This window comes from Thalassophryne amazonica, chromosome 9 (genome assembly GCF_902500255.1).
Source record: "Thalassophryne amazonica chromosome 9, fThaAma1.1, whole genome shotgun sequence".
Taxonomy (NCBI): Eukaryota; Metazoa; Chordata; class Actinopteri; order Batrachoidiformes; family Batrachoididae; genus Thalassophryne; species Thalassophryne amazonica.
Window position 1 is genome coordinate 111,973,861 of NC_047111.1, and position 72,089 is coordinate 112,045,949.

Genomic DNA, 72,089 nt, shown 5'->3' on the forward strand with positions numbered 1-72,089 from the left:
CCTAAAGCCACCCCCAGACCCCCAGCCTATGGGCTTCAGTCCTCGGGCCTCGCACTTTGTCCCCCCAATTTGTAGTTATAAATTACGCCCTTGAGAGGACCCCAAAAGGCTGGAGACGGCCAAGGACATGTCCACATTTCACCTCACAAATGGTTACTTTGGAGAGGTGGGATGGACCAGTTGTCTGCTTAGGTGGCTGCCAATGTGATTCTGGAGTGTGGTGGATGTGGCTACATGTGGTCACAATGATTGCGTCCAAACCAAACCAAAAAGCAATCTAATTTTTTAGTTAATTTTTTTCCCCATAGGACTTGGCTATGTTTGATTGTTGTGTTGTGAACAGAATTAGTCAATAATTAATGAGCACATTTTGGAACAATAAATTCTGGAACAGATTTATATGAAGAATTCTTATATTATTATTATTATTATTTTACGTATTTTACACTGTGTTACACTGAGTGCTGTTCTGTGAAAAGTTTCTTCTCTCACCTAAAATGAGGAGATTCCTAACATCTAACATTTTACTCTCATATAAATTATTGAAATCTACAGTATTTTACTGAGACTGTGTCGAGGCAGGTCAATATGAAACAATAGACAAGAGCATTGATCTGTGTGTCTGATTGATCAGCTCTGCCGATCAATTCAAAGATAAGAATAATTTTCCAGCATGTGAATGTAATATAGTAACATTCTGGATATGAATCAACTAGAAAAGCACTCAGTATAGTTATAAATAAATCATGCGGATCATTTAGTGGTTGCTTTTACAGCACAGGTCAACTGTTTTCATTTGTTATTTTACATTCTGACTTGTTTTGGATTAATTCTGCAGACAAACCAACAAATTTATATTATTATTATTATTATTATTATTATTTTTTAAAGAGGAATCCTGTGGATCTTTACAACAGAAAACAGCAGCCCTCTAAACTCCCACTTGTATCATCCATGCCAACAAACACCGTGTTGCTGCCATTTGGATTCAAATTCACACATCTTTAATATTTTAATTTAATCCTGTCTGAGCTCCTCAAAACTATTCTTAAGGCTGATTCATGCTTCCGCATCAGAATGCCTCCTGGCAGCATCTGCGGCGGTGACAGTCCGCGGAGCCTTCTGATGGCGTCCGGGACACCTCACCATAATTGTGTCTGCTTTTGTTATTGTTGTCGGACAGTTCAACAGGAGTTACTGTCTGATTCCAGCAGACTGCAAACAAAATACACATCTGATAGGACAAAAATCATTTGATCATATGCATTGAGAAAGTCAGGAAAAATTGAATTTTTGGACAAACTTAAAGTGCTTCAATTGGCTGTACTCACATAAATTAAGTTGATCCAGATGAACACGTAACATTTACGCCAAGTTATTAAGTTACTTTAGATAAACACAGTGCATGTTAAATAAAGGATGCACACTAGTGATAGATAGATAGATCGATCTTCCTCATTAACAAAGGCACTTAAGCCACATGGTTTCCACAACCCGACCCAACACCAGGGTTACTGAACAGAGCCTCAACAAAACCCTGAAGAACACCAACATTCATTGGATTACACTCAGATTTGTCAGGCTGGTTTGAGAATTTGTGGATTTTTTTAATGCACAACCATAGGGTCAACAGAGAATAGTCTAAAAATAAGAAACAACCAGCCAGTGGCACTTCTTTGAGTGAAAAAGCCTTGTTGACGCTTCGAGCCAGAGAAGAATGAACAGACTTATTCAAGCTGACAGTCATTTGTTACAACCAAGACACTGCATGCAAGAGAGGTCTGAATGCACAACACATTGAACTTTGAAGCAGATTGGCTACAGCAGGAGAAGACCACAGACTGTGCCAGTGCTCTCGGAAGAAGGAAGAAGAATGAAGGAAGAAGAACAAAAAGAAGAAGGTAGTAGAGGAATAAAAGAAAGAAGGTAGAAAAACGAAGGAAGAAGGAGGAGGAGGGAAAAAGAGGAAGAAGAAGGAGGAAGAGGGAAAAAGAGGAAGAAGAAGGAGGAGGAAAAGGAGGAAGATGAGATGAAGAATAAGGAATAGGAGGAAAAGGTGGAAGATGAGATGAAGAATAAGGAAGAGGAGGATATGGAGAAAGATGAGGTAAAGAAGAAGGAGCAGCAGGAAAAGGAGGATAGAGGAGGAAGAGCAGGTGATGAAGGAAGGAGGAGGAGGAAGATGAGATGAAGAAAAAGGAAGAGGAGGAAGAAGGAGGAGGATGAAGAAAAGGAGGAAGATGAGGTGAAGAAGAAAGGAGGGGGAAGGAGGAGGAGGAAGAAAAAGAGGGAAGATGAGGTGAAGAAGAAAGGAATAGGAGGAAGGAGGAGGAAAAAGGAGGAAGATGAGATGAAGAATAAGGAATAGGAGGAAAAGGTGGAAGATGAGATGAAGAATAAGGAAGAGGAGGATATGGAGGAAGATGAGGTAAAGAAGAAGGAGCAGCAGGAAAAGGAGGATAAAGGAGGAAGAGCAGGTGATGAAGGAAGGAGGAGGAGGAAGATGAGATGAAGAAAAAGGAAGAGGAGGAAGAAGGAGGAGGAGGAAGAAAAAGGAGGAAGATGAGGTGAAAAGAAAGGAGGGGGAAAGGAGGAGGAGGAAGAAAAAGAGGGAAGATGAGGTGAAGAAGAAAGGAATAGGATGAAGAGGAGGAAAAAGGAGGAAGACAAGGTAAAGAAGAAGGAGCAGCAGGAAAAGGAGGATAAAGGAGGAAGAGCAGGTGATGAAGGAAGGAGGAGGAGGAAGATGAGATGAAGAAAAAGGAAGAGGAGGAAGAAGGAGGAGGAGGAGGAGGAGGAAGAAGGAGGAAGATGAGGTGAAAAGAAAGGAGGGGGAAAGGAGGAGGAAGAAAAAGAGGGAAGATGAGGTGAAGAAAGGAATAGGAGGAAGGAGGAGGAAAAAGGAGGAAGATGAGGTAAAGAAGAAGGAGCAGCAGGAAAAGCAGGATAAAGGAGGAAGAGCAGGTGATGAAGGAAGGAGGAGGAAGAGGAGGAGGAAAAATGAGGAAGATAAGGTGAAGGAGATGAATGGAAAAGGAAGAGGATGAGGAGAGGAATAATGAAAACAAGGGTGAAGAATGAAGGAAGGAGGAGGAGGAGAAGAGAACAAAGGAGAAGAATGAAGGAAGGAGCAGGAGGAGGGGAGGAGGAGAAAAGGAAAAGGTAGAAGAATGAAGGAAGAGGAATAAGAAAAACAAGGTAGATGAGGTGAAAGAGAAGAAAGATGAGGTGAAGAAGGAGGAAGAGGAGGTGAAGAAGGAGAAAGATGAGGTAAAGGAGGAGCAGGAGAAGTTGAAGCAGAAGAATGGAAAAGGAAGAGGATGAAGAGAGGAAGAATGAAAAGAAGGGTGAAGACTAAAGGAAGGAGCAGGAGGAGGAGAAAAAGAAGAATGAAGGGAGAAGAATAAGAAAAACAAGGTACCATAATAAAAGAAGAAGGAGGAGGATGAGGGGAAGAAGAAGGCAGAAGAATGAAGGAAAACGAAGTTGTCGTTAGATATTCGATACACAGTTTTACACCCATTTCATTCTGTTCTTCATTTTATTGATTGTAAATCTGTGTGTATTTACACCACTGCTGCTGCAGCCACACACGTTCTTTCAGAAACTGGCTGCATGACTCTGAAATGCGTCACTCTGTGTTAGCTGCAATGACGTGCGCAACATGAAACCGAGCCCTGAGTGTGCGCTGCAGGGGCCCAACAGACCACAGTCACTGAGCACACCAACACACTTCCACAGCTTTGACTGTGCAGACCCGTCAGAAATTCTATTATTCTGTCGTGACGACCTGCCGCAGCATTTCTGACTTGTACAATCCCAAGTCCAATGATGTTGGGATATTGTGTAAAATGTAAATAAAAACAGAATACAATGATTTGCAAATCCTCTTCAACCTATATTCAATTGAAAACACCACAAAGACAAGATATTTAATATTCAAACTGATAAACTTTATTGTTTTTGTGCAAATATTTGCTCATTTTGAAATGGATGCCTGCAACACGTTTCAAAAAAGCTGGGACAGTGGTATGTTTACTAGCAGTATGATTTCCAAAAACAATCTGAAATGTGGACACTTCTGACCACAGCACACTTTTCCACTTTGCGTCGGTCCATTTCAAATGAGCGCGGGCCCAGAGAAGGTGGCGGCGCTTCTGGATGTTGTTGATGTTTGGCTTTCGCTTTGCATGGTAGAGTTTTAACTTGTAGATGTAGCGACGAACTGTTTTAACTGACAATGGTTTAGAAAGTCCTCCAGATTCTCTGAATCTTCTGATTATATTATGGACTGTAGATGATGGAATCCCTAAATTCCTTGCAATTGAACATTGAGAAACATTGTTCTTAAACTGTTGGACTATTTTTTTCATGCAGTTGTTCACAAAGTGGTGATCCTCACCCCATCTTTGCTTGTGTATGGCTGAGCCTTTTGGGGATGCTCCTTTTATACCCAATCATTACACTCACCTGTTTCCAATTAACCCGTTGACCGTTGGAATGTTCCAAACAGGTGTTCTTTGAGCATTCATCAACTTTCCCAGTCTTCTGTTGCTCTGTCCCAACTTTTTTGAAATGTGTTGCAGGCATCCATTTCAAAATGAGCAAATATTTGCACAAAAACAATAAAGTTTATCAGTTTGAACATTAAATATCTTGTCTTTGTGGTGTATTTAATTGAATATAGGTTGAAGAGGATTTTCGAATCATTGTGTTCTGTTTTCATTTACATTTACACAACGTCCCAACTTCATTGGAATTGGGGTTGTAAATACATTTAAACAGTTCACCGACTCTCGTCTGCATCACCTGCTGCACTTCGTCTGGCCCTGAAAGATCTTTCATTCCTGATAACAAGTCCAAAGTGGCGTAAGGAAATGAGTTGTTGGTGCTGGTCACACTGCTGCCTGTGAAATTCTTCATATTTGCAGCATATTTCTCGAATTCTAATTTTGAAGGCCTAAATGCGCTCCTTTCATAATGTGTGTCAGGAAGCCAAAGCAAAATGAACGGAAATGCCCGCAGTAGACCATGTGATCAGCTGTTTATATCTCACATAAACAGCCATCATGTTGTGCACGGCCCGCTTCGTTTCTCAAATTCTGCTCCATCCCAGAGCAAGAATTCTGTTTGTGGGGCTGTGACATTTTTTTTTTTTATGTGATTTATTCTGTTGTTCTGAACCCTCCGGCCACGGCCGCCCCTCCAGCCCGTCCCCGTACCGTCAGCGTCGACAATCCCAGCCTTTGTTTTTGCAATGACAAGCAGCATTCTTCCACAGGGATGACCTCCTCTGTCTGTGCAGGGGCCGGCGCTGAGGACGCCACCCGACCCGAGGATTGGATAGCAACAGCCGGATGCTGTAAATGAAAGCGAGCTGTCAACCCATCTCTACTGGTTGTATGGGCACGCAACACTCTGTCCTTCCTCAAGAATAAGAACCTAATGGATCCTTGTGGTCATCACAGCCCAGCATCACTATCATCTGTCTGTCAGAATCTGCATCTGTAACAGGAGGGGATCAGTTATTTCTGTAAGTATACAGTATCCCTTTATTTCTACGCTGAAAAAAGAGTTGAACCAGCTTAAATGAAGTGTTTCAATTGGTAACATCTAAATGAATTAAGTTGTCTGAACTTAAGTTAAGTTAGAGTTGATTAACTTATTAACTGAAGTTCAAACAACTCAATTCATTTAGATGTCACCAACTGAAACAACTTTTTTAGTTGGTTCTTTCTTCAACATTACTGCCTGGTTGCACCTAATGAAACGAACAACCGGCTTCAACAATTATTGATTGTTTTCTAACTATTGAAAACACTGGTGTTTCCCAGCGCAGCATTATTATTTTCCTTCTTGTAAAAAAAAATATCTTTTTGTTCACAACCAGCTCTGTTTCCTTGCTCCCAGCGTTTAGGTCCATAGCCTGTACCGGTCCTGTCCCGTCCGGACCGCTAACCATAACATTAAGAACTGAAAAAAATCAGCAGTACTTAGAAGACAGAAACTAAAATGATACATGCTAAAACAAAAACAAAAAAAAAACTCCACGATTTCATGCCTTAAATCCAAAAGCTCAAACACTCCAAAGCAAATGCATGCATGGACCTTAAAAGCTAATTTAGCATCTTACTTAATAAGGTGAAAGAAGACAATCAAAAAGAGAGAAGACAAAATGTTTGAAGAAACCCGTTAAAACAAACAGTACATTAAACCCGGTTGCTTTATGTTAAATTAAATAAGCACAATGTTTTCATTTAAGCATTTTGAAATACAAAAACAGGCTGTACCCACTGAGCCACAGTCAGTGAAATTTGCTCAGTAAATTTTACTTTAACTCAGTTTGTGTGTTTGTTTGTTTGTTTGTTTACCATTTTATTTATTACAATAAAGTAAAAACACTGACTTAATTTTTAAATGACTTGAAGACATGGAGACAAGGAATGAAGACAAAAAAGCATATGCTAACAGGCTTACTTGATCATGGTTTGCGTGTTTCATTAAGGCATTTATTTGTGGACTTGGTGGTGGTTTTCACAACATGTGATTCACCTGTAATTCACAGGTAATGATATACGAGGTCTGTCACTAAAGTATAGGTCCTTTTTATTTTTTTTCAAAAACTATATGGATTTCATTCATATGTTTTTACGTCAGACATGCTTGAACCCTCGTGCGCATGCGTGAGTTTTTTCATGCCTGTCGGTGACGTCATTCGCCTGTGAGCACTCCTTGTGGGAGGAGTCATCCAGCCCCTCGTCGGAATTCGTTTGTCTGAGAAGTTGCTGAGAGACTGGCGCTTTGTTTGATCAAAATTTTTTCTAAACCTGTGAGACACATCGAAGTGGACATGGTTCGAAAAATGAAGCTGGTTTTCGGTGAAAATTTTAACGGCTGATGAGAGATTTTGAGGTGATACTGTCGCTTTAAGGACTTCCCATGGAGCGAGACGTCGCGCAGCACTCTCAGGCGCCGTCGTCAGCCTGTTTCAAGCTGAAAACCTCCACATTTCAGGCTCTATTGATCCAGAACGTCGTGAGAGAACAGAGACGTTTGTGTTGATAACCATTTGTAAAATCCAGGCGGCTTTTGATGGCTTTCAGTGGAGTGAGTATATGAGAAATTGTTTAACAGCTGGACATGTTCCAACTTGTCCTTAAGGCTTCCAACGGAGGTGTTTTTCCTGTGGTGGAGCGTCGCGGTGGCTGCGAGCCGACGCTGCAATCCGCCCGCACGTCTTTCATTAAAAAAATCTCCTTTAACAGTGGAATATCCAGATAAAATGCTGAAACCGACTTCTTCTGAAACGTCTCTGTTCTCTCACGACGTCCTGGATCAATAGAGCCTGAAATGTGGAGGTTTTCAGCTTGAACAGGCTGATGACGGCGCCTGAGAGTGCTGCACGACGTCTTGCACCGTGGGAAGTCCTTAAAGCGACAGTATCACCTCAAAATCTCTCATCAGCCGTTAAAAATTTCACCGAAAACCAGCTTAATTTTTCGAACCGTGTCCACTTCGATGTGTCTCACAGGTTTAGAAAACATTTTGATCAAACAAAGCGCCAGTCTCTCAGCAACTTCTCAGACAAAGGAATTCCGACGAGGGGCTGGACGACTCCTCCCACAAGGAGTGCTCACAGGCGAATGACGTCACCGACAGGCGTGGAAAAACTCACGCATGCGCACGAGGGTTCAAGCATGTCTGACGTAAAAACATATGAATGAAATCCATATCATTTTTGAAAAAAATAAAAAGGACCTATACTTTATTGACAGACCTCGTATACTATGATCATTACCTTGGTCATAGTATTAAAAACTATGACCAGCTATAACTGTGGCATCATCAGAGTCGCTGCTGTCACCAAGCTGTCAATACCTGCTAATTAGTGCTAACAGCGCTAAACATACAAAAAAAAATAGCTTAATGGAAATACTGGAGCACAGACTTATTAGTTGGTCTGTTAGTACAATTAACTACACAGTAAGTCATATTATCTCAGTTATTTGAAATAAGATGCTCAGAAAAGACACAGTCACAGTTGAGCCTCCGCTAGCTGATGGACACAGCACACATCAGCTGTCACTCAAACTAAGCACACCCCTAATTATCCATAATTTTATGGCTTAAAATAGCTGAAATAGATTAGTTATATAAAACGTCATGAACAGTGAAACTAGCACAGAGACCAAAACTGTTTTTGTACCAGATTGCTTATGTCTGCTGTAAATTTGAACAGTTTAACATGGGTGTCTATGTGGCCATTCAAGAAATTGCAGGTTTCATTTATGCATTGTTTCAGTTTTCAGCTCTGTGATTTGGGGCTTGGGTCCATACTGGATCTGCCGTGGCAACCCTGAGCAAAATGGGAACAGCCAACAAAAGAAATCATGCTGGAATGATTTGTGTTAACTCACAGGGTTTTCCATCGTCAGTGTTCTCAAACTGAGCTGGACCAACGTATCAGGTTTTACAGTGCATCAATATTCTGCAATAAACAGACATCACAATATCTCTCACAATGTGATGTAATTATGATTTAATGAATGCCAGCGTAATGACCAGTTCCTGTTAAACTCTGTATGCAGCATACGCATTTATTTCCTCCAAGAAGAAAAAACAGAAACCCATTGTAAAGTCAGCATAACGATTGAGCTTTGTGAAAAAAGCTTTGTTATTGTGCCTGCAGGGATGATACATTCTTGTGTTTTGTTGCAGTGATGTAGAGTTTGTCACTGTACTGTTTGGTTTACAGACCATATGACTATGGATCATATGTTATTTTTGTTCTGCACAGGACTCACCGGGTTTGCTTTGCTTTAAATCGAGGAGTTTCATCACCTGCACTTTTTAGTTGTCACTGCCACAGTTAGCATTCATACTGATTTTTCATCTGATAGAGACACTATCTGAGTGGTTTAGTACTATAAGAGACTTACTTATCATTTTTATGGGGTGTAACCTCCATGTTTCAATGTTTTGGAACCATCTCTCCTTTAAACTCCCAGGTGTTTGATCCAGTCTTGTCATGATCGAAAAGAGTGTCAGTCCATTAAGTTTGAGAAATAGATCTGAGCCTGTGTGCAGCACTACAGGATTATAGGCCAGATTATTGGTGCCTGTCAGATTGGACCGCATTTATGTTGTACTTTGTTGCCTGATGCTGGCACTTATTACAATGATGCTTCTCTCTCACACACACACACGCACACGCACACACACACGCACAAACAAATATACACTAATATCAGGATGCTGCCAAGTAACTGCACACCGGGAACAATGTGGGGAAGGCTGCCTGCAATTTTCCAGTCTGATCAAGGAACAGAGTCACTGACCTTTGGGTCAAGTAAGATTTGCGAGCACATGCTAGTACCACACTTTGCTGCAATATCGCCAGAGCTCCTTGGCAGCTTATGTTGATTTTTCCATACAAGGGCGTAGGTTTGGTCTCAGCTTTGGTAGGGACAATACCACCCCCGGCCCCCCGGCCCCCCTGCCCACCACCACCACCCCCTAACCCACTCATACCATTAGACGCACAAGTACAGCATAATACATAACATATGACGACATAATGCTGAATAATTTAACACTTTATTTACAATATTAAGTGTGTAGGCAAACAAACAAATAGCTTAAATAACAAAATTGCACCCAAAATCACGAATCTATTCTATAGGCCTACACCTGAGAGAACAAGACAACAACAAAAAAAAATACTTGTGGAGCTAAAAAAAAAAAAGTTTTTGCAACCAAGATGTATAATCTATTCTCTTCATCAATAATGCAGTTGTAGGTATCTAGCAACCTAATTTGCCAAAAAAAAAAAAAAAAAAAAAAAAAAAAAAAAAAAAAAAGGGATTTCCAATAACATATATGGTGTATTACGGTAAACGTAAGCCTGTGATGTCATAACGCAGAGGAAAAACACGGAAGTTTCACACTAGTGCGCCGCTGATTCTCATTACCGTAAATTCTCATGTAAGCCCTCACTCTGAAAAATTTCAACACTGACAGCAAGCCAAGAACCCGTGCTCTCCAACAGTGTGCTATATGTTGAATATATTACGGTAAAGTGCGTTCGGTGACTTTTGAAACGAGGCAAAAGTATGAAAAAGAGCGCAAAACTGACAGAAAAGTACAGAGACAGACAGCAAACATAAATGTAGTAATTTTTGAGGAAAAGGCAGGGTGTTAGTGTCATTTGTGAAGATGTGTTTGTGTGGGTGTGCAGTTTATTTTAAGTGTGGCGCACAGCATTGTTCACAAGCCCCGCCCTTCTTGTTTTTCTGCCCCGGAGCAGTGTTGCCAGATATGAAATATGAAACTATCGTACCAAAACCTCAAAATTATCGTATTTTGGGGGAAATTATCGTACACAAACAAAACGCATACAACGTAGCTATTTTAGCGTTTTTTTTTTAATTTACAAAGAATTTTATGTCACATTTTAAACAGTAATTATAGTAATGGGGAAACTATGGCACAAAAAGAACGCAAATGCACAAGCAAATGCACTACCAGACTAGAAAGATTTTTTTTTTTTTCTGTGAAGGGACACAAACGTGTTAATTACCAGACTAGAAAGATTTTTTTTTTTTCTGTGAAGGGACACAAACGTGTTAATTACCAGACTAGAAAGATTTTTATTTTTTCTGTGAAGGGACACAAACGTGTTAATTACCAGACTAGAAAGATTTTTTTTTTTTTCTGTGAAGGGACACAAACGTGTTAATTACCAGACTAGAAAGATTTTTTTTTTTTTTTCTGTGAAGGGACACAAACGTGTTAATTACCAGACTAGAAAGATTTTTTTTTTTTTTCTGTGAAGGGACACAAACGTGTTAATTACCAGACTAGAAAGATTTTTATTTTTTCTGTGAAGGGACACAAACGTGTTAATTACCAGACTAGAAAGATTTTTTTTTTTTTTCTGTGAAGGGACACAAACGTGTTAATTACCAGACTAGAAAGATTTTTTTTTTTTTTCTGTGAAGGGACACAAACGTGTTAATTACCAGACTAGAAAGATTTTTTTTGTTTTCTGTGAAGGGACACAAACGTGTTAATTACCAGACTAGAAAGATTTTTTTTTTTTTCTGTGAAGGGACACAAACGTGTTAATTACCAGACTAGAAAGATTTTTTTTTTTTTTTCTGTGAAGGGACACAAACGTGTTAATTACCAGACTAGAAAGATTTTTTTTTTTCTGTGAAGGGACACAAACGTGTTAATTACCAGACTAGAAAGATTTTTTTTTTTTTCTGTGAAGGGACACAAACGTGTTAATTACCAGACTAGAAAGATTTTTTTTTTCTGTGAAGGGACACAAACGTGTTAATTACCAGACTAGAAAGATTTTTTTTTTTCTGTGAAGGGACACAAACGTGTTAATTACCAGACTAGAAAGATTTTTTTTTTTTCTGTGAAGGGACACAAACGTGTTAATTACCAGACTAGAAAGAGTCGAATTCAACCTCGAGGTCGCTGTCGTCATCCGATGCCACTTGTGCAGATTTTGTTGAACACAGAAAAATTGTTGACACCTCCATAAGGAACTTGAACTTTTTTTATTTTTCTTGTATATCTCTTTGCTCTTGTGTTTTGTTCGTTTGTTATTGCATTTGTTGAAATAAAGTTTAAAAAAAAAAAAATGTTGGTTGGGGAATCTTCCTGTCACGGCAGAGATTGGATGGGAACTTGTATAGAGGGGGCGGGCTTTCAAATGACTGTCCCGGCAGCCCAAAGCCTGCAGCAGCCCTGTGTGGTGTGTCTTTGATGCCGACTGAGTGCAACACCTGCAAAATGATTCTTGGGTGTCAGAGAGAGATGCGTGTTTGGGCAACCAACTGAAATTATCGTACATATTGGGTTTTTTCCCATTATTGGTCGTACAGAGGGCAAAACTATCGTACAAATACGATAATTATCGTACATCTGGCAACACTGCACCGGAGCCACCCATCCTCTGCGCTCCGGGACCTCCCACTTTACAAATGAAGCGCTGCCTGCCACGAGATGCGCTTTGTTTACGTCCATGTGAGAAGAACGTGAGCCAATGAAATTGCAACATGGGTAACCCTGTCACTCTGACACGTCGAAAACACAAAACGTGACGACTAAAATTATAGTATCGAGTTCGCAAAAAAAAAAATAGTGAATGATTTTGATATATAAAAAAATGCTAAATATTGGTAGGGACTATTTTGCCATCCCAAAATAATGGTTGTGACTTGTCCCTATGGTCCATATGCAAACCTACGCCCCTGTTTCCATAGCATTGTCGATTGATCGGACTGCTCTATGGGACATCCTGACAATTTGTGAGATCCCCAAGAAGTTACTGGACATCATATCCAGTCTGTACACAGATACTGTTAGTGCTCCATGGGGAAGAGGCAGAGACTCTGTGTTTTCTCCAGTGAAAACTGGTGTTGCTCAGGGATGTGTTCTGGTTCCTACACTGTTCAATGCTAGCATGGACTGGGTGATGGGTAGGGTTGTGGAAACCAGTGACTTTGGGTACTTTTGTTGGCAAGGAAAGGTTTACTGACTTTGACTTTGCGGACGATGCTGTGATCTTTGTAGAATTAATGGATACTCTGATTCCAACTCTTTTGAAGCTGAGTGGGGAATCAGGGTGTCTGGGTTTGTGATTGTCCTGGATCAAAACAAAGATCCAGGTTTTAATGACTTTCTGGAATCGGTCATCATAAGTGTATCTGTATGTCTGTATCTGTATCTACATGTCTCCGGGTCCTCAGCCTTTGAGTTTGGACCAGGGAAGAGGTTATAGACTCACGAGGTGGCAGGTCAGATGTGTTTGGGGGATATCTACCTGTGCTACCTGTCTTACTGTATGGTTGTGAGACTTGGACAGTAACCAGTGACCTAAGGTGACAACTGGATGTCTTTGGTGGTGTCACACTTTGCCATGTTGACAACACTGCACATTCCCCATCTCTTGAAAATAATCATCTATCTGCTGCAGCCAGTGAAGTGTGAGTGTCGCCTTTGGCCTTCTCCAGCCATTGGGGTCCTCATAATGTCAAAGCTGACACTCCCTCACAATGCAAGTGACACTATTCTGAGTCTCATTAAGTAATTCCTTATTTGATACAAAATCATTCCAGTGGTACCCAAGGATCCTCTGAAGACACTTGGTACCAGCACATGCTCCTAGACTGGATTTGATTTTGTGGCGGGTAAAATAAGTATTCAGCATGTCACCATTTTTCACAGTAAATATATTTCTAACATGAACTTTTCACCAGATGTCAGTAACAACCCCAGTAATACACACACACAAAGAAACTAAACCATAGATGTCCATAAATTATGTGTAACTGGAAGCACTCGGAGAGTGCAAACCTCTGCCAAGGCCATAGGGTCACTGACGTCACATGGCATAACCTTTGGCAAAGAGACTTATTCCATGTTGTTTCACGCATCGACCATCATGTTTCAGATTCAGTGGTTAACCCTCTGGGGTCCGAGGCATTTTTTGGACACTTCATTCACCTGGCATAAATGTTTTATTATTGCTGTTAACAGCTCTCCTTGCATCCCACAATCAAGTTTTTTGTCTCTTTTTTCAGGGCAACCTGTGCTTTCAAAACATATATGCTATAGTTGTGTTTTATAAGTGTATTAAAGGTTTACAATCAGAAATAAGAAAGGAAAAAGTAAAGTGAAAAATAATTTTCCACACATTTATTCAAAACACACAGCAAACTATAATAAAGTAGTAACACATCACTCCTAAAACAATCTTTGGTGTGTGACGTGAGGTGGATCTGCCCTACGATTGGATTTTGGAAAACCATGTGACGGTGAACCAATTCCGATTGGACACTCACATTGCTCACATCATCACACAGCTTCTATGAGGAGTACAAAGATAGTGGACGGTGGCTCGAAAGTCCGCAGAGTTAACTTTTCAGCAAAAAAAGTAAGTTTCTATCTCATATCATTAAAAAGTTATTTATAATTTAGTAAAGCTTGGTCTCAGCCGTTGTATCTGATGACTTCGGCCCCAGAGGTTTAAACCCTTAGATCTTCAGCAAATGTATTTATAAAGAGAAACTGCATGAACTACACAAGTTTTTTTTTATTTTTTTTTTATTATTATTATTTTATTTTAGAAACAAATGCTAAATTATTGTTGTGTCATAACTTCATTTTTGTTCAGCCTTTGTGACCCGTCTTCATGAAGTTAGATGCAAAAATGTTGGAATTGGCCCTATCCTGCAATGATAAAGAATCCTTAAAAAAATTACTGCATCCGGATCGTGTTCTGGATCATTACCAAAATGTAATGACTTTGAAGTTAGGCCAAGATACACCCCTGGTAAAAATTTCATTGAAATACATTGAGGATTTTTTTCAATAATCCTGCTAACAAACCAACCAACCAACAAACAAATGGACGCAACAGTAAACATAACCTCCTTGGAGGAGGTAATAATGTAAAATGGTGCAGGGAAAAAGTATTGAACGCGCCTACTGACATTTACTTAATACTTTGTACAAAAACCTTTCTTGGTAATGAAACTTCAAGATGCCTGCTCTGTGGAGAAATTAGTTACATTCATCGCTCAGGTGTGATTTTGTCCCATTCATCCACACAAACAGACTTCAAATCTTGAAGGTTCCATGGACCTCTTCTATGAACTCTGATCTTTAGTTCTTTCCATAGATTTTGTATTAGATTCAAATCAGGTAACAATTTTCATTCTCTGAAGCCAGTTGAGAGTTTCCTTGGCTATGTGTTTGACATCATTGTCTTGCTGAAATGTCCACCCTCGCTTTATCATCATCCTGGTAGATGGCAGCAGAATTTTATTATTTTAATGTCTCTGTACATTTTTCCATTCATCCTTCCTTCAATGATATGAAGTTTGTCAGTGTTGTATGCTGAAAAACAGTCTCACATCATGATGTTTCCACCTACAAATTTCACTGTTGGTTTGGTGTTTTGGGGGCATTTGCCATCCAAACATGGTATTATGGCATCCAGAGAGTTCAGTTTTGGTCTCATTTGACCATACTATATTCTCCCAATATTTCACAGCCTTGCCTAAATGTGCAGCAAACTTTAAATGAGCTTCAACATGTGTTTTCTTCAGCAATGGAGTCTTGTACAGTAGCTCTGCAGAAGTATCCCCATTTTCATTTTACACCTACTACCTATTCTATTCTATTCTTGCGTGGTGAGTGTGCATACAGGCCATGAAGGTTGAGTGCAATACTTAGGGATCCTTCACACATAGTATGAATGTGGTCAAATTGCACATGAAGCAGGAATCGTATGCAATACGTGTAAAATCCCTACAACTATTTGCACACATCAACGGCTGAAAGACAGTGTGCTCTGTGAGAGCCAATCTGATCCCTCTTGCAGAAGGTGTCGGCCAAATTCCAGGTGACGCACACGAACATCAAACACTGCTCGCTTAGCATTTAGAAAATGTGTGGCCATTATTGCTATTAGCACAAAAACAGATGTGAAATATGTCTAAGTGCCCCACAAATTCATTCTAATACATTCCGTGACAGCTGCACAAAATTAAAAGTGAAGTGGGGCTAGGGGTGGTTATGGTTAGGGTTGGGGGTAGGAGTAGGGTTAGTAATAGGGAGTTTTAAAAAAACATGTCACGAACATTTGAATCATTTCGGGGCAGGAAACACGAAAAAATGTGAGACTGGGTTGGAACTAACAACTGCCCACTGTGAGGTGTGTGTGTCTGCTTGCTGTCCTCACATGGACATACATAAAAACATATATTGCTGTTGCGACTGGCTGCAGCAAGCAAGTGCACGGCATGCACATTGACAGACTACCCCAGGTGAAACGGACCATCAGATCATAACACGCAGCGGGCGATCTGAATGTCATGTCACCCACGTGAGCTCTGTTTCACATGACCCAGAGTCTGTCCTGCAGCGCACCATCCACAAGACACGCATATCGGGCTGGAGATGCCCGCGTGCCTACTGGACACGCCGCCAGAGCGCTCTGCTTCTCATTCATGTCATTTCATGACTGTACGTCTGTGACCATGGGTCATCTACAGAGGAGCAGACAGATCATACTTCAATCAATCAATCAACTTTTTTCTTATATAGCGCCAAATCACAACAAACAGTTGCCCCAAGGCGCTCCATATTGCAAGGCAAGGCCATACAATAACCATGAAAAACCCCAACGGTCAAAACGACCCCCTATGAGCAAGCACTTGGCCACAGTGGGAAGGAAAAACTCCCTTCCAACAGGAAGAAACCTCCAGCAGAACCAGGCTCAGGGAGGGGCAGTCTTCTGCTGAGACTGGTTGGGGCTGAGGGAAAGAACCAGGAAAAAGACGTGCCGAGAAGGGGGGCAGAGATCGATCACTAATGATTAAATGCAGAGTGATGCATACAGAGCAAAAAAAGAAAGAAACAGTGCATCATGGGAACCCCCCCACAGTCTACGTCTAAAGCAACATAACCAAGGGATGGTCCAGGGTCACCCGATCCAGCCCTAACTATAAGCCTTAGCGAAAAGGAAAGTTTTAAGCCTAATCTTAAAAGTAGAGAGGGTATCTGTCTCCCTGATCTGAATTGGGAGCTGGTTCCACAGGAGAGGAGCCTGAAAGCTGAAGGCTCTGCCTCCCATTCTACTCTTACAAACCCTAGGAACTACAAGTAAGCCCGCAGTCTGAGAGCGAAGCGCTCTAATGGGGTAATATGGTACTACGAGGTCCCTAAGATAAGATGGGACCTGATTATTCAAAACCTTATAAGTAAGAAGAAGAATTTTAAATTCTATTCTAGAATTAACAGGAAGCCAATGAAGAGAGGCCAACACGGGTGAGATATGCTCTCTCCTGCTAGTCCCCGTCAGTACTCTAGCTGCAGCATTCTGAACCAACTGAAGGCTTTTTAGGGAACTTTTAGGACAACCTGATAATAATGAATTACAATAGTCCAGCCTAGAGGAAATAAATGCATGAATTAGTTTTTCAGCATCACTCTGAGACAAGACCTTTCTGATTTTAGAGATATTGCGTAAATGAAAAAAGGCAGTCCTACATATTTGTTTAATATGCGCTTTGAATGACATATCCTGATCAAAAATAACTCCAAGATTTCTCACAGTATTACCAGAGATCAGGGAAATGCCATCCAGAGTAACGATCTGGTTAGACACCATGCTTCTAAGATTTGTGGGGCCAAGTACAATAACTTCAGTTTTATCTGAGTTTAAAAGCAGGAAATTAGAGGTCATCCATGTCTTTATGTCCGTAAGACAATCCTGCAGTTTAGCTAATTGGTGTGTATCCTCTGGCTTCATGGATAGATAAAGCTGGGTATCATCTGCGTAACAATGAAAATTTAAGCAATACCGTCTAATAATACTGCCCAAGGGAAGCATGTATAAAGTGAATAAAATTGGTCCTAGCACAGAACCTTGTGGAACTCCATAATTAACTTTAGTCTGTGAAGAAGATTCCCCATTTACATGAACAAACTGTAATCTATTAGACAAATATGATTCAAACCACCGCAGCGCAGTGCCTTTAATACCTATGACATGCTCTAATCTCTGTAATAAAATTTTATGGTCAACAGTATCAAAAGCAGCACTGAGGTCCAACAGAACAAGCACAGAGATAAGTCCACTGTCCGAAGCCATAAGATCATTTGTAACCTTCACTAATGCTGTTTCTGTACTATGATGAATTCTAAAACCTGACTGAAACTCTTCAAATAGACCATTCCTCTGCAGGTGATCAGTTAGCTGTTTTACAACTACCCTCTCAAGAATCTTTGAGAGAAAAGGAAGGTTGGAGATTGGCCTATAATTAGCTAAGATAGCTGGGTCAAGTGATGGCTTTTTAAGTAATGGTTTAATTACTGCCACCTTAAAGGCCTGTGGTACATAACCAACTAACAAAGATAGATTGATCATATTTAAGATTGAAGCATTAAATAATGGTAGGACTTCCTTGAGCAGCCTGGCAGGAATGGGGTCTAATAAGCATGTTGATGGTTTGGATGAAGTAACTAATGAAAATAACTCAGACAGAACAATCGGAGAGAAAGAGTCTAACCAAATACCGGCATCACTGAAAGCAGCCAAAGATAACGATACATCTTTGGGATGGTTATGAGTAATTTTTTCTCTAATAGTCAAAATTTTGTTAGCAAAGAAAGTCATGAAGTCATCACTAGTTAAAGTTAATGGAATACTCAGCTCATAGAGCTCTGACTCTTTGTCAGCCTGGCTACAGTGCTGAAAAGAAACCTGGGGTTGTTCTTATTTTCTTCAATTAGTGATGAGTAGAAAGATGTCCTAGCTTCACGGAGGGCTTTCTTATAGAGCAACAAACTCTTTTTCCAGGCTAAGTGAAGATCTTCTAAATTAGTGAGACGCCATTTCCTCTCCAACTTACGGGTTATCTGCTTTAAGCTACGAGTTTGTGAGTTATACCACAGAGTCAGACACTTCTGATTTAAAGCTCTCTTTTTCAGAGGAGCTACAGCATCCAAAGTTGTCTTCAATGAGGATGTAAAACTATTGACGAGATACTCTAGCTCCCTTACAGAGTTTAGGTAGCTACTCTGCTCTGTGTTGGTATATGACATTAGAGAACATAAAGAAGAAATCATATCCTTAAACCTAGTTACAGCGCTTTCTGAAAGACTTCTAGTGTAATGAAACTTATTCCCCACTGCTGGGTAGTCCATCAGGGTAAATGTAAATGTTATTAAAAAATGATCAGACAGAAGGGAGTTTTCAGGGAATACTGTTAAGTCTTCTATTTCCATACCATATGTCAGAACAAGATCTAAAATATGATTAAAGTGGTGGGTGGACTCATTTACTTTTTGAGCAAAGCCGATAGAGTCTAATAATAGATTAAATGCAGTGTTGAGGCTGTCATTCTCAGCATCTGTGTGGATGTTAAAATCGCCCACTATAATTATCTTATCTGAGCTAAGCACTAAGTCAGACAAAAGGTCTGAAAATTCACAGAGAAACTCACAGTAACGACCAGGTGGACGATAGATAATAACAAATAAAACTGGTTTTTGGGACTTCCAATTTGGATGGACAAGACTAAGAGACAAGCTTTCAAATGAATTAAAGCTCTGTCTAGGTTTTTGATTAATTAATAAGCTGGAATGGAAGATTGCTGCTAATCCTCCTCCTCGGCCCGTGCTACGAGCATTCTGACAGTTAGTGTGACTCGGGGGTGTTGACTCATTTAAACTAACATATTCATCCTGCTGTAACCAAGTTTCTGTTAGGCAGAATAAATCAATACGTTGATCAATTATTATATCATTTACCAACAGGGACTTAGAAGAAAGAGACCTAATGTTTAATAGACCACATTTAACTGTTTTAGTCTGTGGTGCAATTGAAGGTGCTATATTATTTTTTCTTTTTGAATTTTTATGCTTAAATAGATTTTTGCTAGTTATTGGTGGTCTGGGAGCAGGCACCGTCTCTACAGGGATGGGGTAATGAGGGGATGGCAGGGGGAGAGAAGCTGCAGAGAGGTGTATAAGACCACAGCTCTGCCTCCTGGTCCCAACGCTAGACAGTCACAGTTTGGAGGATCCAAAAAAATACTTGTATTGCCCGCTGGAAAAGAGGGATTCAATAAAATGAGGTGTTTTATATGGTGTGTGGTTTTATTTTTTATTGAATGAAACTTGAATATATATTGAATGGAAACTTGAATATACAACCCCAATTCCAATGAAGTTGGGACGTTGTGTAAAATGTAAATAAAAATGATTTGCAAATCCTCTTCAACCTATGCCGAAAAAGTGCTGATGTCCAACTCTTCTGCCATTTCTCTGGTAGTCAGACGAAGTCCTGGATCAACAAAGCGTTCACTTTGGAAATGAACGGCACATTCCACTGTTACAGGATTTTTTGTCATGAAAAGACGTGCAGAGGAATTCGCACGTCGGGACGGAGCCGCGGGGCGCACAACAAAAAGCAACGCCGTGATGAAGCCTCACAGGACATGTTGTGGCATGTCCAGCTCGTCCACAATTTCTCAGATAGTCACACGACTGAAAAGCCACCGAAAGCCATCTGAATCTTCCGAATAGTGCAAGAGCTGGGCATGTTACAACATGTCCTGTGAGACCAACACGGAGGTGCTTTTGTCCCGCGCCATTAGCGGCTCCGTGGCGAATTCGTCCACTCCTCTTTCCATGACAAAAACTCCTGTAACAGTGGAATGTGCCGAAAAAGTGCTATGTCCACATCTTCTGCCATTTCTGTAGTAGTCAGACGACGTCCAGGATCAACACAGCGTCCAATTTGGAAATGATCTGGTCGTTTCAGCCTGTTGATCGCTGCTCAGTGCGCGGCGCGCCCTCCGCCACTGTGCACCGTCTTTAAACCGGTTGTAACACTCCTTAATCTGTGTGATCCCCATAAGATCTTTACCGAAAGCCATCTGAATTTTCCAAATGGTTTCCACTTGGCTGTCTCTCACAGTTTCTGAAAAAATTTTGATACAGTAAAGCAGCAGCCGATCAGCCAATTTCCTGACAATGAAAATCCGCCGAGGAGGCTGGACCACTCCGCCCACAAGCCTGCTCACAGGCGAATGACGCAACTGACAGGCGTGAAAAAACTCATGCATGTGCACGAAGATTCAAGCTTGGCTGATGCAATCACATATGATTCAAATCCATATAGTTTTTGCAAAAAATAAAAAGGTTGGATAGTTTTCTAACAGACCTCATATATCTTGCAGTATTTCCTCTGTCATGTCCATATGTTATTGTTCAAATTATTCAAATGTGTCTTGGCTGTTCAAGCTTTAGTGTTGAGGTCTGTGGAGGTCATGAATAAAAAATATGTCAGTGCTCTTTGTTAAATTATTTGTATGCTTGCAGGCTTGTGACAAACAATGAAGGTGTTGCATCAAAGCCCTGAAGTCTAAAAAACAAACTACATCCAAAAAAAAAGACTAACATGGTTTCACGATGGACTTTGGTTTTCTGGACAACAAAGACTTTGAATGAATGAGGCAGATTCACACATTTTTCTCTTTAGAAGAAAAAAAAAAAGAAAATGCTGTTTCAACAATCTAGTTAATTCGAACAAGATGTTTCAGTTTGAAGGTCACACTGTAGCTTTTGTCCATTATTTTGTCATTCATCAAGACACCAGTTCAGAATTTAGCAAGTCAGAAGGGGAGGGGACACACTTACGCTACGGTTATAGTTTTATAGAAGGGAGATCACCACAGCTGCTTCTGTCGGAAGCCACGCCTCCTGTGAGTGGAGCGCACACACCCACATGTCAGTGTTGCACTCGTGGGGAACTTAGACAAATTTCACAGCACTGTGACAGTGATTGTCTGCAGTCTCTTGTCGTGCCAAGAGTGCGACTGGCCACACATTTTCTAAGTGCCATGCGAGCGCTGTTAGGTGTTGGTGCATGTCACCTGGAATTTGGCTGACACCTGCCGCGAGAGGGTGCGATGGGTTCGCACAGCGCACACTTTCAGGCGCTTGTGTGCGCAAATAGTTGTAGCAACAAGTGTACAAGGCGTTGGAGGCAGGGACGACATTACACGGTTTGCACACAATTCCTGCATCATACGCACTAAGTGTGCATTTCAAACTTCACACTTTGTGTGAAGGGACCCTAAATTAGGTTTTGAATAAATGTCAATGAGCCCCAAATGTTTTTTTGTTGTTGTTCTTTTTATGCACACACACACACACACACACACACACACACACACACACACACCATTGATTACAAGTTCTTACTTTCTTACTGTGATCACGTCAGCACGGTGTGGCTCTAATGTGAAGTTGATATGACAGATATTTTGTTAAATTCCACAGTAAGGTATTGCTGTCATTCTATGTCTGATATCATCTCGTCGTGATAATGAATGGTTTGGTAGAATCCCAGTCTCTACTATAGTAGAGTCTCCAATTGGAGTCTAGTGGTAAATTCTCTGATCGGAGTCACTGCTAGTAGAATCTCCAATTCTATCAAATCACAAACTCTACTTTGACATATATATCTCATACAGCAATCATTCCCAAAGTGTGGGCCGTGACCCCCAGTGAGCCAAAAAGATACTGCAGGTGGGCTGTGAGCAGTCATTACAAATAAATAAATCAAAACACCTTTGATTTTCAATTTTAATGAATAAATTAATGAAAGTTTTATTTCAGACATGAAAAACAAAACAAGTAAAGAAGAACAACAACAAACAGAAAAGCAACAAATCATAAAAAAAGACATAATAAAACTAGAAGCACTCACAGAGTGCAAACCTCCACCAAGGCCATGGGGTCACTGACGCCATAACATCGACACACCGTGGAATCATTTAACCTAAAAAAAGTCTAACAATGATGTTTGCTCAGTAGTAAAAAAAGTTTCATCTGCTGTGACTGGATAGCATGTATCCTTAGCGCTTGGCATCACAGTTTATGGCAACTTGCACCTTTCCCAGAAGCTACTGTCATCTGAGCATTGATATTGATATTGCATGTGCTTATATGGTGTCCAAAAAAAAATGAGGCGGCTTTCATAGATAACTGGCAAAGCTTCTGGGGAAAACCTGGTCTTGTTAGGAGAGACGGCATCCATCCCACTTTGGATGGAGCAGCTCTCATTTCTAGAAATCTTGTTGTGTGTTGGGGGGTGTGGCTGGACATTTTGGTGTTTCTTTTCTTTTCTTTGCTCTCCAGGTGGCATGAAGACTGATTTGTCTGTGGAGAAGGTGCTGGCTGAAGAGTCCTTCACCCTCATCAACATTATGTGCAGCACCTGTGAATGGTGCTCACGTGCAGCCTTAAAGACTTTCAGCTGAAGCAGATAATTGGATGGCGTTCTGCATTTAAGTCATGTGTGATTCAAGCAGAATTGCCGGGAACTCGACCTTGTGATGTTCGTTTGTGAGACGCTGAGGACCGCGCCTGGGTTTGACACATCGTGCCTCTGAGGGAAGAAGGGTGAGGGACACATGCTGTCAGCACACATCAGAGGTGATTAATTGTTTGACTAATTGTTGATAGTAACTTGGTATTTTGTTACGCAGTATATTTGAATTGTGATGAGAATTGTGCAGCTCACTTCTCACTGCTGTGGCGTGTGGACAAGTGATCCTCCACCTGTTGTGAGAAGCTGCTCATTTGCATAAAGCTTAAATACAGACCTGAATGTGTTGCTGATAGTGTGTGTCTTTTGAAGGATATTAGTTGTAACTGCTGACTTACCTCACCTCTTCTATCCTTTGCAGAGATTCGGTTTGTCATGTCCACCTGGGGGGTGTTTGGCGGTAATAGTGAGTCCAGAAGCGCCGGGCTTCGATCCTTTTGGGCGCTGGAGAGCGTGCCAGCCTTCACTCCACCAGAAGGACGCTATTTCAGTTTTTACACTTTATTATGCACCAGCGGGTGAAATAAATAAATTGTTTTTGTTATTGGAACCGCTTTCTGGTTATTTTAGCGCTGGGTTCCGTCTGACGCAGGTCCGCTCCTCAACCCGCGTCGACACATAACAATCTGGCCAGTTTTCTTAAATCCTCCAAACCGTGACTATCCAGGGTTGGGACCAGGAAGCAGAGTTGTAGTCTTACACACCCTCTCTGCAGCTTCTCTCCCCCTGCCATCCCCTCATTACCCCATCCCTGTAGAGACGGTGCCTGCTCCCAGACTACCAATAACCAGCAAAATCTATTTAAGCATAAAAATTCAAAAAGAAAAAATAATATAGCACCTTCAACTGCACCACAGACTAAAACAGTTAAATGTGGTCTATTAACATTAGGTCTCTCTCTTCTAAGTCCCTGTTAGTAAATGATATAATAATTGATCAACATATTGATTTATTCTGCCTTACAGAAACCTGGTTACAGCAGGATGAATATGTTAGTTTAAATGAGTCAACACCCCCGAGTCACACTAACTGCCAGAACGCTCGTAGCACGGGCCGAGGAGGAGGATTAGCAGCAATCTTCCATTCCAGCTTATTAATTAATCAAAACCCAGACAGAGCTTTAATTGACAGAGCTGCTTGCTTGCCTCTACTGGTGGTTGGCTCTCACTGCGGTATTGTATCACTTCCTGTTCCGGAGCACAGCGGTGTTTTGCTGTATCTGTTAGCTGTTTAATCTGTGCAGTTAGATTGATCTAGTTAACTAGATAACGATTTGTTTTACAGTGTAATCACGTGCCTTTCACGTGCCTTAACTAAAGCACTCCCTCTGCTGAATCACCTCTAAATTATTTACACATTATTCACTTTGTGTGTTTTTAGGAATCCGCTAGCTTAGCGCAGCTACTAGCTCTTAGCCGGTTTAGCATGGCGGCTTCTCCTGTCTCTCCCGCACTTTTCTGCTCTGGGTGTGAAATGTTTAGTTATTCCTTGGCCTCCTTTAGCAGTAATGGTACTTGTAATAAGTGTAGCTTATTCGTAGCTTTGGAGGCCAGGCTGGTCGAATTGGAGACTCGGCTCCGCACCGTGGAAAATTCTACAGCTAGCCAGGCCCCTGTAGTCGGTGCGGACCAAGGTAGCTTAGCCGCCGTTAGTTTCCCTCTGGCAGATCCCGAGCAGCCGGGAAAGCAGGCCAACTGGGTGACTGTGAGGAGGAAGCGTAGTTCTAAACAGAAGCCCCGTGTACACCGCCAACCCGTTCACATTTCTAACCGTTTTTCCCCACTCGACGACACACCCGCCAAGAATCAAACTCTGGTTATTGGCGACTCTGTTTGAGAAATGTGAAGTTAGCGACACCAGCAACCATAGTCAATTGTCTTCCGGGGGCCAGAGCAGGCGACATTGAAGGAAATTTGAAACTGCTGGCTAAGGCTAAGCGTAAATTTGGTAAGATTGTAATTCACTTCGGCAGTAATGACACCCGGTTACGCTAATCGGAGGTCACTAAAATTAACATTGAATCGGTGTGTAACTTTGCAAAAACAATGTCGGACTCTGTAGTTTTCTCTGGGCCCCTCCCCAATCGGACCGGGAGTGACATGTTTAGCACCTTCAACTGCACCACAGACTAAAACAGTTAAATGTGGTCTATTAAACATTAGATCTCTCTCTTCTAAGTCCCTGTTAGTAAATGATATAATAATTGATCAACATATTGATTTATTCTGCCTTACAGAAACCTGGTTACAGCAGGATGAATATGTTAGTTTAAATGAGTCAACACCCCCGAGTCACACTAACTGCCAGAATGCTCGTAGCACGGGCCGAGGCGGAGGATTAGCAACAATCTTCCATTCCAGCTTATTAATTAATCAAAAACCCAGACAGAGCTTTAATTCATTTGAAAGCTTGACTCTTAGTCTTGTCCATCCAAATTGGAAGTCCCAAAAACCAGTTTTATTTGTTATTATCTATCGTCCACCTGGTCGTTACTGTGAGTTTCTCTGTGAATTTTCAGACCTTTTGTCTGACTTAGTGCTTAGCTCAGATAAGATAATTATAGTGGGCGATTTTAACATCCACACAGATGCTGAGAATGACAGCCTCAACACTGCATTTAATCTATTATTAGACTCTATTAGCTTTGCTCAAAATGTAAATGAGTCCACCCACCACTTTAATCATATCTTAGATCTTGTTCTGACTTAAGATATGGAAATTGAAGACTTAACAGTATTCCCTGAAAACTCCCTTCTGTCTGATCATTTCTTAATAACATTTACATTTACTCTGATGGACTACCCAGCAGTGGGGAATAAGTTTCATTACACTAGAAGTCTTTCAGAAAGCGCTGTAACTAGGTTTAAGGATATGATTCCTTCTTTATGTTCTCTAATGCCATATACCAACACAGTACAGAGTAGCTACCTAAACTCTGTAAGTGAGATAGAGTATCTCGTCAGTAGTTTTACATCCTCATTGAAGACAACTTTGGATGCTGTAGCTCCTCTGAAAAAGAGAGCTTTAAATCAGAAGTGCCTGACTCTGTGGTATAACTCACAAACTCGCAGCTTAAAGCAGATAACCCATAAGTTGGAGAGGAAATGGCGTCTCACTAATTTAGAAGATCTTCACTTAGCCTGGAAAAAGAGTCTGTTGCTCTATAAAAAAAAGCCCTCCGTAAAGCTAGGACATCTTACTACTCATCACTAATTGAAGAAAATAAGAACAACCCCAGGTTTCTTTTCAGCACTGTAGCCAGGCTGACAAAGAGTCAGAGCTCTGTTGAGCCGAGTATTCCTTTAACTTTAACTAGTAATGACTTCATGACTTTCTTTGCTAATAAAATTTTAACTATTAGAGAAAAAATTACTCATAACCATCCCAAAGACATATCGTTCTCTTTGGCTGCTTTCAGTGATGCCGGTATTTGGTTAGACTCTTTCTCTCAGATTGTTCTGAGTTATTTTCATTAGTTACTTCCTCCAAACCATCAACATGTCTATTAGACCCGATTTCTGCCAGGCTGCTCAAGGAAGCCCTACCATTAATTAATGCTTCGATCTTAAATATGATCAATCTATCTTTATTAGTTGGCTATGTACCACAGGCTTTTAAGGTGGCAGTAATTAAACCATTACTTAAAAAGCCATCACTTGACCCAGCTATCTTAGCTAATTATAGGCCAATCTCCAACCTTCCTTTTCTCTCAAAAATTCTTGAAAGGGTAGTTGTAAACAGCTAACTGATCATCTGCAGAGGAATGGTCTATTTGAAGAGTTTCAGTCAGGTTTTAGAATTCATCATAGTACAGAAAAAGCATTAGTGAAGGTTACAAATGATCTTCTTATGGCCTCAGACAGTGGACTCATCTCTGTGCTTGTTCTGTTAGACCTCAGTGCTGCTTTTGATACTGTTGACCATAAAATTTTATTACAGAGATTAGAGCATGCCATAGGTATTAAAGGCACTGCGCTGCGGTGGTTTGAATCATATTTATCTAATAGATTACAATTTGTTCATGTAAATGGGGAATCTTCTTCACAGACTAAGGTTAATTATGGAGTTCCACAAGGTTCTGTGCTAGGACCAATTTTATTCACTTTATACATACTTCTTTTAGGCAGTATTATTAGACAGCATTGCTTCATTGTTACGCAGATGATACGCAGCTTTATCTATCCATGAAGCCAGAGGACATATGTCATTCAATGCGCATATTAAACAAATATGTAGGACTGCTTTTTTGCATTTGCGCAATATCTAAAATTAGAAAGGTCTTGTCTCAGAGTGATGCTGAAAAACTAATTCATGCATTTATTTCCTCTAGGCTGGACTATTGTAATTCATTATTATCAGGTTGTCCTAAAGGTTCCCTTCAGTTAATTCAAAATGCTGCAGCTAGAGTACTGACAGGGACTAGAAGGAGAGAGCATATCTCACCCATATTGGCCTCTCTTCATTGGCTTCCTGTTAATTCTAGAATAGAATTTAAAATTCTTCTTCTTACTTATAAGGTTTTGAATAATCAGGTCCCATCTTATCTTAGGGACCTCATAGTACCATATCATCCCAATAGAGCGCTTCGCTGTCAGACTGCAGGCTTACTTGTAGTTCCTAGGGTTTGTAAGAGTAGAATGGGAGGCAGAGCCTTCAGCTTTCAGGCTCCTCTCCTGTGGAACCAGCTCCCAATTCGGATCAGGGAGACAGACACCCTCTCTACTTTTAAGATTAGGCTTAAAACTTTCCTTTTTGCTAAAGCTTATGGTTAGGGCTGGATCAGGTGACCCTGAACCATCCCTTAGTTATGCTGCTATAGACTTAGGTTCCCATGATGCACTGAGTGTTTCTTTCTCTTTTTGCTCTGTATGCACCACTCTGCATTTAATCATTAGTGATTGATCTCTGCTCCCCTCCACAGCATGTCTTTTTCCTGGTTCTTTCCCTCAGCCCCAACCAGTCCCAGCAGAAGACTGCCCCTCCCTGAGCCTGGTTCTGCTGGAGGTTTCTTCCTGTTAAAAGGGAGTTTTCCTTCCCACTGTCGCCAAGTGCTTGCTCACAGGGGGTCGTTTTGACTGTTGGGGTTTTTCCGTAATTATTGTATGGCTTTCGCTTACAATATAAAGCGCCTTGGGGCAACTGTTTGTTGTGATTTGGCGCTATATAAAAAAATTGATTGATTGATTGATTGATTGATTGATTGGCGGAGGTAATAACAATGTCAACATAACAACATATCCGAAAGGGAGTAGCAAGACACATATATGCTTAAGGCCCCCTGACACTTGCACAACTTTGATCCATGCAGCTGCACGCACGTTGTCATGACGATCCCACCCGCTGTGATCCCAGCTGCACTCCGTGCTTTGTTCCACCAGCTTCCATGCGCTGTGCGCTGGACACTGCTTATATAAAATAATTATTTTGTAGCAGATTAATCATTTCCTCTGCAATTTGGCTGTTGAAAACGGCTCTAATTGCTTCCTGAATCACAGAGGACCGCTCCAGCCACAGACATTCGCGCTCACGCACTGAACAAACTGGAGAAAGCATTTTGAGCTACACTGAAAAAAAGAACGTTTGAACCAACTTAAAAAAGGGTTACAATTTGTAAAAAATCTGAATGAATTAAGTTGTTTGAACTTAAGTTTGAAAGTTAAATCAACTCTAATTTACAAACTTAAGTTCAAACAACTTAATTCATTCAGGTTTTTACAAATTGTAACACTTTTTTATGTTGGTTCAAACATTCTCTTTTTTCAGTGCATCTAAAAAGGTAATTATTTGTCATGTTTGCATCGTCATGTCTTGGTAAAACAGTTGCATGTGTTGGGAAAGTGTAAGTACACGGACCCACAACAGGGGGCGCAAATGAACGGACAATGGAATAGGTCAAATAACAACACTTTACTGTTGCGAACGTGCACAACAAACACAACAGATTACACAATAGATCAGAGGTCAAATTACAAGGTGTCGTGTGGGCAGGCTCGAAGATAGGAGACGCCTGTCCAAAGCAGAACCGGAACCACACGATTTCCTCCGCCACCAGACCCCGGGAATACTGGAGCCGCCAAGTCCCGAACTCCCAGGTGGCCACTGCCTCCGCGTGTCGGACCTGGTACTGCTGGCGAGGAACAAAAACACAATTAAACGTGGGTGCATCTGCACCCAGCAATCTGCACGGCAGGGAAGCTACCTCCACCTCTCGTTGGAGAAAAAGTCTGTTATCACTCACAAAAATCACAACAAAAAGGGCTTTCTATCAAGCAGTCAGGCTGAGGATATTACCTTTCAGGTAGAACGATATCTCGGCAAAGAGGTGGAGATGACGTCTTGCTGATATACTGATGCAGATCAGATGAGTGGTGACAGCTGTCACAGGTGATGAGTGTCAGCTGTCACCCCGGCTGCTCCTGTGAGGCGGCAGCGCCCTCTGGTGCCTGGAGCCCACACTCCAGGCAGGGTGCCCTCTGGTGGTGGTGGGCCAGCAGTACCTCCTCTTCAGCGGCCCACACAACAGCATGTTCTTTTCTTCTTATGTGCAGCTGTAAAAGCATTGTTTGTAATAGATTTAACATCTTGTTTTAATTGTTCAGATGAGATGAGCTCTTGATGCAATCACTCACACTGTTCATTTCTTCTTTACTTGACTTAACAAGCTGCACATAGTGTTGGCGAGTAGATTGCACAACATTGCACGACATTTATGCTCGAAAGGTTTTTTTGAACATTTCAAAATTATCTTTGCGTAATTGCACGTGCCGGCGCCCCTCTCACATTTGGTCTGCGTCCTATCTAAGTCCTTTCTTATCATCAGTTGATTTCAAAATACTCTTTCGAACTAATTTGCAACTAAATGTATGTAAATACCTACTAACATATCATGATTATACATATTTATAGACAAAAAGAAAACAATAAATAAATGTAAGTCATAAATGGATACGTGAAACAACTGCTGACCATCAAAAACCTTGTTCAAACCATGTTCTTGTAGCACCGTTTGAACTGGGTCATGTTTGGAAATTGCTTGAGCTCCGCCCCCAACCCGTTCCACAGCTTCACTCCACATATTGACATACAAAATTTTTTTAATGTTGTATGAACCCGTAGATGTTTTAGTTTATACTCCCCTCTCAGATTATGATCCCCATTTCTGTAAAAAAAAAAAAAAACAATTTTTGAATATTCCAGATTAGATAGATTATTTGCTGCTTTATACATAACTTGTGCTGTTCGTCGATGAACCAGGTCGTTGAATTTTAATGTTTTTGATTTTAAGAATAGTGAAGTTGTATGTTCTTTATAACTGGTATTATGAATTATCCTCATGGCACTTTTATGTAGTATTGACAGTGAATGCAGGGTACATTTATAAGTATTGCCCCAAACTTCCACACAAGTAATTTAAATATGATAATGATGATGGTAACGTAATGATAATTACACATTTTGTAATAATGTTTGAAATTACACCTAAATACTGATAATTATTTTAAAACAAAGCCATAGGATTAAACCACATATAACTTTTCATTTATTCAATGTATTTGAATAATAAATTGATGGAAATGCTTCGTCTTACGCTGCAAATGCAATTGTAAAATTTGATATCTCTCCCCAGTTCTTACCCATTTACGCACCTTTACTCTTTATATTCTGTTTCTCAGAGTCTTTGTTGCACATCTGTCTTTGGGGCTTTCCTCACTGGATGAAGGGTCAAAGGATAAATGGAGGCTGTGCTCCAGACAGTTTAAAGATATCAGACATTGAATTAAAACCATTTTTAAATAAATGATGAGCAAATCAACAAATCCAATTCTATCAAGAATTTGAATTGAAAAGCTGTAGCATGACATTTTTGACAAAAACCAGCACAAATCAGTACTCCATAGATCTTAAAACAGAAAAGGCAAAATGTCAGCCAGCAATCCATCGCTTACAGAGATAATTATCTTGTGTGTATCGGTGACGTGCTGATCAAACGTGGCCTCATTAAACCTCTCCTCATGTGTTAATTAGTTGGCACAACCTTTGATCACAGATTGGGGTTGATCCTCTTTAATCAAAGATTAATTACATCTAAAGATGGGCGATTATCTGGCAGCAGACCCGCCGCAGATTCCACAAATCTACAGGGTCCCAGTCCTTTAATCTTCAGGCTTTGTGTGCTTGATGTTATTCAATCTTTTTCATGTAATCAGTTTTTGAACTTTTTAAGTTCTGAATTTGTTTGCCGTGACCAAAATGACAAGAGATGATGTGGCAGAGAACACAGTAATTACACATCAGAGTTACTGTCATAGAACACGTGGTTATCCAGGCTGTGATTTTCACTCGTCAGGAACACGGGACTGAACTAATCCAGCAGACTCATCTTCATCTCCCGCTGGCCTCTTTGCATCGTCTGCACTATCAACCTCAGGAGAGACCATGTGTGCGAGCTATAAATGAAGGTAAGAACAAATCACCTACGTGTGCTACTGCTCTCCTCCTGCAGGATCCTGCAGCACGGGCACTGGCTGATGCAGAGCGGCTTTTTCAGGTTGGTGGGGCAGGAATATTCAGTGGTGGGCGTAGAAGAATTTGCAGAGAAATATGCTTTTATATGTATCCATCCATCCATTTTCTATACCTGCTGACTCCAAGTAAGGGTCACAGGGGGCTGGAGCCTATCTCTGCAGTCATGGGGCGTGAGGCGGGGTACACCCTGGACAGGACGCCAGTCTGTCACAGGGCCACATATAAACAAACAGATTCCCACCTGCACGCACACCTACAGACAATTTTAAGGAAGCTGGAGCACAAGGAGGGAACCCACGAAGACATGGGGAAAACGTAAACTCCACACAAAAAGACCACAGGTGGGAATCAATCCCACAGCCTTCTTGCTGTGAGGCAACAGTGCTAACCACAAAGCCACCACACTCAAAAAACTGATGCATTGGATGAACCCAATTCAATTATGAGCAGGATTTCCATCTAATAAATATATTTTGCTTCAATTCAAATAAAATGCATCCATGCAAGATAATTTAAATTAATTTAGTTGGGGCTACATATATTTATTATATAGAAATCCTGCCCACAATTGAATTGAATTCATCCAATGAGTCATTTGTTTGAGTGATATCACTCAAAAAGCTGACTCACTGGATTGGATTTCCATCTAATAAATATATGTAGTCCCAACTAAATTAAATTAATTTACCTTGCATGGGTGTGTATTATTTGAGTTGGAACAACATATATTTATTAGATCAATCAATCAATCAATTTTTTTATATAGCGCCAAATCACAACAAACAGTTGCCCCAAGGCGCTGTATATTGTAAGGCAAGGCCATACAATAATTATGTAAAACCCCAACGGTCAAAACGACCCCCTGTGAGCAAGCACTTGGCTACAGTGGGAAGGAAAAACTCCCTTTTAACAGGAAGAAACCTCCAGCAGAACCAGGCTCAGGGAGGGGCAGTCTTCTGCTGGGACTGGTTGGGGCTGAGGGAGAGAACCAAGAAAAAGACATGCTGTGGAGGGGAGCAGAGATCGATCACTAATGATTAAATGCAGAGTGGTGCATACAGAGCAAAAAGAGAAAGAAACAGTGCATCATGGGAACCCCCCAGCAGTCTACGTCTATAGATGGAAATCCTGCACATAATTGAACTGAGTTCATCCAAAGAGCCATTTTTTGAGTGCATTTTCTGAACCCACTCAGTCCCGTTAAGGGTTGTGTGTGGGTGGAGCTTCTCCCAGTGGGGTTTTTTTTGGGGGGGGGGGGGGGGTACACCTAGGACAGGCTCTCACCTTCTGTCTGTTTAGGGTAACCTGGGGGAGTGGGGGGTGGAGCAGAGTGAATTTGATCAGTTGAACCCAGTACAGTGTACAAACCCCATTTCATTGCTGCTATGCAAACTGGGTGCAAAATAAGCACAGATTTGTAAAAAAAAAAAAAAAAAAAAAAGGGGGGGGGGTAAGAAACATGACAATTATCACTTTTCTGCTGGTATTCTGTTGGGGTTTTTGAATTTCAAGCTGCCTTTAAGTCTCTGCAAAGACCAGCTCAGATGTTTTCTGCACTACATCAGTATGCCTTCAAATGAAATCAAATAGAAGCTCACAGCATTTACTGACCTATTTTCTCTGGTGCAGCAGCTGCAGTAAATTCAGATTATTTCTTCACAAAATGCCTCCTATGGTCTACATGGTAATGCTGAGCTGTTAGATTCACGACTGTGATTAATCGGCTCCTTCACTGACAGGGTGGAAAATAACTGAAAACACAATACTTTTAAAATGAAAAGTTTGAATTCCTGCAATCTGACAGAAAAGACAGCAGCTCAGATTAGGCCTTGTGTCATCACATTCACCACTCTGTGGAACTGCCCTGACACCTGGATGACAAGCACCATGGCAGACAATTGGACTATTCCCACCTGCAGAACCTGCACTGAAAAAACAAGTCTGTTGAATTCACATAATTTGAAAATGTACATCAGTTGCATATGATCAAAATGATTCCAAATAACATAATATTCTTGTGTTTCTCATTCTGATTATGTGCAACTGATGTACAGTAGTGTTCAGAATAATAGTAGTGCTATGTGACTAAAAAGATTAATCCAGGTTTTGAGTATATTTCTTATTGTTACATGAGAAACAAGGTATCAGTAGATTCAGTAGATTCTCACAAATCCAACAAGACCAAGCATTCATGATATGCACACTCTTAAGGCTATGAAATTGGGCTATTAGTAAAAAAAAGTAGAAAAGGGGGTGTTCACAATAATAGTAGCATCTGCTGTTGACGCTACAAACTCAAAACTATTATGTTCAAACTGCTTTTTTAGCAATTCTGTGAATCACTAAACTAGTATTTAGTTGTATAACCACAGTTTTTCATGATTTCTTCACATCTGCGAGACATTAATTTTGTTGGTTTGGAACCAAGATTTTGCTGGTTTACTAGTGTGCTTGAGGTCATTGTCTTGTTGAAACACCCATTTCAAGGGCATGTCCTCTTCAGCATAAGACAACATGACCTCTTCAAGTATTTTGACATATCCAAACTGATCCATGATACCTGGTATGCGATATATAGGCCCAACACCATAGTAGGAGAAACATGCCCATATCATGATGCTTGCACCACCATGCTTCACTGTCTTCACTGTGAATTGTGGCTTGAATTCAGAGTTTGGGGGTCGTCTCACAAACTGTCTGTGGCCCTTGCACCCAAAAATAACAATTTTACTCTCATCAGTCCTCAAAATGTTCCTCCATTTCTCTTTAGGCCAGTTGATGTGTTCTTTGGCAATTTGTAACCTCTTCTGCACATGTCTTTTATTTAACAGAGGGACTTTGCGGGGGATTCTTGCAAATAAATTAGCTTCACACAGGCGTCTTCTAACTGTCACAGCACTTACAGGTAACTCCAGACTGTCTTTGATCATTCTGGAGCTGATCAATGGGTGAGCCTTTGCCATTCTGGTTATTCTTCTATCCATTTTGATGGTTGTTTTCCATTTTCTTCCACGTGTCTCTGTTTTTTTGTTTGTTTGTTTTTTGTCCATTTTAAAGCATTGGACATCATTGTAGATGAACAGCCTATAATTTTTTGCACCTGCGTATAAGTTTTCCCCTCTCCAATCAACTTGTTAATCAAACTACACTGTTCTTCTGAACAATGTCTTGAACGTCCAATTTTCCTCAGGCTTTCAAAGAGATAAGCATGTTCAACAGGTGCTGGCTTCATCCTTAAATAGGGGACACCTGATTCACACCTGTTTGTTCCACAAAATTGACGAACTCACTGACTGAATGCTTGGTCTTGTTGGATTTGTGAGAATCTACTGAATCTACTGGTACCTTGTTTCCCATGTAACAATAAGAAATATACTCAAAACCTGGATTAATCTTTTTAGTCACACAGCACTGCTATTATTCTAAACACTACTGTACATACTTAAGTCATGTTGCCATTTTTCAGTGTAGGCATCTGTTGCCACAGCCAGGTGATATGGGGGTGTTCTCTTGGCTTTTTCCAGTTGCTGAGGACCTCAACACTGAGGCACCAGCGTGTTGAACCACACTCAGGGAAGGACACTTCACCGTGCATGCAATGCGCCTCATCACAGTCTCCATAAGTTCTGCTAATTTAACAATGCGAGGTCAAAGATACAGTGACGTGTTGGACAAGAGGAACAGGTCAACTCAGGTCAAGCTTAATATGTACAAAAAAAAAATTTTTCAAAAACAGCCGTATGTCACATATAAATCTAATCAAAAATTAAATGTACATTATGCAGTGTAAAAGTAGGAGCGTATGAAAATGAGGATTGGGAAGTTAAAGTAGCAGGTTATTGCTGGCTGAACACTGATTCGCTGATTTGTATATGATGTCATCATGACATCATTGTGATGTCATGTGTAGATTAACAGATGGCGTGTTCGGTTATTCATATGCACTTGAAATCATTCTGTTTCGAAGTCATTGCAAAAAATGTGATTTTCTGATTGCTCAATGACCTCGATTGACCTTGACCTTCGACCTTCATCATAACATCATGCTGAGATTAGCAATGTGCAGTATTCCAAGTTTTTTTCAATTGCTTAGACACAATTCCTGAAACTCATCAATTTCTCAAATCTTCACACACAATTTTAAAAGTGCACACCCAACAGTACAAACATCTAACTTCTGGGTCCCAATCAGTTTTAACCCTCAGACAGTGTGCACAAGCTGTCAAAGCACAGTTTGTTACACGCTGGAGGGATTAATTCAACACACTGCCACCAAAATGCCCAGAATAGGGGTTAATCATAGTATTTCCACATTCAGCACATATACAGGTTAATCAGCATCAACATCAGCATGATCTTGTCTCAGGTCAGGGTCAGACCATAGTATTTCATCAACATCACACATAATGCCTTCTTCTCTTGTGTGTTGGATCCAACCCTGGATAGATTCCAGAGAAACAGCCTCACAGGCATTCACCATTGCCTCCAGGAGGTTGCGGTGTGTGTATGGGTTGTCGTCATACACTCTCCACCACCATGCTGAGAAAAATTCCTCTATTGGAGTCAGAAATGGAGAGTATGCTGGCAGAAAAAAGACAGCGAACCTGAACCAGGTGAGAACCAGAGCACCCCAGTGGATGCTCATGCTATCCCAAATGACAACATATTGGTCTAGCTCTGGTTGCCCTGGTGCCCCCTCCTGTTGGAGAATGTTACTGTGCAACTGATCTAGAAACTGAAGGAGTGCAGTGTTGTATGGACCAGTATGACATGGCGGTGGAGGATGTCACGATTGCTAATGGCTGCACACGTGTTGATGTTGACTCCCTTCTGGACCCGTGTCACTGACCGAACGGTCCCCCCTAAAAATTGGTCCACTCTGCCTTCACTGTGCATGTGTCTGAGACTGACTCTCTGAATCTGACTCTCTTCACCCAAAGAGATCAAAGAGAATAATGTGATTATTAACCATCAGATGGCAAAGTAAAACTTCTTAAATCATTCTAAAGACAGTTTTAAGCAGAAACGAGGCGATAATCAGTGAATCACTACTGACGCTCCGAAATGACGTAGGCGCAGCAGCACGTCAGACTCAGACGTGCTGTTGTGGCGCTCTGATCACTCCCCCCTCTCTTATGATTAAATAATCTTGAATTTATGTGGAAATGATTGTTGTACAAAAGCTTCTGATATCTGTCGCTGAGATAGATGATGACTGGAGTGCAGTTTGAAGCAGAAACGAGGTGATAATTGGTGAATCGCTGCTGATGTGCCAAAATGATGCATGCGCAGTGAAGGCAGGGCGGACCAATTTTTAGGGGGGACTGTTCGGTCGGCAACACTGGAACTTGTGTGACTGCATGCTGTCCAACAATGTTGTAGCCCCTTTTCAGTTCAGTTCAGTTCAGTTTATTTGCCATTTGCAGTAAAACTACATTGGAAAAACGTTGCAAGAGCTTAGTGTGCATAAACATACATTTTAAAAACATGGACACAAAGACATAATAAATAATAAATGAATAAATACATAACACTTGCCGCAATAAAAGCAATAAGAGCAATAAGAGATAATAAAAATAGTAAAGTGCTTGTCAGTCAGTGTGCACAGTTCAAAGCCATCACAGCTTGTGGAAAGAAGCTGTTTACATGGCGAGACGTGGTGCATTTAATAGAACAATAGCGTCTCCCAGAAGGAAGAAGCTCAAATATATTCTTATCAGGATGGGTGGGGTCATTAATGATCAGTAATGCCCGCGAAAGAAGCCTGCCTTTAAAAATGTCCTCCAGGGCTGGCAGCTCACAGCCTATTACCCTGCGAGCAGAACGCACCACTCTGTTTAAAACTTTTTTTCTTTACATGTAAGATTTCCAAACCATACAGAGATACAGTTTATAAGGAGACTTTCAACAGCACAGTGATAAAAATTTAAAAGAATGTGCTTATTTAGAGTAAACTCCTTAAGTTTACGTAGAAAATAGAGCCGCTGTCTGGATTTTTTGGATTTTGGATTTTTTGAGTGTTAGCATGCCAGCTCAAATCATTAGAAAGGGTCACACCAAGAAATTTCACACTGTCAACCCTCTGTACCTCTGTGTTGTTAATAATAATAGGCAAGTGAACATTGCTTTTCCCAAAATCAATAATCAGTTCATTTGTTTTGGAAGTATTAAGAACTAAATGATTTTGTTCACTCCACTGGAACACATACTGAACCTCTGACCGATAGTTAGAGTCATCACCATCTGAATTAACAAGACCAATAATAGTAGTATCATCTGCATATTTGATGATCATATTATTGGGAAAGGACGCAACACAATCATATGTATACAAAGTGTAGAGCAGAGGACTTAGAATACATCCTTGCGGAGAACCTGTATTCACAAGAAGTACATTTGAAAAACAGTTGTTAATTTTAACCCTCTGTGGTCTACCAGTTAAAAAGTTTAAAATCCACTTGCAGATGGCATCACATAAGCCAAGAGTTTTCAATTTGTGAATGAGCTGCACTGGAACAAGAGAATTAAAAGCAGAGCTGTAGTCTATGAAAAGCATACGGACATAAGATTTTCCTTTGTCCAAGTGCTTGTACACAGAGTTCAGCGTGAAGGAGATGGCATCTTCGACACTCCTGTTGCGTCTGTAAGCAAATTGGAGCGGGTCTACAGACACTGGTATTTGACTTTTAATATAGTCCAACACCAGACGCTCAAAAGTCTTCATTAAAACAGAGGTTAATGCCACAGGCCGATAGTCATTAAAACAGGTCACAGGTATCTTCTTAGGTACTGGTATTATGTCTAACTTTTTAAAAGATAAAGGGACAGTACAGTACCGCAGTGACAAGTTAAAAAGGTCTGTTAAAACAGGAGCTAGTTGCTCTGCACACAGTTTGAGCACCCGGGGTGGGATTCTGTCTGGTCCAGGGGCCTTCCTCACCTTAGTCCTGGACAAAACCCTTTGGACTTCTTCCAGAGTGATGGTAAGTCCACTCTGCTCAAATGAAAAGTCCACTCTGCTCTGCTTTTGTGCCTTTTTGCATGACTGAACCCTGCCTTATCAATAAAGATGTATTCATGAGGGTCAGCCATGACATCCATATCAAAGATTCTCTACAGGAATCAAAAACACACACATTTTACTTGAAACACACTACTGTGTGTATTGGAAGATGGGCCTTTACTCTACATACTATAGCATTTCTGTACAGTATAGCAATTACTTGCATATATTGGAATTGTTGCTCTTTAAACCCGGTGGAATTCCTCTCAAAAGGCATGCGGTAAAGCTGTTTCATCATTATGTGGTTCCGCTATATTACCTGGTCAATGGTGGAAAGGCTTATGCTATTAGGCCCTTGAAATACTACCTGGTCTTCATTAATTCAGGTTTGAATCTCTTTCAAAGTGATGCCATCATTGGCAATCACCAACTCAATTCATCCATCCATCCATGCATCCATTTTCTTCCGCTTATCCAAGGTTGGGTCATGGGGGCAGCAGCTAAAGCAAAGCCGCCCAGACCTCCCGATCCGCACACACCTCCCCCAGCTCCTCCGGGGGAACCCAGAGGCCTTCCCAAGCCAGCTGAGAGACGTAGTCCCTCCAGCGTGTCCTGGGTCTTCCCCAGGTCCAGGGGGCATCCAGAAAAGATGGCCGAGCCACCTCAGCTGGCTTGTTTCAACATGGAGGAGCAGCCGCTCGACTCCGAGCTCCTCCCAAGTGACTGAGCTCCTCACCCTATCTCTAAGGGAGTGCCCAGCCACCCTGCGGAGGAAACTCATCTCGGCCACTTGTACTCGCGATCTTGTTCTTTCGGTCATGAGCCAAATCTCATGACCATAGATGAGGGTCAGAACATAGATCGATCGGTAAATCGAGAGCTTTGCCCCCCTACTCAGATCTCTCTTCACCACAGTCTGATACAGTGACCGCATCACTGCAGACGCTGCACTGATCCGTCTATCAATCTCACGCTCCATCCACCCCTCGCTCGTAAACAAGACCCCGAGATACTTAAACTCCTCCACTTGAGGCAAGGACACTCCACCGACCTGAAGAGGGCAAAGCACTTTTTTCCGGTCGAAACCATGGCCTCGGATTTGGAGGTGCTGATCCTCATCCTGGACGCTTCACACTCGGCTGCAAACCGCCCCGGTTGCAGCCAACTCAGTTCAGTTTATTTTAATTTATATAGCACCAAATCACAACAAAGCTGCCTCAAGGCACTTCACACAAGTAAGGTCTAAACTTTACCAACCCCTAGAGCAAGCACACAGGTGACAGTGATAAGGAAAAACTCCCTCTGATGATTTGTGGAAGAAACCTCAAGCAGACCAGACTCAAAGGGGTGAGCCTCTGCTTGGGCCATGCTACAGACACACTTGACAATAGAAATATAGATATCGATATCACCATATTTACCAAGGAAGTCTCCTGCTCAGCAGTGAGCAGTCGCCGCCTGCCTTCAATAGATGGCTGCCTCTCAGTTCTGTGAAAATGAAATTTGACCATTACTGACCTATGGTCATCTATTACTGTGGCACAGCAAACAGTGCATATTCAGTCTATATGTACTACATTACTGTGCATGTACTGTGGTACAACACATGTACATGTACAGTGACAATGAGGCAAATGACCTGTTTTCCCTCCAGAATGTACGAACAATGGATGCAACTGTGAAAGGGTTTAAGTTTGGCTGGACTAGCTGCCAGCTTCTTTCATTGTCCTCCCATGGACCACCACATGAGGAACGAGAGTGGCATGGATTTCATCAGATATCACTTGCTGCATGGTCGGAATCAATTGTTTCAAAGCACATGAACATGCCTTGAGGCTCTATTTATTGCCACTGTATGGTCTCTAGTGTCATCTTCTATGCTTTAGTGTGCTGGGACAGGAGGCTGAAGGCAGTTGAGACAAACAGACTCAACAGTTGACTCTGTCCTGGGGGTTGAGCTGCAGTCTGAGAGAGGAGGATGTTGAGGAAACTGCTCAGCATGCAGGACAACACCTCCCACCCCCTGCAGGCCACACTGATGTCCTGCAGAGCACCTTCAGCCATAGACTGAGACCACCGAGGTGCACCACAAACGCCACAGGAGGTCTTTCTGACCTGTGGCAATCAGACTGTATAACTCCTCCCCCTTCTGCAGGATGAATACATAATGAACAGACGTATTCAGTTACTCAGAGTTATGTGCAATATTGTCGAACAAAAAACAACAATAAAAACAACATTGTTCACTGTTTACCGTCACTGTTTCAGTACTCTGGCAAAATAATTTCCTTCGGGATAAATAAAGTTGGTCTTATCTTATCCCTATTGACCCACAATTCTGATTGGTGTGTTAACGATTTTTAGGCTGAGTGTTTTCTCCTGGAGAAAGGTGTGGTCTCCGAGTTTAGGTTATGATAACTTGAGTTAATTATTTTGAGAGCAAGTGTTTGTTGAATGAACACATAGTGCAATGAATGATTTATTTGGCCACTTTTGTGTAAGGTTATGCAGGTTTTTAAAGGTTTTATAAGGTTTTTGTGCTACGGGAAACAGGTTTTCTGTTTTAGCAAACGAGAAAAACTGTAATGCAGTCAGCCAAGCAGTTTAATGTGATTTTTGTCAGGAAACACAAAAACAAAATTGGTGTATTAGTTCCAATCGACAGTTGGAGTTGCGCTTCAGTTGTGATTGCGCCCCCTGCAGGTAATGACGTGATTTAGGTCTGAGCCTGGAGATGCCGAAGAGACGAGACATCGTCGCCGTCGTGTTAATCGTGTTGCCGTGGACACTGCTCATCACCATTTGGCACCAAAGCGCCATCACTCCTCTGCTCACTGCTCAAAAAGGTAAAACACACACAAACACACCAACTCTACCACACACTGGTGTGTGGTAGAGTTGGTGTGTGACAGAACAGGGTTATTCCCTAATTATACATGTTTACTGTGAAATGTGGTACGGATGTGATGTTTCTGCTTTATACTGTATTCATTATATATCCACCTATTTTGATGGAAGCATTTTTTTTCAGCTTTAATACGTCATTTATTTATTCAGTTTTACTTTCACAATTCATCTTTTAGTAAGATGAGCTAATGTATTAAGTTGGACAATTTTCTGGATCTATCCCAGAATCCAGTGCTTACAATTTCAAATCCAGACGCAGCCAACGCATTTTCATTCATTTGGACCATCAAATAGAGACAATGAGTCGTTATCATTCAGCATCAGGAAATGGGTGTGTCAGGTGTCCTTCAGTGCTCAGGTAACAACAAACTTTAACGTTAACTGCAATATAAAGCTATAATTTTTAGTCAGTTTCAAGCTATTTTTGGTAAAATTCACCAATGCTTGACAGAAAAACAGAAAAATAAACCCATATCTTGTGTCACCTGACACTGAAGGATACCTTCTGTATCTACATACTGACACCAGGAACTCTGACAAGCTGTTGTTATTTCATATTTTGGTGATGCCACTGCATCTATATGTGTTTTTCATCATGTTTAGTCAAAACTCACTCAGTAAAAATGTTCATTCTCACAGTGATTTCCAATAATGTCTTTGCTCCGTTGGAGCGACTGTTACGTCTGTCTTCTGACTAGATGACAGACACAACAGTCGCTCCAAATCTAGGAACAGCTTTGCCCTCAGGGAGTCGTGCAACCTCCAGAACCAAGATGTTGCAGAGGTGGTACATACAGAATATGTCTACAGGCGACCTCCACCCTGGTCCAATCTCCTGCCCACCATTCACGTCGTCACCCCCACCTACACCCGACCAGTGCAGAAGGCGGAACTGACCCGTCTGGCTAACACTTTGCTCCACGTGCCCAACTTGCACTGGATCCTGGTAGAGGACTCCCAAAGGAGGACTTCTCTGGTCAGCCGTCTCCTTCGTGAGACCGGTCTCAACTACACTCACCTCAGTGTGGAAACGCCAAGGAACTACAAGGTACGTGGGGACACTAGAGACCCCCGAATACCACGCGGTACGATACAGAGGAACCTGGCCCTACGGTGGCTCAGAGAGATCTTCAACGTAAACAACAGCCAGCCTGGGATCATCTACTTTGCAGATGATGATAACACTTACAGTCTGGAGTTGTTTGAACAGGTAGGAATTGGTTTTGTATATCACACCTCACCCTGTGGAATACGGTGCATCCGGAAAGTATTCACAGCGCTTCATTTTTTTTCCACATTTTGTTATGTTACAGCCTTATTCCAAAATGGAGCAAAGTATTTTTCCCCTCAAAATTCTACTCACAACACCCCATAATGACATGAAAAAAAGTTTTTTTGTTTTCATTTTTGCAAATTTATTAAAAATAAAAAAAAAACTAAGAAATCACATAGACATAAGTATTAGTACAGCCTTTGCTTAATACCTTTTGGCAGCAATTACAGCCTCAAGTCTTCTTGAATATGATGCCACAAGCTTGGTGCACCTGTCTTTGGCTAGTTTGGTCCATTCCTCTTTGTAGCACCTCTCAAGCTCCACCAGGTTGGATGGGGAGCATTGGTGCACAGACATTTTCAGATCTCTCCAGAAATGTTCAACCAGATTCAGGTTTGAGCTCTTGCTGGGCCACTCAAGGACATTCACCGAGTTGTCCTGAAGCCACTCCTTTGATATCTTGGCTATATGCTTTGGGTCGTTGACCTGCTGAACGAAGAACCGTCACCCCAGTCTGAGGTCAAGAGCACTCTGGAGCAGGTTTTCATCCAGGATGTCTCTGTTCTTTGCTGCATTCATCTTTCTCTCAATCCTGACTAGTCTCCCAGTTCCTGCTGCTGAAAAACTTCCCCACAGTATGATGCTGCCACCACTACGCTTCACTGTAGGGATGGTGCCTGGTTTCCTCCAAACATGACGCCTACCATTCACACCAAAGAGTTCAATCTTTGTCTCATCAGACCAGAGAATTTTGTTTCTCCTGGTCTGAGAGTCCTTCAGGTGCCTTTTGGCAAACTCCAGGTGGGCTGCCATGCGCCTTTTACTAAGGAGTGGCTTCTGTCTGGCCGCTCTACCGTACAGACCTGATTGGTGGATTTCTGCAGAGATGGTTGTCCTTCAGGTAGGTTCTCCTCTCTCCACAGAGGAATGTTGGAGCTCTGACAGAGTGACCATCAGGTTCTTGGTCACTTTCCTGAATAAGGGCCTCCTCTCCCCATCACTCAGTTTAGACGGGCGGCCAGCTCTAGGAAGAGTCCTGGTGGATCTGAACTTTAAGGAAAAAAATAAATTTTGGAACAAGGCTGTAACACAAAAAAAATTGGAAAAGGTGAAGCACTGTGAATACTTTCTGGATGCACCGTATCTGTTTGCTTTGTGACATAAAATAAAACAAACAAAAAATCATTTACAGATAAACCTTATGATATTACCCAAAGTGAAAACAAATTCCTACAATATTGTCTAAATTAAATTAAAAAAAAAAATAATAAAAACTTTAAAAGACAACATTCTAAAAATTAAATGGTTGCTTTTACAGCCAGTTGAACTGAAGCACAGTTATGGGTTAAAAATATGAAATAACACTTTAACTACAAAAAGATGATTGAAACATACAAGAGAATACATACAAGAAAGACACAACATTGTGTAACCATTGAAGTTCATTTAAATTAGTGATTAGGAATGAAAATAAAGTAATGCACAAAGTCTGACGAGAGCACAAGTCCTCAAAAGCTGTGAGTCATGTAAGAAGACCCCAAGACAACTGGAGCTTTAGCGGCTGTGACTGGAGAGACTGTAGATCTCACGAGCCCAAGCATAAGTTCAAATGTACATAGGATCGTTCACTTATTAAACAATGTTAATTTTCTGCACAGTGCAGGAAAACTGCAGTGTCCATCTAAAAAACCTGACTGGACAAACTTTAATCCATTATTTTGGAGTTCATCCTTTTATTTCATATTGATCATGTTGTAAAGATCTGTTTTCGCATTCAGATTAAAGAGTATACCTTCTAAAATAATTAAACTAATTGAATTAATTGAATAATTGAACTATTTTGTTAGACATAAACACCCTTTGTGTGTATACTTTGAATATACTGTAAAAACACAAAATCTTGTGTAAATTTTATCTAATGTCATCAAAAATTTGAATCTGTCCTTGATATAATACACAATCACTAAACAAGTAAAGTTTCAGTAAGATAATAATGACTTGTTTTGAGACAAAACATGTTAAAAATCTTATTAAGTGAAAGTGTTGTGTTCAGGTTGGAGTCATATCTAAGATAAAATAAGCTTTTCTGTAAGATTTTTAAAGGTCTTGTGTTATTTGTAAAGGATATGACACTTCCTAATACTCATAAAATAAAGTTCATAATTTGTTTTCTTGAATTAAGGACTTGCAATGTAATTAGGATTAGCTGATTTTACTGAAATTTTACTTGTTAAATGATTATGTCTTATATTAAAGGTATAGTGCCACTGGGGTTTTTTTAAGATTTAAATCATAAAGAGAATTTTCTGTGGCACCACTATAATGCTATTCCTTAGCATTTAGATAACAGACTTATGATATTGCCAATATGATCAAAATTCATGCTGTTTGGAAACAATTTCGAATTTCAACCCCTGAAGGAGAGAAATTCAAGGGATCAGATGCTGTGACCAACGTTTGGTAGATTTGAAAAGGATTTACAAGAAATCTTATGGATGTTAAGATAAAATGGGTCACAAGTAATCTCAAAACCTCACCCATATGAACATACACTTCCTCCTGTAGTTAGTCTGCATGACGGCAATGAAGGAAAAGACAATATTCACGATGGAATATTGTCCCCCCCCCCCGCCAATAAATATGTCATTTTCATTAAAATGAGCTGTAATTTTGCAACATGTTATAAAAATTTATCTACATTATAATGCTTGTATTTCAGTAGAAACAAAGCTTTCTCAGTTTTGTGAAATTTGAATGACCCTATCGCTTTAAATTTGAAAAATCAGACTAAATTAGGAAAACATACCAAGTAAGATTTAGTAGTTTTGCAGTGGTTGCACTGTAGGCTTCAAAACAAATCATGTTGATTGTTGAGGTAAAATGAGAATTTATATTTTTGCTCTCTTTAAAATTAAAACAGTATGCCTTTCTGTTTCCTACCACCAGATGCGATCCACCAAAAAGGTTTCAGTGTGGCCTGTGGCCTTTGTGGGAGGTCTGCGTTATGAGTCCCCTAAAGTAAACACTTTTGGCAAAGTGTACGGCTGGAAAACTGTTTTCGACCCACACAGACCCTTTGCCATCGACATGGCTGGGTTTGCAGTGAACATGCACCTCATCCTGTCCAAACCCCAGGCCTACTTCAAGTTACGTGGGGTGAAGGGAGGTTATCAGGAGAGCAGCTTATTAAAGGAGCTGGTCACCCTCAGTGACCTGGAGCCCAAAGCTGCTAACTGCACCAAGGTAAGGACCAAGCACCAACCTCCAGTGCTGAAAAATTCATTACGATACGGAAATGCTAAAACCTGCAATTCCTTGAATGGCCACTTGAGGCTGCCTCTAAAAACAAATCAGTCCCCTTAGATCCCCTTGTTGAAATACCCAACTTTACAGCAGACATATTCATACAGCAGCTTGGTGGCCGAGCTGTTAGTCTACTTGCTTCAAATTTAGAAGGCTCCCAGTTCAAGACCACCTGTACCCATTCTACATGTAATGCGAAGTTGCATCAGGAAGGGCATCTGGCATAAAACTTGTGCCAAAAATGTGCAGATTCATGTTAGATTTGCTGTGGTGACCCCAAGCAAAAAGAGAGAAGCTGAAAGAACTTAAACCCTGGTCCCACCAATTAATAAAGCCATGAATAATGAGTCACGTATGGGTTTGTCAGAAATTTCATGATTATTTGAATAATGAGCCACATATATGAACATTGCACAAACAATTAAAAACACTGCGTGAGTGTGAGTGATTGGATCAGCGCACTGCATCACAGCGTAGCTCATCTGATCGATTATAACAAGATGTTAAATCTATCATAAACATACTTTTACAGCTGCTCATAAGAAGGAATCAACATGCAACTGTTTTACCAAGCCATTACAATATAACATTACAAATAATTACCTTTTAGACTGTTCCGAATACGTTCTTCACCTCATGAAGCACACGAGAGAGACAGGAAAAAAGTTCCAGCTGAAACGGTCCTCTGTCATTCTGGAAGTGTTTAGGGGTGTTTTCAACAGCCAAACTGAGAGAAAATGATTAAGCCGCTACGAAATAATTATTTTATATACACAGCGTCCAGCGCCCAAAACGACGCATCCAGCAGAACAAAGCAGGCGGGATTGTCACGACGAAGTGCATGAGAGGGCGGAGCCAAATTAGCCTGTTGAAGATAGCCTGTCCAGTCCTTGTTACTCGGATAATGGGCTTCTAACAGCCTCGTACTCACCACTAATGTGCCTCTAATGTGCTTGTTTGTCCGCTTACTACCTCGGACACAAACTACCCCACGCTGTTGTTGCTAAATTTTGAATTCTTGAAATTAGTGCCAAGCTCAGAGATGAGCTTCATTAGCCAAATGTTCTGCTTCTAAATCCCCTTTCACACCGGGCCTCCTTCGCGTGGCGTATATAATCTAATCACGCAGTATCTAATATCTGTAATGCAGGAATGTCTACGTCAGTTGTGCACAGCAGCAGGGAGAGAAGCTTAAGGAGGTGAGGGTGCCGAGGAGCTGCAGCCAGGCTAGATAGATAGATTCAGTTTAAGTAGTTTATGAATTTCAGTTTACATATCAATTACTGCAGGAAGTCTTGATCGCAAACCCTATCACCACAAAAATTATTTTGTTTTATTTTTTTATTTCTGGTCCGAGCAACTGTCGTCTGGTGTCAAGCGTCCAGCCCTGCTGGGTGTGTCCCACTCCTGAGACAGTGTCAGGTGAGGACTTTGACTGGAACGGTCCACCTGTCAAACGGTAACCAAGGCGTCAAACTCAGGGAGGACAGAAGACTCCCCCTCCGGTAAACAGCTCAATAATCTTAAGAGAAATGTTGTAGAAAAACAAACAACACTAGTTGCTAACCCCAGGAAGGCAGACAAGGAGCAACAACCTTATTTTTATCCATATGAGCCGTCCTCTGAGCTGGAAAAATAATATTGATCTGAACGAGCAGGCGGCAGCGAAATGGGACCATCTGCAAATTGCAAAAACAAGACGCCAGAAAAATATTCAATAAATTCAGGTGTGGTGTAACCAAATTCACTAAACACATCAGTGGTCTCCTGCTGGTTATATATACTACAGCACTCAGTTTGGAAAAATGTGCAAAAAATTGAATTTTTGTGAATTAGGGAATTTTATTTTTCATTTTATGACTTATTTAAAAAATAAAAAATCAGACAGACAATCATGAATTCTTTGATATTGTGTTGCTAACTGGGACATTAAATAACATGCGACATGCCCTTTAATTGAACTAATGGTCCATATAAGAAGTCAGTGCTCCAGTATTTCTGTTGACTGAAATTTTAGTATTATTTAATTTATTTGCATAGTAACACCATTAGCACTAATTAGGCAGTGATAGCTTGGTAATCTTAGGTCCACTGATAGTGCCTGAAGCAATATGACAGTTGTACCTTTAAATACCTGCACCCACCTGTTATAAGAACTATTGCCCAGGTTGCAAAAACTATGCATTTATCATCTGAATTCAAGTGACGTAGCCTGTTAGCCTTAGCTAGCTTGATAACTTTGAGATAGGAGAGTGTGTCTGGGCTTTATTCCTCCAACTCAGGTCATGTTGTTCTTGCCTATGCTCCACCTCTTTACCCGTCACCTGTCACGTAGGGTTTGTTCAGTATATCTACGGTAAAGAACAGAATCTGAGTTTTGCATGCTGTAAAGCTCTCCCAAAGTGGCTTTAAAACACATAGCATCTGTTAATACAGATAAAGCACAAGGAAGTGCCTTAAGATCCCCAAGTGTCAAAACAATTTGTTGTTTCAGCCAGGAAGCTGTCAGCTTATCGCCAAATGTCTTGGTGCTTCTAAAACGCAGACGCTGATGTAATGTGCTGTGTACTGCACCAAATGTTCCCTGCTAGATTGCCATCTTCTGGATTTTGACTTGCTTCCTTCCCTTTCTTCTCCCCTTGCAGGTATTAGTGTGGCACACACGGACAGAGAAACCCGTGCTCGTAAATGAAGGCAAGAAAGGATTTACAGACTCTAATGTGGAGATATGACAAACTTCATCTGGCACAGGTAAGGGCATGTCAAATACAGGATTTCTACAAGATGATTATATTGGAGTGAAGTTGTAAGAGGATATCTTGGAATCAGGGAGAATTCCACTTATAACAGCCGTCCAGATCTTTGTCATATTAGAACATTGTTAGCAATCAAGCCTCTGAGTACTTGACACTACCTTTGACAGTTGTGTTACATGAGAGAAACTCGGTTTTTCCTTACCGGCTGCTAAATGTAGCTATGGAGGGGAAGCCAGGGAATGAAACCACAAATCTGCAGCAACTCTGTACACACTCACACTCTATAAAGGATTTTTTTAAGAGAATTAATGTTAAAGAATTTCTTTACTTTTGTACAATTTATTTTATTTTCTATCTCTTTCTATTAACTGTTCATTTAATAGCACTCAAAGTTCTTGTTCGACACGGTGGCAACACTTATTCATGAACAACCACCTGTAGTTCGCGCTCCTGTTACAGCACAGGATTTCTTGGATTACTTTGAGAAGAAAATAGAAGACATCAGGTTAAACATATTCCAGCATGCCTTAACCCAGCCACTACACCCTGCTATTGAGGTGGGCGCCAATACTGAGGTATTACCTAGATTTACAGAATTTGATAGTATCTCTCTAGACATGCTGATGAAACTCGTAACATCTACAAATAGCACAACCTGCTTATTTGATCCTATACCAACAGAACTGTTTAAGGACCTGTGGACCACTCTTGGGCTGACTGTGCTGGAAATTATTAATCTTTTTTTAACTTCTGGATCTGTTCCTAAGAAACCTAATCTTGACCCTAGTGTATTGAAAAACTATCGGCCGATATCAAATCTATCATTTTGCTCTAAAATTCTGGAAAAAGTGGTGTCACGGCAGCTCATAGACTGTCTTACTGAGAATAATCTCTTTGAGCCACTGCAGTCTGCTTTTAGAACATATCATTCCACAGAGACGACTCTCACTAAAGTGGTGAATGATCTTCTGCTTGCAATGGATTCAGACACCACTACGGTTCTGTTGCTGTCAATTTCAATTTTTGCAATTTATTTTCATTTATATAGCGCCAAATCACAACAGAGTTGCCTCAAGGCGAATCACACAAGTAAGACCTAACCTTACCAACCCCCAGAGCAACAGTGGTAAGGAAAAACTCCCTCTGAGGAAGAAACCTCAAGCAGACCAGACTCAAAGGGGTGACCCTGTGCTTGGGCCATGATACAAACATAAATTACAGAACATTTCACAAAATGAATATACAGGAAATGCTGTTGGTGCACAGGACAGGAGGGTCGCCAGCAAAAATACAACTCCCATCTCTGGATGGAGCTGCACCTTAAACAGAGATAAAAAAAAAAAAACAATCAGGCATCAGAAAGACAAGAAATACTGTATAATTTGCCAGCATTAAACAACAAGAAAAACAGAGAAATACTAAGGTGATCACCGGCCACTAGCCCTAAGCTTCACTAAAAGACCCAGAATTTAGGTAAATTTGAGGCCGCAGCACGCGCCGTTTACTAATAAAATGAATTAAAAGAATAAAAAGCGTAAAACAAAACTATACCAGTATGCTAGCCATACGAAAGGGAAAATAAGTGCATCTTAAGTCTGGACTTGAAAGTCTCCACAGAATCTGTTTTACTGATGCAGGGAGATCATTCCACAGAACAGGGGCACAATAAGTGAAAGCTCTATGACCTGCAGACTTCTTATTCACCCTAGGAACACAAAGTAGTCCTGCACCATGAGAACGCAAAGCCGGGCCGGTACGTAAGGTTTAACTAGGTCAGCTAGGTAGAGAGGTGCCAGTCCATGAATAATTTTATAGACTAGTAGCAGAACCTTAAAATCTGATTTCACTGGGACAGGAAGCCAGTGAAGAGATGCCAAAATGGGTGTAATGTGGTCGAACTTTTTGCTTCGTGTCAAAAGTCAAATATCTAATAGATTACAATTTGTTCATGTAAATGGGGAGTCTTCTTCACAGACTAAAGTTAATTATGGAGTTCCACAAGGTTCTGTGCTAGGACCAATTTTATTCACTTTATACATGCTTCCCTTAGGCAGTATTATTAGACGGCATTGCTTAAATTTTCATTGTTAGGCAGATGATACCCAGCTTTATCTATCCATGAAGCCAGAGGACACACACCAATTAGTTAAACTGCAGGAATGTCTTTCTGGCATAAAGACATGGATGACCTCTAATTTCCTGCTTTTAAACTCAGATAAAACTGAAGTTATTGTACTTGGCCCCACAAATCTTAGAAACATGGTGTCTAACCAGATCCTTACTCTGGATGGCATTACCCTGACCTCTAGTAATACTGTGAGAAATCTTGGAGTCATTTTTGATCAGGATATGTCCTTCAATGCGCATATTAAGCAAATATGTAGGACTGCTTTTTTGCATTTACGCAATATCTCTAAAATTAGAAAGGTCTTGTCTCAGAGTGATGCTGAAAAGCTAATTCATGCATTTATTTCTTCTAGGCTGGACTATTGTAATTCATTATTATCAGGTTGTCCTAAAAGTTCTCTGAAAAGCCTTCAGTTAATTCAAAATGCTGCATCTAGAGTACTGACAGGGACTAGAAGGAGAGAGCATATCTCACCCATATTGGCCTCTCTTCATTGGCTCCCTGTTAATTCCAGAATAGAATTTAAAATTCTTCTGTAGTTTTCTCTGGGCCCCTCCCCAATCAGACCGGGAAATTGACCTTAAATTGCTGGCTGTCTGAGTGGTGTCCAAAAAATGAGGTGGGCTTCATAGATAATTGGCAAAGCTTCTGGGGAAAACCTGGTCTTGTTAGGAGAGACGGCATCCATCCCACTTTGGATGGAGCAGCTCTCATTTCTAGAAATCTGGCCAATTTTCTTAAATCCTCCAAACCGTGACTATCCAGGGTTGGGACCAGGAAGCAGAGTTGTAGTCTTACACACCTCTCTGCAGCTTCTCTCCCCCTGCCATCCCCTCATTACCCCATCCCCGTAGAGACGGTGCCTGCTCCCAGACCACCAATAACCAGCAAAAATCTATTTAAGCATAAAAATTCAAAAAGAAAAAATAATATAGCACCTTCAACTGCACCACAGACTAAAACAGTTAAATGTGGTCTATTAAACATTAGGTCTCTCTCTTCTAAGTCCCTGTTAGTAAATGATATAATAATTGATCAACATATTGATTTATTCTGCCTTACAGAAACCAGGTTACAGCAGGATGAATATGTTTGTTGTGTGTTGGGGGGTTTGGCTGGACATTTGGGTGTTCTTTTCTTTTCTTTGCTCTCCAGGTGGTATGCAAACTGATTTATTGTCTGTGGAGAAGATGCTGGCAGAAGAGTCCTTCAGCCTCATCAACGTGATGTGTAGCACCTGTGGATGGTGCTCACATGCAACCTTAAAGACTTTCAGCTGAAGCAGATAATGAGATGGCGTTCTGCATTTAAGCCATGTGTGATTCAGGCAGAATTGCCAGTAACTCAACCTTGTGACATTCGTTTGTGAGACGCTGAGGACCGCGCCTGGGTTTGACACATCGTGCCTGTGAAGGAGGACGGGTGAGGGACACATGCTGTCAGCACACATCAGAGGTGATTTGATTGTCTGAATAATTGTTAACAGTAACTTGGTATTTTGTTATGCAGTATATGTGAACATTGATGAGAATTGTGCAGCTCGCTTCTCACGGCCGTGGCATGCGGACTGATGATCCTCCACCTGTTGTGAGAGGCTGCTCATTTATATAAAGCTTAAATTCAGACCTGAATGTGTTGCTGATAGTGTGTGCCTTTGAAGGATATTAGTTGTAGCTGCTGACTTACCTCACCTTTTCTATCCTTCGCAGAGTCGGTTTGTCGTGTCCACCTGGGGGGTGTTTGGCGGTGAACGTGGGTCCAGAAGCACCGGGCTTTGATCCTTTTGGGCGCTGGAGAGCATGCCGTCCTTCACTCCGCCAGACTGACGTAGTTTACGTTTGTACACGTTGTATTGCACAGAAGGGGGAAAAATAAAATTGTTTTGTTTTTGGAACCGCTTTCTGGTTGTTTTGGCGCTGGGTTCCGTCAGACGCAGGTCCGCTCCTCAACCCGCGTCAACACATAACAATGTTAGTTTAAATGAGTCAACACCCCCGAGTCACACTAACTGCCAGAATGCTCGTAGCACGGGCCAAGGCGGAGGATTAGCAGCAATCTTCCATTCCAGCTTATTAATTAATCAAAAACCCAGACAGAGCTTTAATTCATTTGAAAGCTTGACTCTTAGTCTTGTCCATCCAAATTGGAAGTCCCAAAAACAGTTTTATTTGTTATTATCTATCGTCCACCTGGTCGTTACTGTGAGTTTCTCTGTGAATTTTCAGACCTTTTGTCTGACTTAGTGCTTAGCTCAGATAAGATAATTATAGTGGGCGATTTTAACATCCACACAGATGCTGAGAATAACAGCCTCAACACTGCATTTAATCTATTATTAGACTCAACTGGCTTTGCTCAAAATGTAAATGAGTCCACCCACCACTTTAATCATATCTTAGATCTTGTTCTGACTTATGGTATGGAAATTGAAGACTTAACAGTATTCCCTGAAAACTCCCTTCTGTCTGATCATTTCTTAATAACATTTACATTTACTCTGATGGACTACCCAGCAGTGGGGAATAAGTTTCATTACACTAGAAGTCTTTCAGAAAGCGCTGTAACTAGGTTTAAGGATATGATTCCTTCTTTATGTTCTCTAATGCCATATACCAACACAGTGCAGAGTAGCTACCTAAACTCTGTAAGTGAGATAGAGTATCTCGTCAATAGTTTTACATCCTCTTTGAAGACAACTTTGGATGCTGTAGCTCCTCTGAAAAAGAGAGCCTTAAATCAGAAGTGCCTGACTCCATGGTATAACTCACAAACTCGCAGCTTAAAGCAGATAACCCGTAAGTTGGAGAGGAAATGGCATCTCACTAATTTAGAAGATCTTCACTTAGCCTGGAAAAAGAGTCTGTTGCTCTATAAAAATGCCCTCCGTAAAGCTAGGACATCTTACTACTCATCACTAATTGAAGAAAGTAAGAACAACCCCAGGTTTCTTTTCAGCACTGTAGCCAGGCTGACAAAGAGTCAGAGCTCTATTGAGCCGAGTATTCCTTTAACTTTAACTAGTAATGACTTCATGACTTTCTTTGCTAATAAAATTTTAACTATTAGAGAAAGAATTACTCATAACCATCCCAAAGACGTATCGTTATCTTTGGCTGCTTTCAGTGATGCCGGTATTTGGTTAGACTCTTTCTCTCAGATTGTTCTGTTTGAGTTATTTTCATTAGTTACTTCATCCAAACCATCAACATGTCTATTAGACCCCATTCCTACCAGGCTGCTCAAGGAAGCCCTACCATCGATCTTAAATATGATCATTCTATCTTTATTAGTTGGCTATGTACCACAGGCATTTAAGGTGGCAGTAATTAAACCATTACTTAAAAAGCCATCACTTGACCCAGCTATCTTAGCTAATTATAGACCAATCTCCAACCTTCCTTTTCTCTCAAAAATTCTTGAAAGGTTACAAATGATCTTCTTATGGCCTCAGACAGTGGACTCATCTCTGTGCTTGTTCTGTTAGACCTCAGTGCTGCTTTTGATACTGTTGACCATAAAATTTTATTACAGAGATTAGAGCATGCCATAGGTATTAAAGGCACTGCGCTGCGGTGGTTTGAATCATATTTATCTAATAGATTACAATTTGTTCATGTAAATGGGGAATCTTCTTCACAGACTAAGGTTAATTATGGAGTTCCACAAGGTTCTGTGCTAGGACCAATTTTATTCACTTTATACATGCTTCCCTTAGGCAGTATTATTAGACAGCATTGCTTAAATTTTCATTGTTACGCAGATGATACCCAGCTTTATCTATCCATGAAGCCAGAGGACACACACCAATTAGCTAAACTGCAGGATTGTCTTACAGACATAAAGACATGGATGACCTCTAATTTCCTGCTTTTAAACTCAGATAAAACTGAAGTTATTGTACTTGGCCCCACAAATCTTAGAAACATGGTGTCTAACCAGATCCTTACTCTGGATGGCATTACCCTGACCTCTAGTAATACTGTGAGAAATCTTGGAGTCATTTTTGATCAGGATATGTCATTCAAAGCGCATATTAAACAAATATGTAGGACTGCTTTTTTGCATTTACGCAATATCTCTAAAATTAGAAAGGTCTTGTCTCAGAGTGATGCTGAAAAGCTAATTCATGCATTTATTTCCTCTAGGCTGGACTATTGTAATTCATTATTATCAGGTTGTCCTAAAAGTTCCCTGAAAAGCCTTCAGTTAATTCAAAGTGCTGCAGTTAGAGTACTAACGGGGACTAGAAGGAGAGAGCATATCTCACCCATATTGGCCTCTCTTCATTGGCTTCCTGTTAATTCTAGAATAGAATTTAAAATTCTTCTTCTTACTTATAAGGTTTTGAATAATCAGATCCTATCTTATCTTAGGGACCTCATAGTACCATATCACCCCAATAGAGCGCTTCGCTCTCAGACTGCAGGCTTACTTGTAGTTCCTAGGGTTTGTAAGAGTAGAATGGGAGGCAGAGCCTTCAGCTTTCAGGCTCCTCTCCTGTGGAACCAGCTCTTAATTCAGATCAGGGAGACAGACACCCTCTCTACTTTTAAGATTAGGCTTAAAACGTTCCTTTTTGCTAAAGCTTATAGTTAGGGCTGGATCAGGTGACCCTGAACCATCCCTTAGTTATGCTGCTATAGACTTAGACTGCTGGGGGGTTCCCATGATGCACTGAGTGTTTCTTTCTCTTTTTGCTCTGTATGCACCACTCTGCATTTAATCATTAGTGATCGATCTCTGTTCCCCTCCACAGCATGTCTTTTTCCTGGTTCTCTCCCTCAGCCCCAACCAGTCCCAGCAGAAGACTGCCCCTCCCTGAGCCTGGTTCTGCTGGAGGTTTCTTCCTGTTAAAAGGGAGTTTTTCCTTCCCACTGTCGCCAAGTGCTTGCTCACAGGGGGTCATTTTGACCGTTGGGGTTTTTACATAATTATTGTATGGCCTTGCCTTACAATATAAAGCGCCTTGGGGCAACTGTTTGTTGTGATTTGGCCCTATATAAATAAAATTGATTTGATTTGATTTGATTTGAAAAGTCTGGCTGCAGCATTTTGAACCAATCGGAGAGCCCTAATACTAGACTGCGGTAAACCAGAAAATAGAACATTGCAGTAGTCCAGTCTAGAAGAGATAAATGCATGGATCAGGGTCTCAGCATCAGCCATAGACAGGATGGGACAAATCTTTGCTATATATCACAGTTGGAAGAAAGCAGTCCTAGTAATATTTCTAATCTGGAGGCCAAAGGACAACGAAGGATCAAAAATTACCCCAAGGTTCCTCACTTTGTTAGTGTGATGTATGACACACGAGCCTAGGCTGAGTGTTAACTGGTCAAATTGATGCCAATGTCTCACTGGACCAAGAACCATCATTTCAGTCTTATCAGAGTTTAAAAGTAGGACGTTTCTGGACATCCAGCTTCTCACTGATGCAAGGCAATCTTCTAAGGAATTTATGTAAACAAGATTACCAGCAGTTATCGGCATGTATAACTGAGTATCATCAGCATAGCAGTGAAAGGTAATCCCAAAATGTCGCAATATGTGCCCAAGGGGTGCTATATAAATGGAGAAAAGCAGGGGGCCTAAGACAGACCCCTGTGGAACTCCAAATTTCATGTCACTAAGGTTAGAGGTAGTGTTACTGTACAAAACACAGTGAGAACAACTGGTCAAGTATGACGTCAGCCATGCAAGGGCACTCCCAGTAATTCCAAAATGATTTTCCAGCCTATCAAGCAGTGAGAGCCATCTCTGTGGAATGATATTTTCTAAAAGCAGACTGCAGTGGCTCAAAGAGATTATTCTCAGTAAGATAGTCCACGAGCTGCTGTGATACCACTTTTTCCAGAATTTTAGAGCAAAGTGATAGATTTGATATCGGCCGATAGTTTTTCAATACACTAGGGTCAAGATTAGGTTTCTTAAGTAATGGTTTAATCACTGCAGATTTGAAACATTTAGGAACAGATCCATAAGTTAAAGAAAGATTAATCATTTCCAGCACAGTCGGCCCAAGAGTGGGCCACAGGTCCTTGTCAGCATGCCTAGTGAGATACTATCACATTCTGTAAATCCAGGTAACACCTCAGTAATGGCACCACCTCAATAGCAGGGTGTAGTGGCTGGGTTAAGGCATGCTGGGATATATTTAACCTAATGTCTTCTATTTTCTTCTCAAAGTAATCCAGGAAGTCTTGTGCTGTAAAAGGAGAGCGAACTGCAGGTGGTTGTCCATGAATAAGTGTTGCCATCGTGTTGAACAAGAACTTTGAGTTATGCTTGTTTTTGTTGATCAAATCAGAGTAGTAGTCCACTTTGTAGCCAATAATGCATGCTTATAGTCTAAGATAGCATTATGCCATGCAAGGTGGAATACTTCTAATTTTGAACGACACCATTTCCGTTTTATACCTCTAACCTTATGCTTGAGGTCACGCAGGTAATCATTGAACCAAGGTGACTGTGATTTGGGAGAGCGCGGTTTTAATACAGGTGGCGCAATCACGTCGAGTGTAGTTTTGAGCACTGAGTTTAAACTATCCACAAGTCTCTCTACTCACTGGGTATTTGCCAAATGTGAAGCTAAGACATCAGGCAGTTTAGCTTCTAGTTCAGTCTTAGTTGAGGAGTTGATGCATCGCCATAGTGATATGTTCTTTGTGTTCTTTGTGTTCTTTGTCTCGCTCCATCAGCGAATCCGTCGTGACGTGCGAAGCCTCCGCGCGGCTTTCCATGACAAAATCTCTTGTTAAAAGTGAAATCTGCCGGAAAATGGCTGATGTCCAGCTCTTGTGATAACCAGAGAAATTGCACACGATGGTCCCGGAGCCATACAGCCATCCGTTTAGAAATGAAATGGTCGTTTCTGCCTGTCGATCGCGGCTCAGAGCGCGGCGCGCCGTGCGCCATTGTGGGCCGTCCTTAAAGCGGCAGTAACACTCCTTAATCTCTGTGAAGCCCAAAAAATTTTCACCGAAAGCCAAATGAATTTTCCGAATGGTTTCCAGCTGCCTGTCTCTAACAGTTTCTGAAAAAATTCTGATGGAACAAAGCCCAAATCATTCCGCCATTTCCCTGACAATAAAAATCCGACGAGGGGGGTGGACCAGTGCTCACTCAAAGCCTGCCCACAGGTGAATGACGCAACTGACAGGCGTGAAAAAACTCACACATGCGCATGAAGGTTCAAGCTTGGCTGACGTAAAAACATATGAATCAAATCTATATATTTTTTGCATAAAATAAAAAGGTCCATTACTTTTCTAACAGACCTCGTACATATTTGCCCATTCAGAGCTCACAGGTGGATGCTGGGGCAGAGGCAGGGCTGAGCAGCAGCAGTGACGTGAATACAGAAGTGGCAGCATTTCACAGGTATAGGGGGAGCTGGGAAATTTAAATAGCCCGCCCAATTTGGAGGGAGTGTTTAGTGGATCATGCAGACAGTGTGTTTTAATGGGAGGTGTGTGGTAATTATGTGGAGTGAGCCATGTCAGTGTATATGGAGCAAGCATCTGGAATTGTCTGCCTGTATTGCTCATAGGTTTGCCTAGTACCCACACTCTTTTACTGCGAAGCCATGCTGTTGTAACACGTGCAGAATGTGGCTTGGCATTGTCTTGCTGAAATAAGCAGGGATGTCCCTGAAAAAGATGTTGCTTGGATGGCAGCATGCGTTGCTCCAAAACCTGGATGTACCTTTCAGCATTGATGGTGCCATCACAGATGTGTAAGATGTCCATGCCATGGGCACTAACATACCCCCATGCCATCACAGCTGCTGGCTTTTGAACTTTGTGCTGGTAACAATCTGGATGGTCTTTTTCCTCTTTTGACAAATGAAAGACTCGTTAGCAGGCTTTTAATGAGCCTTTCATTGGATTTAGGTGTGTTGGAGCAGGGGTGTCAGGAAGGTAGATCTCGAGGACTGTACTTGGCACCCCTGATGTATAGCTTTTGCTTTGCATGGTAGAGTTTTAACTTGCACTTGTTGATGTAGCGATGAACTGTGTTAACTGACAATAGTTTTCTGAAGTTTTCCTGAGCCCACGTGGTAAGATCCTTTACACAATGATGTTGGTTTTTAAAGCAGTGCCGCCTAAGGGATTGAAGATCACGGGCATTCAGTGTTGGTTTCAGGTTTGCTGCTTACATGTAGAAAGTTCTCCAGATTCTCTGAATCTTCTGATTTTATTATGGACTGTAGATGATGGAATCCCTAAATTCCTTGCAATTGAACACTGAGAAACATTGTTCTTAAACTGTTGGACTATTTTTTCATGCAGTTGTTCACAAAGTGGTGATCCTCACCCCATCTTTGCTTGTGAACAACTGAGACTTTTGGGGATGCTCCTTTTATACCCAATCATGAGTATTGTCAGTTCCCAAACTCTTATTGAGTGTTGTTAGAAGGAAAGCTGGGACAGTGGTAAACATACCACTGTCCCAGCTTTTTTGAAACGTGTTGCAGGCATCCATTTCAAAATGAGCAAATATTTGCATAAAAACAATAAAGTTTATCAGTTTGAACATTAAATATCTTGTCTTTGTGGTGTATTCCATTGAATATAGGTTGAAGAGGATTTGCAAATCATTGCATTCTGTTTTTATTTACATTTTACACAATGTCCCAACTTCATTGGAATTGGGGTTATATGACTGGGGTTGTATAAAAAAGTTAAGTTGCGCTTTAATTCAGACTTCAGATTTCTGATAAGTTGAACGTATTTTTATTATTCTGTCCTGCTTGTTAAGTGGTGCTTTGTCATTACAGCGGAGATGTGCCTCAGCGGGATTCTGCCTGGATCCAGACCAACCTCAGAGCCCCACAAAGCAACGGCTAGGGTTAAATTATGAGCACGGAGCACCAGCTGTGATGGAGTCACGCCTGTCCACTGCAGGCAGCACAAACCCTCGTGCCTATCAAAGCACAAAGCAAACTGCTCGGCGCGCACAGTTAAAGTGAAACACTGGCAGGGGTTGCCTAAAGGTGATGGCCCAGCGAGACACAGACAAAGGATGGTGAGCAATTTAAACTGCAGGAAGAGATGGCACAGCAAGCAATAAAGCGCGCTCAGAGCTCCAACACCACCACCTAACCATCCAATCAGCAGTAAATAGGCACCTTTTGTTCTGAGGAGAGCTGGCTGTCGGCTTGGGGCTGCACAGAGGAAGAAAAGAGCCCTTGTACAGAGTGAGTCAGCAATGACTGACAGACTGCACCCACAGCATCACAACACCCCCCCCCCCAATACTGTAAAACACTGAGTTGCACCACTAGTTAGGACTCCTGGACCTCCGCAAACCATGTAACTGCACACGCACGGCTGTGCGCAAGCACAAGAAGCAGGGAGCACTGTTTTTTTAAAATCACCACAATCACTTTATTATGAATGTCCCGTCTGACAGTAATTTATTAAAAGGTTTATTTGTGATCTACTGCAACACAACAGAGGTGTTCCTACTGGTTTTCATCGCATGTCACCCCCGTGTGCACGCGCCGTGTTCCGTGTTTTTGATGAAAGGATTTACTGAATCCATCCATCCATTTTCTACACCCACTTACGCTAATTAAGGGTCACGTGGGGGGGGCTGGAGCTTATCCCAGCAGTCTGTCACTGGGTCACATATAGACAAACAAACACATTCACACATATGGACAATTTAAAGTTTCCAGTCCACCTATCCTGCTTGTCTTTGGATGTGGGAGGAAACCGGAGCACCCGGAGAGAAGCCGTGCAGACACGGGAAGAACATGCAAACTCCACACAGAAAAGCCACAGGTGGGAATCGATCCCATGACCTTCTTAATGTGAGGCAACAGTGCTAACCACTAAGTCACCGTGCTGCTTGCATTTACTGAATCGATTATCAAATTTGATTTAAACCAAACTCCCTTTTGAACAGGCTCAGTGTTATTAAGGATTAGGGAAGCAATAAAAGAAAATATATCAGGTAGAAAATTGTAATTAAATAATGCAGATCACTTTCCTTTGACTTCGTTTTTTTGTTGTTGTTGTTGTTTTTGTTTTTTTTAGTAGCCACACAGAATCTCTCTACTCATGATTTTAACATTATCATCAAGTCATGATTTTTCTTTTATTCCCCAGTATTATAAGTTAGGGTTCACTCTGTAGTACCCATGGGCATGAAGATAGTAATGGCTATGACAAGCTGACATTTGACCCAAATTACCTTGACCTTCACCCAAATGACTGAGCGCTCGCTAACTTTCCCAGGGCAATTCTGGAAATCAAATCAAATCAATTTTATTTATATAGCGTCAAATCATTGCTGGTGTCGCTAACTTCACATTTCTCAAAACAGAGTCGCCAATAACCAGAGTTTGATCCTCGGCGGGTGTGTCGCCAAGTGGGGAAAAACGGTTAGAAATGTGAACGGGTTGGAGGTGTACACGGGGCTTCTGTTTAGGGCTACGCTTCCTCCTCACAGTCACCCAGTCGGCCTGCTTTCCCGGCTGCTCGGGATCTGCTGGAAGGGAATTAACGGCGGCTAAGCTACCTTGGTCCGCACCGACTACAGGGGCCTGGCTAGCTGTAGAATTTTAAGCTACACTTATTACAAGTACCATTACTGTTAAAGGAGGCCGAGGAATAACTAAACATTTCACACCCAGAGCAGAAAAGTGCGGGAGAGACAGGAGAAGCCGCCATGCTAAGCCGGCTAAGAGCTAGTAGCTGCGCTAAGCTAGCAGATTCCTAAAAACACACAAAGTGAATAATGTGTAAATAATTTAGAGGTGATTCAGCAGAGGGAGTGCTTTAGTTAAGGCACGTGAAGATTACACTGTGAAACAAATCGTTATCTAGTTAACTAGATCAATCTAACTACGCAGATTAAACAGCTAACAGATACAGAAAAACACTGCTGTGCTCCGGAACAGGAAGTGATACAATACTGCAGTGAGAGCCAACCACCAGTAGAGGCAATTCAGCGAAGTACAGTGTGACAGACCCCCCCCCCCCCACACACACACACAAATGAACCAGAACCCAACCAGTGATGGGGAAGCCAATTTCTTCCCCAACATCTCATGGTCAACCAAGGAAAATACATTTTGCCTGGAAGCCTATTTCACCAACAAATCATACCATCTGGAGCACAATTTTGAAAGATCCTCCACCCCTCCCACACTTGGTCCCTTTAAAGTATGGGTTTTCAATTCACGGCATCTATTCAAGAGGTTGTCACATTTTTGAAACACAGTCCAAAAAAAGACACTGCACTGACAGAGTGCACGCTACCATATTTCTTTATTTCTTTATTTCTTCCATGGCTTACAGTCACTATAATCCAACTTTTAACTTTGTATTACAGTAGTGTTCAGAATAATAGTAGTGTTATGTGACTAAAAAGATTAATCCAGGTTTTGAGTATATTTCTTATTGTTACATGGGAAACAAGGTACCAGTAGATTCAGTAGATTCTCACAAATCCAACAAGACCAAGCATTCATGATATGCACACTCTTAAGGCTATGAAATTGGGCTATTAGTAAAAAAAAAAGTAGAAAAGGGGGTGTTCACAATAATAGTAGCATCTGCTGTTGACGCTACAAACTCAAAACTATTATGTTCAAACTGCTTTTTTAGCAATCCTGTGAATCACTAAACTAGTATTTAGTTGTACAACCACAGTTTTTCATGATTTCTTCACATCTGCAAGGCATTAATTTTGTTGGTTTGGAAACAAGATTTTGCTGGTTTACTAGTGTGCTTGGGGTCATTGTCTTGTTGAAACACCCATTTCAAGGGCATGTCCTCTTCAGCATAAGGCAACATCAAATCAAATCAATTTCATTTATATAGCGCCAAATCACAACAAACAGTTGCCCCAAGGCGCTTTATATTGTAAGGCAAAGCCATACAATAATTACAGAAAAACCCCAACTGTCAAAACGACCCCCTGTGAGCAAGCACTTGGCGACAGTGGGAAGGAAAAACTCCCTTTTAACAGGAAGAAACCTCCAGCAGAACCAGGCTCAGGGAGGGGCAGTCTTCTGCTGGGACTGGTTGGGGCTGAGGGAGAGAACCAGGAAAAAGACATGCTGTGGAGGGGAGCAGAGATCAATCACTAATGATTAAATGCAGAGTGGTGCATACAGAGCAAAAGAGAAAGAAACACTCAGTGCATCATGGGAACCCCCCAGCAGTCTAAGTCTATAGCAGCATAACTAAGGGATGGTTCAGGGTCACCTGATCCAGCCCTAACTATAAGCTTTAGCAAAAAGGAAAGTTTTAAGCCTAATCTTAAAAGTAGAGAGGGTGTCTGTCTCCCTGATCTGAATTGGGAGCTGGTTCCAGAGGAGAGGAGCCTGAAAGCTGAAGGCTCTGCCTCCCATTCTACTCTTACAAACCCTAGGAACTACAAGTAAGCCTGCAGTCTGAGAGTGAAGCACTCTATTGGGGTGATATGGTACTATGAGGTCCCTAAGATAAGATGGGACCTGATTATTCAAAACCTTATAAGTAAGAAGAAGAATTTTAAATTCTATTCTAGAATTAACAGGAAGCCAATGAAGAGAGGCCAATATGGGTGAGATATGCTCTCTCCTTCTAGTCCCCGTCAGTACTCTAGCTGCAGCATTTTGACTTAACTGAAGGCTTTTAAGGGAACTTTTAGGACAACCTGATAATAATGAATTACAATAGTCCAGCCTAGAGGAAATAAATGCATGAATTAGTTTTTCAGCATCACTCTGAGACAAGACCTTTCTAATTTTAGAGATATTGCGCAAATGCAAAAAAGCAGTCCTACATATTTGTTTAATATGCGCATTGAATGACATATCCTGATCAAAATGACTCCAAGATTTCTCACAGTATTACTAGAGGTCAGGGTAATGCCATCCAGAGTAAGGATCTGGTTAGACACCATGTTTCTAAGATTTGTGGGGCCAAGTACAATAACTTCAGTTTTATCTGAGTTTAAAAGCAGGAAATTAGAGGTCATCCATGTCTTTATGTCTGTAAGACAATCCTGCAGTTTAGCTAATTGGTGTGTGTCCTCTGGCTTCATGGATAGATAAAGCTGAGTATCATCTGCGTAACAATGAAAATTTAAGCATTTTAAGCAAATTTAAACATGACCTCTTCAAGTATTTTGACATATCCAAACTGATCCATGATACCTGGTATGTGATATATAGGCCCAACACCATAGTAGGAGAAACATGCCCATATCATGATGCTTGCACCACCATGCTTCACTGTCTTCACTGTGAACTGTGGCTTGAATTCAGAGTTTGGGGGTCGTCGCACAAACTGTCTGCGGCCCTTGGACCAAAAAAGAACAATTTTACTCTCATCAGTCCACAAAATATTCCTCCATTTCTCTTTAGGCCAGTTGATGTGTTCTTTGGCAAATTGTAACCTCTTCTGCACATGTCTTTTATTTAACAGAGGGACTTTGCGGGGGATTCTTGCAAATAAATTAGCTTCACACAGGCGTCTTCTAACTGTCACAGCACTTACAGGTAACTCCAGACTGTCTTTGATCATCCTGGAGCTGATCAGTGGGTGAGCCTTTGCCATTCTGGTTATTCTTCTGTCCATTTTGATGGTTGTTTTCCATTTTCTTCCATGCATCTCTGTTTTTTTTTTGTCCATTTTAAAGCATTGGAGATCATTGTAGATGAACGGCCTATAATTTTTGCACCTGCGTATAAGTTATCCCCTCTCCAATCAACTTTTAATCAAACTACAATGTTCTTCTGACCAATGTCTTGAACATCCCATTTTCCTCAGGCTTTCAAAGAGAAAAGCATGTTCAACAGGTACTGGCTTCATCCTTAAATAGGGGACACCTGATTCACACCTGTTTGTTCCACAAAATTGACAAACTCACTGACTGAATGCCACACTACTATTATTGTGACCACCCCCTGTGTTTTGAGACAGTCGGCTACAGACTTCATCTAGTTGCAAATTAGGTAATTTAAAGGACATATGATACATTATCCTTCTTCTTCTTCTGACTGAAGAAGGAGTCCTTCCGGGACATGTTATCTCGGAGGACTCCAGAGGCAGTCGCAAGGTACCGACAGGCCCGAAAGGCAACAGCCTGTGCTGTGGGGGAGGCAAAGCAGCAGGTGTGGGAGGAGTTCAGAGCAACCATGGAGAAGGACTTTCAGTCGGCACCAAGGTGCTTCTGGCGGACTGTGAGGCACCTCAGGAGGGGAAAACGGGGAACCATCCAAGCTGTATACAGTAAGGATGGGACTCTGTTGACCTCAACTGAGGATGTAATCCAGCGCTGGAAGGAACACTTTGAGGAACTCCTACATCAGACCGGAGCACCCTCTATAGTAGGGGCAGAGCTGGAAGCTGATGGAGGATTTTCATAAATTTCCCTGGTGGAAGTCACTGAGATAGTCAAACAACTCCGCAGTGCCAAGGCTCCGGGGGTTGATGAGATCCGTCCAGAAATGCTGAAGGCTGTGGGTGTGGAGGGATTGTCTTGGATGAGATGTCTCTTCAACATTGCGTTGAGGTCTAGGACAGTGCCTAAGGAGTGACAGGTGGTGGTCCCCATATTTAAAAAGGGGGACCAGAGAGTGTGTGCCATTTACAGGGGCATCACACTACTCAGCCTCCCTGGTAAAGTTTACTCCAGGGTGCTGGAAAGGAGGATTCGGATGATAGTTGAACCTCTGACTGAAGAGGAACAATGCAGGTTCCGCCCTGGTCGTGGAACAACTGACCAGCTCTTTACTCTCACAAGGATCCTGGAGGGTGCCTGGGAGTATGCCCATCCACTCTACATGTGTTTTGTGGACTTGGAGAAGGCACACGATCGGATACCCTGAGAGATACTGTGGGAGGTTCTGTGGGAGTATGGAGTGAGAGGGTCCCTTTTCAGGACCATCCAATCTCTGTACTCGCAAAGCGAGAGCTGTGTTCGGCAGTAAGTCAGACTTGTTTCCGGTGGAGGTTGGCCTCTGCCAGGGCTGCACATTGTCACCAATCCTATTTGTGATATTCATGGACAAGATATTGAGGCATAGTCGGGGGAGGACGGTTTCCGGTTTGGTGGGCTCAGGGTCTCATCACTGCTTTTTGCAGATGATGTGGTCCTGTTGGCTTCATTGGCCAGTGACCTCCAAAGCTCACTGGATCAGTTCGCAGCCGAGTGTGAAACAGCTGGGATGAGGATCAGCACCTCTAAATCTGAGGCCATGGTTCTCAGCAGGAAACCGATGGATTGCCTACTCTGGGTAGGGAATATGGCCTTGCCTCAAGTGAAGGGGTTAAAGTACCTCGGGGGCTTGTTCATAAGTGAGGGGACGATGGAGAGTGAGATTGGCCGGAGAATCGGTGCAGCAGGGGCGGTATTGCATTTGCTCTACTGCACTGTTGTGATGAAAAGGGAGCTGACCCAAAAGGCGAAGCTCTCGATCTACTGGTCAGTCTTCGTTCCTACTTTCACCTATGGTCATGAGGGCTGGGTCATGACCGAAAGAACTAGATCGCAGGTACAAGTGGCTGAGATGGGCGGGTGGCTGTTGTCTCCCTTAGAGATAGGGTGAGAAGTTCGGTCATCCGTGGAGAGTTTGTAGTAGAGTTGCTGCTCCTTCGCGTTGAAAGGAGCCAGCTGAGGTGGTTCGGGCATCTGGTAAGGATGCCTCCTGGGCGCCTCCCTAGGGAGGTGTTCCAGGCACGTCCATCTGGGAGGAGACCCCGGGGAAGACCCAGGACGAGGTGGAAAGATTATATCTCCACACTGGCCCGGGAACACCTCGGGATCCCTCAGTCAGAGGTGGTTAATGTGGCCCGGGAAAGGGAAGTCTGGGGTCCCCTGCTGGAGCTGTTGCCCCCATGACCCGAACCTGGAAAAGCGGTTGAAGATGAATGAATGAATGAATGAATGATGATACGTTATTTAATGTCCTGGTTAGCAAGTATTAATGATTGTAAGTCTATCTGTGGACATGCTCTGAAAACATGTGGTTGCTGATGTATTTTATTGATAATTATACTGATGGAGAAACTGAAGCATTTTGAAGCACTAAATCAATATGAAGCAATTGTGTTGAAATGGTTCAGTGTTTGAAGCAATTAAATATGGCGACATATGCTGGCCAATCTTTAACATAGCATTTGCATGAAAAAATTTATTTTAATTTGTATAAAATGTAAACATGCAAAAAATAATACAAAAATATATTAACTAAACACATAAATACATAAAATACAGGGTAATACAAAAAAGCAAAAAAGCTTGTTTCCATTGTGACCCAACAAAATGCTCACAGGAAAAATACATTCATACATACATAAAACCCAGTTAATAAAATAAAGTATGTAGTATTTATTTTTTCTCAATAATAAATAATTGATTGTTCTCTTGTTGAGCCAGTTCTTGGAATAAAAACTGTCTGACCCTATTTTTAAAAAGAGGCTTCGATTCACAAACTCTCATTTAACGAGGTGGATCATTAAATAGTTTAGCTCCATTGTACTTGAAGGACAAAGCCCCACAGGTCTTCACCTGAGGAATGACCAGAGACAAGGTACTCCACCGAGGATTACTATTGTGCTTTGCAGCGGTAAATTTAAAAGTAATTTGGGGCTTGCTTATTCACTATATTAAACATATGATTTAATTTTAATTGTTGAACTCTGAGCTCATCAGGCAAGATACCGACCATTCTAAATTGGGCCGGGCCTGTGTGGGTTGTGCAGAGAGGAGAAAGCGAATGACCTTGTTCTGCATAATCAGAAACCTCCTTTGATTACGCTTGGTTAGGCCAGAATATCAGGCTGCACTGGCAGAGTCCATGTGACACTGTATCAAAGCTGATGGAAGAAGTTTCCTCATATGCAAATCCAAATCTTTGGCTTGTCTGTATAAGAACTTTAATTTTGCATTTGACTTGTTTATCACTTTGTCAGCTATAATAACGTCAGCCAGATAAGGTCTGATCTAAGTCAAGACCAACATATTTTACACAGGGTTTACTCATAATTTTATTTTACCAGCATTGTCATTTCCTAGGATGAAACAATCAGATGTGTGATAATGTGATTGTGCCATCATAAAATACTATATGTAATAGAGATATAAATTGTGAAATGTTTGTTCAACTATGGACTGTTATGACCATATTGTACAAAATGAAGGGGACTTCAAAGATTTTTATTTAAAATAAGATCATGTCTGTCCCTCTTCTCTCCAGTTTTGGAGAAGACTCACACGAGAACAGAAACTGTTGACATATGAAGAAAGATTTTGTCCAGCTTGTAAAAAGTTGGATAAACTGCTCCCTCCATCCTCTCTAATTCTCCTTGCAAATTCACTGCAGAAAATGGTTCTGGGGAGCATTAGAATGGCTAAAAAACCAGACCCCCCCAACCAGGATCCTCTTCACCCCCAGCCATTTTAAGCATTTTTCATTATTTTCCTGTTACATGCCGGTAGATGAGCTTACTGAAATATTTTGGAAAAAGGAAGGATCATGTACAGTAGTGTTCAGAATAATTGTAGTGCTATGTGACTAAAAAGATTAATCCAGGTTTTGAGTATATTTCTTATTGTTACATGGGAAACAAGGTACCAGTAGATTCAGTAGATTCTCACAAATCCAACAAGACCAAGCATTCATGATATGCACACTCTTAAGGCTATGAAATTGGGCTATTAGTAAAAAAGGTAGAAAAGGGGGTGTTCACAATAATAGTAGTGTGACATTCAGTCAGTGAGTTCGTCAATTTTGTGTAACAAACAGGTGTGAATCAGGTGTCCCCTATTTAAGGATGAAGCCAGCACCTGTTGAACATGTTTTTCTCTTTGAAAGCCTGAGGAAAATGGGACGTTCAAGACACTGTTCAGAAGAACAGTATAGTTTGATTAAAAAGTTGATTGGAGAAGGGAAAACCTATACGCAGGTGCAAAAAATTATAGGCTGTTCATCTACAATGATGTCCAATGCTTTAAAATGGACAAAAAAAAAACAGAGATGCGTGGAAGAAAATGGAAAACAACCATCAAAATGGATAGAAGAATAACCAGAATGGCAAAGGCTCACCCACTGATCAGCTCCAGGATGATCAAAGACAGTCTGGAGTTACCTGTAAGTGCTGTGACAGTTAGAAGACACCTGTGTGAAGCTAATTTATTTGCAAAATTCACCCATAAAAGTCCCTCTGTTAAATAAAAGACATGTGCAGAAGAGGTTACAATTTGCCAAAGAACACATCAACTGGCCTAAAGAGAAATGGAGGAATATTTTGTGGACTGATGAGAGTAAAATTGTTATTTTTGGGTCCAAGGGCCGCAGACAGTTTGTGAGATGACCCCAAAACTCTGAATTCAAGCCACAGTTCACAGTGAAGACAGTGAAGCATGGTGGTGCAAGCATCATGATATGGGCATGTTTCTCCTACTATGGTGTTGGGCCTATATATCACATACCAGATATCATGGATCAGTTTGGATATGTCAAAATACTTGAAGAGGTCATGTTGCCTTATGCTGAAGAGGACATGCCCTTGAAATGGGTGTTTCAACAAGACAATGACCCCAAGCACACTAGTAAACCAGCAAAATCTTGGTTCCAAACCAACAAAATTAATGCATCGCAGATGTGAAGAAATCATGAAAAACTGTGGTTATACAACTAAATACTAGTTTAGTGATTCACAGGATTGCTAAAAAAAAAACAGTTTGAACATAATAGTTTTGAGTTTGTAGCATCAACAGCAGATGCTACTATTATTGTGAACACCCCCTTTTCTACTTTTTTTACTAATAGCCCAATTTGATAGTCTTAAGAGTGTGCATATCATGAATGCTTGGTCTTGTTGGATTTGTGAGAATCTACTGAATCTACTTGTACCTTGTTTCCCATGTAACAATAAGAAATATACTCAAAACCTGGATTAATCTTTTTAGTCACATAGCACTACTACTATTGTGAACACTACTGTACTGTACTACAGTTTTTCTATTATTGTTTTTATTAGTAAAGGAGGACTGTTTATTTATTTCTTTTTTTAATTAGGGTTAGGGGACAAAAACCTTTCAGCGCACGCACTGTGTGCACACAGTCTCACTCCAGTCAAAATCCCAGTTGGCAACCCTGTGGAAGATAAATCGTCCCAAACAGACCTCGTGCACCACTGAGCTAGCATCTTTGAAGCTACTGTTGTACCCGAACAGAAAATATTACAAGTCAATTACAAAACGGTGATTTGCTGAGCTCTTAATCAGTTCTTTATCAACAAATTGTATATGACAAAGAAAGAATCTAAAAGTAACCTGTGGAAGAAGTTAGCACTAGCTACTTCAAACCATGCTGTCTCATGACTCAGGAAGTTGTTGACTGCTGCTTGTCAGTACTCACTGCGGTATTGTATCACTTCCTGTTCCGGAGCACAGCGGTGTTTTTCTGTATCTGTTAGCTGTTTAATCTGCGCAGTTAGATTGGTCTAGTTATCTAGATTACGATTTGTTTCCCAGTGTAATCTTTACGTGCCTTAACTAAAGCACTCCTTCTGCTGAATCACCTCTAAATTATTTACACATTATTCACTTTGCGTGTTTTTAGGAATCCACTAGCTTAGCGTAGCTACTAGCTCTTAGCCGATTTAGCATGGCGGCTTCTCCTGTCTCTCCCACACTTTTCTGCTCTGGGTGTGAAATGTTTAGTTATTCCTCGGCCTCCTTTAGCAGTAATGGTACTTGTAATAAGTGTAGCTTATTCGTAGCTTTGGAGGCCAGGCTGGGCGAATTGGAGACTCGGCTCCGCACCGTGGAAAATTCTACAGCTAGCAAGGCCCCTGTAGTCGGTGCGGACCAAGGTAGCTTAGCCGCCGTTACTTCCCCCCTGGCAGATCCCGAGCAGCCGGGAAAGCAGGCTGACTGGGTGACTGTGAGGAGGAAGCGTAGCCCTAAACAGAAGCCCCGTGTACACCGCCAACCCGTTCACATCTCTAACCGTTTTTCCCCACTCGACGACACACCCGCCGAGGATCAAACTCTGGTTATTGGCGACTCTGTTTTGAGAAATGTGAAGTTAGCGACACCAGCAACCATAGTCAATTGTCTTCCGGGGGCCAGAGCAGGCGACATTGAAGGAAATTTGAAACTGCTGGCTAAGGCTAAGCGTAAATTTGGTAAGATTGTAATTCACGTCGGCAGTAATGACACCCGGTTACGCCAATCGGAGGTCACTAAAATTAACATTAAATCGGTGTGTAACTTTGCAAAAACAATGTCGGACTCTGTAGTTTTCTCTGGACCCCTCCCCAATCGGACCGGGAGTGACATGTTTAGCCGCATGTTCTCCTTGAATTGCTGGCTGTCTGAGTGGTGTCCAAAAAATGAGGTGGGCTTCATAGATAATTGGCAAAGCTTCTGGGGAAAACCTGGTCTTGTTAGGAGAGACGGCATCCATCCCACTTTGGATGGAGCAGCTCTCATTTCTAGAAATCTGGCCAATTTTCTTAAATCCTCCAAACCGTGACTATCCAGGGTTGGGACCAGGAAGCAGAGTTGTAGTCTTACACACCTCTCTGCAGCTTCTCTCCCCCTGCCATCCCCTCATTACCCCATCCCCGTAGAGACAGTGCCTGCTCCCAGACTACCAATAACCAGCAAAAATCTATTTAAGCATAAAAATTCAAAAAGAAAAAATAATATAGCACCTTCAACTGCACCACAGACTAAAACAGTTAAATGTGGTCTATTAAACATTAGGTCTCTCTCTTCTAAGTCCCTGTTGGTAAATGATATAATAATTGATCAACATATTGATTTATTCTGCCTTACAGAAACCTGGTTACAGCAGGATGAATATGTTAGTTTAAATGAGTCAACACCCCCGAGTCACACTAACTGTCAGAATGCTCGTAGCATGGGCCGGGGTGGAGGATTAGCAGCAATCTTCCATTCCAGCTTATTAATTAATCCAAAACCCAGACAGAGCTTTAATTCATTTGAAAGCTTGACTCTTAGTCTTGTCCATCCAAATTGGAAGTCCCAAAAACCAGTTTTATTTGTTATTATCTATCGTCCACCTGGTCGTTACTGTGAGTTTCTCTGTGAATTTTCAGACCTTTTGTCTGACTTAGTGCTTAGCTCAGATAAGATAATTATAGTGGGCGATTTTAACATCCACACAGATGCTGAGAATGACAGCCTCAACACTGCATTTAATCTATTATTAGACTCTATTGGCTTTGCTCAAAAAGTAAATGAGTCCACCCACCACTTTAATCATATCTTAGATCTTGTTC

The 72,089-nt window shown here is 41.4% G+C and overlaps 1 protein-coding gene across 2 annotated transcripts; it reads left to right on the forward strand.

Moving 5' to 3' along the window:
* The first annotated feature begins 31,281 nt into the window (after window positions 1-31,281).
* Window positions 31,282-60,089, forward strand: LOC117517839 (galactosylgalactosylxylosylprotein 3-beta-glucuronosyltransferase 1). 2 transcript variants are annotated; one of them, XM_034178973.1, is made up of 6 exons: window positions 31,282-31,389; window positions 41,163-41,305; window positions 42,065-42,576; window positions 45,586-45,882; window positions 48,588-48,693; window positions 59,606-60,087. In XM_034178973.1, exons 2-5 carry the CDS (start codon window positions 41,194-41,196, stop codon window positions 48,672-48,674), a joined length of 1,008 nt encoding a protein of 335 aa, XP_034034864.1. In that variant the 5' UTR covers window positions 31,282-31,389; window positions 41,163-41,193; the 3' UTR covers window positions 48,675-48,693; window positions 59,606-60,087. The 2 variants fall into 2 exon arrangements, with proteins under 2 accessions (XP_034034864.1, XP_034034865.1); XM_034178974.1 differs by lacking the exon at window positions 31,282-31,389 and having other exon boundaries at window positions 41,170-41,305; window positions 59,606-60,089.
* The last annotated feature ends 12,000 nt before the right edge of the window (window positions 60,090-72,089 follow it).

Coding starts and splice junctions, on each gene's coding strand:
- LOC117517839 (XM_034178973.1), top strand. CDS start 41,194: ATGCCGAAGAGACGAGACATCGTCGCCGTCGTGTTAATCGTGTTGCCG. Junction 41,306..42,064: donor TCTGCTCACTGCTCAAAAAG/GTAAAACACACA, acceptor TCTTCTGACTAG/ATGACAGACACAACAGTCGC. Junction 45,883..48,587: donor AAGCTGCTAACTGCACCAAG/GTAAGGACCAAG, acceptor CTCCCCTTGCAG/GTATTAGTGTGGCACACACG.